Source organism: Seriola aureovittata, chromosome 8 (assembly GCF_021018895.1).
Source record: "Seriola aureovittata isolate HTS-2021-v1 ecotype China chromosome 8, ASM2101889v1, whole genome shotgun sequence".
NCBI classification, from domain to species: Eukaryota; Metazoa; Chordata; class Actinopteri; order Carangiformes; family Carangidae; genus Seriola; species Seriola aureovittata.
This window is the reverse complement of record NC_079371.1, coordinates 26,934,030-27,006,118: the sequence shown is the minus strand read 5'-3', so window position 1 is coordinate 27,006,118 and position 72,089 is coordinate 26,934,030.

Here is a 72,089-nt window from a genome sequence, read left to right as displayed (position 1 = left end):
AAAAATCCCATTAGCCTAGTTAAACTTCTTCAAAGCTTTATTTGTCATTTCTAATATGTATTATGAAAAATTAATAAAACCCAATGTAATGACAAACCATTTATTATAAACTAAAAGTTCTGTAAAAGTTCTACAGTCTACTTGTTTTATTCAACCTTTAAGTCAGCAGTAGGTATAGCTTGCTAGCTTGTTATGCTAACCTGCTAGTGTTCTAGGCCAGTTAGCGAGCTAGTTCACAAGTTAGCAGACAAACCCTGTCAATTGAATTACCCCCTGTGATATTTCAAAGGCACACATTTAAAACACTTTACCTTAAAACTTGGACTTCAACATGAACTTACCTCAGTGTGTCCTCTGTTAAAGTAAGCTGATATAAGCTAACTAGCTTGCTAGCAGGGGAACTGTCATCAGCCACGCTAAATACAATGGACTAGTTACATAAAGTAGACCTGACTTACCTAATACTGTCACATTCACAGAGCCAACAGTTGATAATGTTAGGCATGGTTTGATAATGATAATATTAGGCATCATCAGCAAAAGAGAAACGTCCTAATATCTTAATATGAAAGAAACAGTAATGGCAGCCATCTCGAATTTTCAAGTGGCTAATGTGTTTTATGAAAATCTTAATACCCAAACAAGGTCTCTGCCAAGTTTAGTACTTGTATCCACATTTGAAAGACATGACATATGCAGTTATCTGCTGTGCTATTACCAAAAAAACATAAACTTAAACATAAGCTAAAATTGCATTTGCATAAAATTATTTGTTCTTCTTTTTTTTTCATTCAAAACAGTTGATTTAACTACAGTAAATGAATATATTTTGAGAAACTCTGTACATCATATTATATTCTGTTACAAGCATCTCCAAAACCATTCCACTGCCCCCACTGAAGAGGAGAAAAAATTGTAGTCAGCATACATTAGGCCTATTTACATAAGTGCATGCATTTCCATCGTGTCCAGTCAGCTATATACCACACACAAATGTAACTAAGAAACATGTAAGCACCAATACACCCACAGTAATTTACACAATACACACATTCAGATGTTTAGTGTCTGCTGAAATAAAGCCAAAAAAATCTGCACATCTGTACATTTGAAAAAAAAAACTATGTATAAATACTGCAGATTTTTAAATAGTAGATGGAACCTTTATTTACCTCAGCTGCAGAGAGAAACAGGCCTTTATTTAAATTTTAATGACAGGTTTATATTAGAGACAGACCCCCTTATCTAACTTCTCTTGTTTAATAAATACATTTTTCAGACGCACTGCTGTTAGATCTGCACTCATTTCAATTTGCTATCGGTGCTGTTTGCTGTGAACAAAAACTCAGCAGGCATATTCTTCTCATGTTGTCTGTCCATCCCATTCTCGTGGACACGATATCTTAGTTGAGGGAATTTCTTCAAATTCTGCACAAATGCACAAATTTTGGTGGTCATAGGTCAAAGGTCAGGATCGTGGTGACCTCACAAAACATGATTTTGGCCTTGTGAACGCAATATGTCGAGAACTCCTCAAGGAAATCCCTTCAGATTTGGAACAATCATTCACTTTGGTGTGACCTCACCAAACACTTTTTAGTCATGAGTTCACACAGCAATTATGACAAAGCTTCACATAAATGGTTCATATTCTATATAACCCTGGATGAACAGGGATGAATAAAACCTGAAACTAGTCTGAGCGCGCGGAGGCCGACAACCACAAGGAGGTGATTCTAGTTTCATGTTGCTGTTAAATGCAATCTGTCGTGTTCTCTTCTCCTGAAGGAATGTTGTTTTCATTCATTGTTTCCTGCTTTTTTTCCTCCAAATTATCATCAATAAAACTCAAACACTTTGTACACAGATATTTTAGGTTAAAGGTCATCCAGTGTTTCTTGTTTGCATTGTCCAAAAATATGAGACCACGTACAGTGAGTGGATACCCCACTGTGTGTACTGTATGTATGTATTTATCAAATTTTGGACATGTTAGAAAAAAACAACTAAAAGCAAATAAATATACATATTCTAGTTCTAATATTTTCTAATCATGGTATCACAGGCTCAGTTTGAACTTTTCTGTACTTAAGCTCCCTGACATGCAGCAGACATACTTCTCCCATTTTTTAACAAAACTTGGCAGCCCTGCAGCAAAAGCTTAAATGATTTGCAACCCAAAGATCCTCTGAGTAAGAAGAACCATCAGACTTGTTTCTTTGCTCAGATTTACTATGTTGTATTAATAACACTGACCTCACACCCTCCTTAAGAGCTGTCTGAACCCACTCATCAAAAAAAACCTCCAGCAAATGCTGCAAATGCCAGAACCAATAATCTTTGGCACCGGGAACCAACATCTTTCTCTACAGTTTCATGCACAGAAGAATTAAACAGACTGAAACTGAGGAATTTGTGTCAGTAAGATATCATGTCTCATTTATTAGGAACACCACACTGGGCTGTTCCTCCCTTTGCTCTCAAAACAGCTTCAGTTCTTCATGGATTCCACAGGATATTGGAAACGATCCTTTAAGATTCTGCTCCATGTTGACATGACTGTAAATGGTAAACTGACTGCATTTAAATTAGCATTATTAGTTTTAACGACCATTTAAAGCGCTTTACACTTCTAGTCACATGCACAGATTCATAAAGCGCTTATGTACCATACACACACACTCACACACCGATGATAGATCGCTGTGAACCCTCCAGTCTGGTGTCACAGTCTTTGTGTCACACTTCAGTGACTCTGATACAGCTCTTTAATGTAGCGCGTCATTGATTAAAAGGAAAGATGTTAGCTCTGAACAAAATCCAGCCAGCAGTTAGCAAAATGAAACTTCCGGCCCAACATATTCCTCCGTCTGACCCATATACTTCCACATCTGGGCAGAGTCCAGCTGTTATCCTCTGGTGTTGTCTGACAGTTGCAAGATTTTCTGTGTGTGTGGCAAAATTGGTCCAGATGTGGAAGTAGCATCTTACAATTTTGCTCTATATGTGCCTGTTTTGGGCTGTTAAGTCGGACGTATACTGGACCAGAAGAAAACAAGCATGTGGCCCAAGTATGGGCCACATGTATTTTGCTATCCAGGTGTTCGCCACAACAACGTCATTGGGAAAACAATTTTATAACATATCAATGTTATTTCTAGGAGATAGGGCTGCAGTAACATTCAATCTATTGTTCCGGTAGAGCTGATAGGAAACTGCCTGTTTGTTTTACTCATATTCCAAACATATTTCCTGAGATATTTTTTTTTTTTATTCAAAGATCCAGGACAATCTTACAAATAAAACCTACACAGTATTATTTGATATTCTTCCAGTTTGTGTAAAATGATTTTTATTTTGCAGTGTACAGGACGAACGAGACATGGCACACCGCTCAGAAACTTGGCCTGAGAGTGTTGACACTGCAGCAACACTTTATCACTGAGATCTTGGGGATCACGTGCGGCTGCAGTCTGTTCCTGAGGTGTGAATTAGATTTTGCTGTTCAATATCCTCTTATTTGTTAAATAGGGCACTTTGGAAATGGCAGCCTTCCCACCATTGGCTGTTCCTGTATATTTAAGTGTGAAAATCTGATGTGGCATTTACGTGTTATTTTTATTCTTTTTTTTTTTTTTTTCTTTTTTCATTTTTGCCAGATGATCGCACACGCTTGATGTCACCTTCTGATAGGCTGTGGTGTTATTTGGCATCTTTGGGCATCAAAGGCGGGAGAGTTTGCACTCAGACTTTTTCAGGCTAAGATAACACAATCAGGATTATTGGAAGGAAAACACAGGCGTTAGGCTGCGGGACGGAGGGAGAGAGAGGTGCCTGCGTTTATTAGCTTTGCTACTGCTCACGATTACAATGAGATAACGCAGGCAAGAGAAAATGGAATACAATATATCCTGCTGTGTTCTGGGGCCATTTCCACACTCACATTGCAGCAGTTCTGATATTAAGTCTGAACTACCACAAGACTCAGCTGGTGCTTGATACACAAGGAAGCAGATTCTAAGGTTTATATCCAGAATAGGTCAACATAATTCATCTGGACTACACAGTAAAGACTGAGTTTATTTATTTATTTTCATATTATCTATCCATGTTGCCTTTACAGTTGTTTGGAAAAATAAGTACTGTATGCCTTTGTTGGAAATACTGTTATTAAGGCTGAACATCCAGACCCCTCAGGTGATCTGGGACAGGTTTACTCAGTGTTCCCAGAATCAGATCCAAACAAGGTGAAGTCAGGTTTCACTTTCTCTGCTCCTCACCTGTGGAACAACACGCAGCTTCCTGAACACCTGAGCTCTGCTGAAACTGTCAGCTCATTTAAATCAGGGCTTTAAAAATCCCCAATAAATCACATACATAACACAAACATCACTTGTGCATCTGAATTTCTTTTGTTCTAAGTTTCCTACCTAAGTTTTCTATGTATGCAAATATTTTTATTTTTATTTATGCGAATTTGTTTTTATTGTTTTAAAATTTATTTCAATGTTGTATTTCTAATGTATTGCCATGCCTCTGTAAAGCACTTTGCCTTGTGTCTGAATGGTGCTATATAAATAAACTTGCTTTGCCTAAACTGTAAAATGTTTATTGACACTTTAACAGTAACAACACCCAGTAGTAGCTGTATTTCATACCACAGTAAAATTAGTGTTAAACTAACTGCAGTAGTTTTTAGCACACTATAAAATGAAGCAGAGTATTATACTGTTACTTTCTACCAGCATTATAGTGTTCTAGGATTGTTTCTGTCATTTACCTTAGAGTGCTACAGCAGTGGTCAGTAACTGGTGGCCCGCGGGCCAAAACTGGCCCTCCAGCAATAATATCTGGCCCACCAGATTATTTTGACGATTAAATTTTTTTTTTAATCTTACAATATCAGACTGACCATCCCACATTTAGCTATATTGTCCAAAGAGAGATTCTACCCCCACCTGAAGAATGCTTGTTATACTTTTATCTTTATTTGCCTGCAAAATAAAAACAAGAGAAAGGCAGTTTTTTCCTTCTTTTGCAGCAATGCTTTATTTTAAGCTATCGTGAGCTTTTATTCTGAAAGCAGCCGACAGTAAATAGTCAAATGTATAATATGTGAGTGTGAGCCATACACATAGTAACAAAGTAAATTCCAGTTGCATTTATATCAATCAATGTCTACGATTAGTCTTTGATTATGTTCTGGCTGCCACCTGATGGATTAGAAAAAAACATACTTGCCGACCCCTGACCTATATATATTTATTACAATAAATTCATGTTGCAAACCTGTCACAAGTTATCTATTTTTCCAGTAACAAGTAAAAGTATCTTAAGGTGAATGAATCTATTATTATTTTATTTATATTTTAGCTCTAATTAGCAGGTATAGCTTAGTTCATTAACTAGCTAATTAGCCAGCAAATAAATTAGACTTGGATCAGCCTTTGAGCAGGAAACCCAGACACCCAGCTGTGTTAATGATACAAATGCTTTTCACAAATTGGCATGCATCTAAGTCTCGGTTCCAACTGTGCCCCACCTCGTTGCCAGGAATTAGGCGGAGTCAGGAACTGCAGGGATGGCGGCGGCGGCGGAGCATAAGTCTGTGATCCAAACTTATCCTTTAAAAAGTAAAATCAACATGGAGCAGCATTAAAGAGCAGTTTGTCCACGTTTACCTATTTGTTTAAATATATTTTCAACTACAAGCGTCTGTGGCAGAAAATTAACAAAAGGTCAGTCGCAGCAGCAGCAGCCGAATAACATCCACTAATTTACTGACTGAGCTGCCTGACTATAGACCTCAGCGGAGGTAAAAGGGCCTGACATTTATTGCTTTTGAAGGCCAATGCATTCATTACGAGTTGCAACTAACAATAAGTAACTAGTCGGTTTCTGTGTTAGAAACACCCAGAGAGCATCATGGGACATTGATAGTAGCCTTTACTAATGAAAAGAGGAAAAAATACTCATTAGAATCAATGTGTGCGGTGGAATTCCCTCATCTACAGCAATATTGATCAAACCCTCTACAAATATAATTTAATCCACTATGTTATAGATAGACAAAACGGACAGGTCGATATGTGAATTTTAATTTGATTTAATTTAAATCCAACATCAATAAGCCTTGAGGGTGAAAACTCACACACATGAGAGAAAAACAGAGGACGTAAAGGAAAAAAAACTGATGTGAACTGAAGAGAAAATGAAAGAAAAGGAAAGAGAGATGATGAGATGGAATAAACGTGAAGGACGAGGTGGAGACAGAGCAGGTCTGTGGTGTGTTCAGGGACATCAGTGGCTTCATGAACGCTACAAATGTTAGACTTGCTGAGCGTAAAGGTCCGGGCCGTGGAGGAATCGATGGAGGCCGGCCCTGTCACAGATGAGTGACTCGCTCTCTGCCGACGGCGAGCCACAGAGGGGCCCCTGAGCAACGCCATGATCCAGGTCAAACAGCAGGGGCTGCCAGGTGGCCCCAGAGATGGAGAGAAGAGAGGAGAGGAGAGAGGGAGGAGAGGACAACATAAGGGAGAAGGGAGAGGAAATAAGGTGAGAAGGGATGGGAGGTGAGAGGTGGAGGAGAAAAGAGGGGAGAGGAGAGGTAAAGTGAAGAAATTGATGAGAGGATAAGGGAAGGAATGGAAAGAAAATTAAAGGAATAAGGAGAGGAAAAAAGTAATGAGGTAGAGGAGAGAAGAGGACACAAGGGGGTAAGGAAAGGTATGAGAGAAGAGGGAAAGAAAGGATAGGATAAGAGAGGACAGGGAGCAAAATGAGAGGAGGAGAGGAGAGAGGAAGATGAAGGATGGGGAAGAAGGAGAGGAGGAAAGAAAAGAAAAGAACAAAAGAAAGGGAAGGGAATGAGGAAAGTGCAAGGGATAAGGAAACGTAAAGCCAAAGGAGGAAAAGCAAGAAAAGAAAAGTGAAAAGAGGAAAAAAAACATGAGAGGATAGGAACGAAAAGGGAAGATAGGAAAAGAGATGGAAGGAAGGGAGGAGAGGAGAAATAACAAAAGTGGATGGGGAAAGATTAGAGAAAGAGGAAATGAATGAAACCCCTGGGAAAGGAAGGAAAGCAAAGGAGAGGAGAAGGGAAGGAATGGGAAAAAATTAGAGGAATGAGGTAGAGCGGAGGAGAGAAGAGGAGACAAGTGGGTTAGGAAAGGTATGAGAGAAAAGGGGAAATAAAGGATAAGATAAGAGAGGACAAGGAGTGAAATGGAAGGAGTAGAGAGGAGAATAAAGAGAGAGAGTAGAGGGTAGGAGATAAGGTAAAAGGAAGGCAGGCCAGGATAGGGGTGGGGAGAATGAAGAAAGGGGGAAGGAGGAGAGGAGAAGGAAAGAAAAGAAATTAAGAAAAGAAAAGGAAGGGAATGAGTAGGGGATAAGAAGAAGGAGAGGAAAGAAAAGATAGAGAATAGGGGAGGAGACGGGAAAATGAGAGACGAGAGGGAGGAGAGGAGAGGAGGAGGAAATGAAGGAAATAAGGAGGAGAAATGAAAGAAAAGAAAGAAGAGGTGAGAGATGGAGGAGAGTGCTGAAGCTCTCTGTTTGCCGAGATTTCTGAGCTGCGTTTGTCCGCTCAGTCAGTCGGCTGCGGAGACACACACACACACACACACACACACACACACACACACACACACACACACACACCCTTACATCTCCTGTGTGAAGGAGCGTAGTAATGTGTCAGCAGTGAACAGTGACCCCGGTGATGCACCAGGCAATTCTACTGCTGATCACACGCTTTCAAACACTTCCACACATATTTCTTTTCCTCCCTGTGGACGTTTCTTATAGCTGTGGACAAATCGGTGACTTGGTGAGAACCCCCCAAAAAAATTAAGCTGCTGTGAAATGAAGCCACTGATTCCTAAAATCACTGGCTGCATTTACATATGCATATTTTTTTTTCCTACATTTCCCAGAATACTATAAAACACAGTCCAGGAAAAAGGATTAGCAATCAAACAAAGGGATATATGAGCATATTGAGTGAAAAATAAAAATCATCTCTGCTGTATGAGGTTTTTGTAAAGGGGACCCTGACCCACCTCCACCATCTACCAAACTGCAAAGGTGTAAATAACAAAATGAAAGAATGTTGAATTTTATTTACTGGTGCTGTGCATGTTTGCTCACTGTCACATAGTATAGATGGACAACGACAAATAAATGTGTGTGTCCCCACCCCTCCTACATAGGAGCAAACCCCCACCCCCCAATTGAAAAATACACAAAAGGTTTTGGGACATTTTCCCTCAGGGTGTGTGGCTCTATTCTAATACTCTGTTTTCTCTAAGTTTTCTGAAATAACTCATTCAAGTTCACCTTTAGCTTCGCACTATGTCAACAAAAGGTACATAAGGAGGGGTGGGGGTGGGTTGGTGGGACAGATCCAGTGTGTGGAATCACAACACGATTGTCTTAATTCCAACATGAACGTGTCTAGTGACCGCATTGCATTCTGGTCTGTTGAGTCTATTGTCAGTGGAGGAGCTGCTCTCCCTCCTGTACCACGGCTTTCTCTCTGTGCAGCTGTTAAACATCAGTGCAAAGTGAGAGCTCCAGAAAGAAGCACTTTGCTTTTTAACTGCGAGACTGTGTTTACTATTGAAATTTGAATAGATGATTTTCAGCCATCACCCTCTTCTAGCTGTGATGTAGATAAATAAAAACAACAAAAAAACAACCAAAAATCACCAACCTGTAGCCATGATTTCAAGCCTGTAAGAGTATTTTCAACTGTACATAGGAAAAAGCATATTCCAATTATATCATAATCTTTTAATTAATAAATAATATTTATATGTTACTGTATATTTTCAATGCAAATACTACCTTAAATCTAAATATATTAATACTAACTGGCTACGAAAAACATTTGGGCAATTAAAATGAGTTCTTGCCAGCCGTTGAAATCTGTATGACAGTGACTTCAGTTTCCCAGGTCTCCATTTTCACTGACAGTCCATGCAGGGGTCCAGAGCCTTTTAAACTGCTAGGTTAGGTTAAAGAGGCTTCAATGGAGGTATGTGGAGACAGTGGTGAGTGACAGAGTAATTTCACTCCAAACACTGAATCACTGATCGACAATGTACTACCACTGTACACTCGATTAATAGTAGTAATAGTCGTACTCCAACTGCTCTTGGTCACACACTGTCAATTTCTCAATGTCTTTGCAAATTGCAAATCCAAGCTCTCCACCCTGCTGACAGTTGAATTCTGTATTTACTGCATATGTCAGGGGGCTGGCTGGGATAATAATTCAGGCCGGGGTTGGGGGGAACGTCAGCCCAGGCCACTCTCCACACATCACAACAGACCATGTCACAGTTTTATTGAGATATTATTTTCTGTTCATGCCATTAACATATCCTTCAGAATAACAACCAGAATAGTTAAAAACATCAAAAACAACCAAGAGGTTAGTCCAGACGAGCCCACAGGTCTACTGTGCAGCAGATTATTATGACCCATAGTTACGTTTTTGTTGCTAGGCGACATCTAGTGGTCGTAGTAATTATGACAGGAGCAAAGGGAACAGTGCGGTGACGTAGTATAAAGAGAGTTGTGGTGGATGGATGAATATGACATGGAAGAGTGGTGTTCGATTCCCAGTTTATGTTGTAACCATGACAACAAAGACTGTGTAATGCTGAGGAAGTACATATTTCAACCCACATCACATTCTTTTTCTAAACCTAACCAATTCATGACCGTTATTATAGTAACCATGGCAACAAAGGTAGGTACGCCGCTCTTGGTACGGTCCGCGTGGTTATTATTGTAACCATGACAACCGTCCGGTGTACCTGCAACAGTAATGGCGTTGTTTCAGTCCTTTGGGTCATATCAGAGGGGTGAAAAAACGACCTATATGGTTTTTCGGGTTGGAGGAGTGGTTGTATCAGTCAATTGCACTTCCATAACTGATGCCAAAGAAATAAATGTTCATCGTATAATTTGTAAGTGGTTGGAGAACACCTGGTGTTTCCCCAGAGCTCTGACTAAGTCTGGCGCCAGTAGTTCTGAGTAACTGGAGGTACTAATATTGAAAACGTATAGCTGACATGTTTACAAACCAATCACACAGAATCAACTCAGGAGGGGTGACTGTGATATGTTTAGCTCCATCTCTCTCTTTCTTACATCTTTCAGATCACAGACACTGTAAAAACACCTGTAATCTGTCCAGCACGGTGCTGTTGAACCGGAAACAGCGTGGCTGCACTGCACATGGGGATGAAAGAGTGAGCTGCAGCCCTGAAATAAGTTTTAAAAACACACAATCACAGATGGAAGTGTTGGAGGTTCCGACACTTATACAGCAGCATTAACCTGGAGATGAGACGTGACAGATCTGTTTTACCAGTTAGCACGGCAGCTAGCAGCTCACTCTCACCACTGCTTCTGTGTGTGTGCTCTGTAAGTGCATGTGATGACATCGCTCCTTGCAGTTGTGTGTGTCCTCAGTCCGAACAGAAAGACAAACTCCACTAGCAGTGGAAAATGGGTAAACTGGCTTTTATTAGCAGGTTGACCTACGTTTTGTATTAGCATTGAATTGCTCTATAAGATTTTGAGTAGTATGGAAACTGATTCCTTCAATACTTGATGACTCAGGGTTATAGTTCCATTGAGTTTCTAGTGTCTATCATATCAGTTGCATAATAATAATATCTACTAAATCAACTAAACTCCATCCGTGTTAATAATTTCTTAGTGAGCCTGCTGTTTCTAAAGTCAAGAATGGACAGTCAAGCTCAAATAATGTGGTGATTTTAAAAGTAAAGTTCTTTCCCATTCAAGACACATCCACTCCCTGACTGAGTAACATCTCTAAACCCTTTCTCTGTTTTGAAACTCAACACACACAGTGCATTCTCAGGATGTGTCATTGGACCCACTTCCAACCAAAGAAATAAACTATTTGTACTCAATGAAGACTAACTCCTTTTTACAACTGTGTTCATGTCAATCATCTTATAAATGTATAAAGTAAAAAGAATCACAGCAAACTAAGCTGCGTATGAGTCCTCCAAACAAAAGTGTAACATAACTGAGCCATAAAAGAGAATTTCAATTCACTTCACCCAAAGGGTGAAAGCAGAAGTATGCAGTGTCGCTGGCAGGAAAATGACTGCTGCTATTTACCAGAGAGAGAATCTTACTTTTTATGCCTCTCTTTATGTATAAAAGCAGTCAAAGCTATTTTATTTAGTCGCCATGATACATGTCATGGACGCTGCCTTGGCTTCAGCATTTCAATGGCAATAAGAAACCCTGGAGGCCTCTCACAGCATGCCGAGTATCGATCCGCTGATATGTCATGTAAACCTCTGAGGCTCGGCCCTGATTCACAGGTCATTGTTCGAGTGGCCGAAGAAGTGAGAAAAACAATGTAGGATGGGTTAGTAGAGAAGATATGTATGTGTGTGTGTGTGTGTGTGTGTGGGTGGGTGGGCTGGGGAGTGGCGGTCATGAGGGAATTGGTGAAAATAAGAAGAAGACAGAGAGAAAGAAAGGAGGTGATGAAAAATCTTTTTTTTTTTTATTCAGCTTTTCTGCCTTCATGTCTGGTTAAGCAATCTGCTGTTGGTGCCCTCCACATCCATCATTGTTATAGCCAGTGAGGAGAATGTCCAGCTCAGGGCTGCCGCGTGTGTGTGTGTGTGTGTGTTTGTGTGTGTTTGTGTGTGTGTGTGGGCATGCCTGAGCACTTGTGTGCATCCATGTGTATGCAAGCGTGCACGCCCGCACACACTCTGCTCTCTCTCTCTCTCAGCAGAAGAGCACAGGCTGTATATCTCCTGTACTTACAGGTATCACAATTTCTCACAGCCCTGCCAGAAGCACTGGAGCCTGACTGAAAGGAAAAAGTCCAGCCTAACACGTTGTAAAGGAACATTCCAGCATTATTATTTTGCATCATATTTTCACAGTTTTGGTTTTCATTTCAATCAGTTATTAAAGCTATCTATCAATTATTATAGCTATCAGTTATTTAACTGAGTAGCTGAATCTGGTACAAAGCTCCTTTTTTTTTTTCTTAGATCAATAAATACATTTTGTACATGGTTCCTGATATAAAGGGATTACATTTAAACACATCAATTAATTAATAAATACATTATTATTATTATTATTATTATTAGTATTATTATTATTATTATTATTATTATTGTTGTTGTTATTATTGTTATTATGTATTATTATTATTATTATTATACATACGTGCGTTTAATTAAAATTCTTGAATAAATACATAAAGTAATTGTTGAGATTTAGGAACATGGTGGCATCACTAGAATGACATCCAATACGGGTTTAAAGAAGCTAGCAAGAAAACAAATTCAAAATCACTAGAGAAACAGAATGACAGTGTCCCCATCCACACGGCCCAAGGGGTCACTGATGATTTGTTGAGTACGAAAATTATGTAAATCATATGCTGTGGCCTTCACAGTCACCAGATATCGACCCAGCTGAACATCTTTGGAAGAATTCGGAGCGACATGTTAGACAGCGTCTCCACACCATCATCACAACACCACATGAAGGAAGATCTTAGGAAGAATGGTGCTCATCAATCAGCATTGAGGCAGTTCTGGTAGCACATGGAGGCCCAACACCTTTATAAAACACTTAATGTTGGGTTTTCCTTTCATTTGTCACTTGTATGTAGTAAGTATAAGTATGGTAAGAAAAAGTTGAACCATGGAGCTGGTCAGAAGTGCTAAAATGCTAACAAATTACCTGCTTTTAGGACTTATTCCTGTGGCACTCTATTACTCTCAGACTAGAGTTCATGTCCTGTTCAGGTTAAAAGTTAAAAGCTACTCAGGTTTAAACTAGTAATTACAACTGAGAAACAATTTTTTTTTCTGAAAGCTCTGATATATGTGAAATGGAACATAATAACCACATATTAGCTGAAGTTCAAGGTAATTAACCATAAATGTAATGGATATAGTGTTGCAAGTGTTTCAGAAGTTCTCTTGGTACTGGCTTGCTACACATTTTGTCCGCTGATTGGACACTTTGATGCGTTCACAGTATTAATATAGCACCTAGACCTGCTTTATAAAAGACACGGACATCTACGGGACCTTTAAGCATCCAGCTACAAAAAGCTGATGACTTATAAAATCAGGTGTTTTACTTAACTTACTGTGATAACTGTTTTGATGCTACGTTTGTATTTTTACAGTTAATAAATAAAACTACCTACTTGTATGCACGTTGTATCATGACAGTAGCAGAACTATGACTTGACCTGGAGATGATAAAAGCAATTATTAAAACTAAAAGATGTTGTCACGTTACCCTACTGCAGCAGCGAGCCTCACCAAAGTCTGCAAGCAGCAGGAAATCAAAAGCAACATCCACAGGCTGACAAGCAAAGAGTCTAGTGTCTGTAACTGAGCCCCAGTCTCTTCAACATTCTCCAGCGTACAGGTTCCAGTTCGGCATGCACTGGACCTGTCAGGGTCAGTCATTTATGAGAGCCGGTATCACCGGCAGGTTTGTATGGGTTTGTCGTAATGACCGGTCTCAGCAGAGAGCGCACATACACAGCAATGGCAAGCCCTGAGGGGAAAACAGGATTTAGTCAGTCACAGCTTGCACTGCCTAAAGCTGAACTTTGTCACACAGTATTGAGTTTTAAACACTATTTAAAGTTGTAATGCTTTCATTTGTATGGCTGGCAGTTAGTTTGGTCACACATTAAAGCCGAACAAGTAGGATAAGGTGAAAGCTTTTGTCAGTGTCTGACTTCAAAACAAAACAAGGACATGGCTATTTCCTGTGTAGCCTAAACTCATTATCATATCAAACTCGCAAAAATATCAGTAGAAAAGATTAGATTCATTTTTGGCTCAGCACTAGTCCAGACTTTGATGTCATCATAAAGGTCTGGTGCTGCTGCAGTTTTAATGCGTTATTATTAACTTTATATGAGAGGAGAGAATAGAGTTGGATGTGCTCTGTGTCTTTAAGTGTGGAGCGATATACAGCTTAGCCCCACCACCACCAACAGCCCGGGATATCGACTGACTCAGCATGAGTGGTCACAGCCTTCAGTTTCATCATCTCACCTGCACCATCACTCAGTTATTCAATTGTACCATCACTCACTTATTCAATATATTTTACAGATGGATGACAAATTACTGGAAAACCCAGCATAAAGTGTCTTAGTCAGGTGTTGGACGGCCATAAAGCTCCAGAGCTGCTGCAGCAGCCTAGAGTCCATCTTCACCTGGTGTTAACATGCTGTATCTATATCTGTGTGTGTGTGTGTGTGTGTTCAAGGCTAATTTTTATGCCTCCATGCCAGCAACAGCCAGAGCCAGAGGCATATTGTTTTCAGGTTGTCTCCCTGGACATATGTCAGTAAAGCCTTGAAGGAACTTATTCAAATTTGACACAAGTGTTCACTTGGACTCAAGGATGAACTGATTAGAATTTCTTGGTCAAAGGTCAAAGGTCAAGGTCAAGGTAACCTCACAAAAAACTATTCATAAATAGATAAATATGGATAAATCGATGAATAGGGATGTAATCTGAAACTAGTCTGCGTGGCGGAAGTATTCATCCGCCTGGCGGTAATTCTAGTTTCATAAATAATTTGTCATTTCATGGAAACAACCATTGTGGGAGGGTGTTTCCTAAATTTAGTTCTAGTCCAAGAGCTTGTTTTTATGGCTGACACAAAGGAGGAAGCTGCTTCACTAAAGCTGTGTGAGCAGGAAGGGCAGTCGTCTTCACTGCAGGCTGACAGAACACACTCAGCTTTAATGCGTGGTGGAGATGATGAGAGAGAGTCTGCTGAACTGACTCCGCTGTCAGGAAGTGCGCTCCAGGAGCTGATCTGACATCAAATCCATGCACAACAATTAGGTACAGACGCACAAAACAACACATGAAAGCAGCCCGTGAGCCATGAAAGATACTGAACAACAGGCACATGTCCCAGTCAATGTCAATGTTAGATGCAATACTGACAGTAGAAAAGGTCTGGTGCACTGACCAGGGCAGAGATGCACAGTTTTTCAGACCCTCGACAGACCTTTACAGCAGCCAGTCAGGAAATGATGATAAATGTTAAAAGCATTTATTAAAACCCCCAAGTTGCCATGAAGGAGGAAATTAGCTCTAGAGACCAAAACAGTTTTTGTACCAGGCTGTAAACATGTTGATTTCTGCTGTAAAGTTGGACATTTTAACATCTATGGGGATTGACTCACTGTTGGAGCCAGACTCCAGTGGTCATTAGAGGAACTGCAGATTTTAAAACTTCAGTGTCAGCTTCATGTTTCAGCCTCGTAGGTTGCCACTTGCACATGACATATTTAACTTACTTTTAAAGAATAAGTAAGAAGACATGAAAAACATGAAGCAGATGATCATCTCGTCCAGCCCAACAGATTGGTCTGTAGCTGTGTAAAAAGCTTGAGCTGCGAAGGTCGACACATTAAGGCTACCGTTGTTTAACTTTGTTTGATTTCACCAGTGTGTGTCTTTTGCCTGTTCTTCATCACTCCTGTGTTTAGGTTGCAACCTGCCACACACATAATCCTGTTTAGATTTCACATAGTTCACCCATGTGCCCGGCTTGGCGAGGAGGATGTGTGTGTGTGGGTGTGTACATATACATTTATGTGCTGATACGTACCAGGTACCCTCCTCCACTCTGTAGGATTGATGTGCAGCCAAAGGCCTTATCACTTTTTTCTGTCTGATCTTGTTTAGACATGTTGTTACCAGGACACATACTGCAAAGCTTTTGTTATTCACTGACACAGTGTGTGTGTGTGTGTGTGTGTGTGTGTGTGTGTGTGTGTGTGTGTGTGTGTGTGTGTGTGTGCACGTGTGTGACTGTTTACCTACAGAGTAAGCGAGACATTTCAATTTAGTTTTACTTTCAGGACTATTGCAATATTTCATTTTATTTTCTGATTATTTCTCTTGGGTATCTACTGAGTTTTTCTGCCTCATATTATTGTCTGTACTGTAGAATATATTCACTTTGGTTTTAGCTTTAGTTCAATAAGAAGAATACATGTAGCAATGAACCTTTGGAAGGTGGCGATTATTTCACATAAATTGGCAACATCAAATCAGCAGTGCTGCCTCTCTAACACAGCAGCGCACATCCACCACCAACCCAACTCCCACACCCTTACTCTGCCCCTGTATTAAAGACACACCACTCCCTATACGCCCCCCAAGTAGAATATCAGTTTGTCAGTCAAGTCCCTGCACTTTTCATTACACACAGGGTAACACAGGGTGACAGCATGGCGGCTACAGACTTTACAAACCAAGTCTTTTTATGCCTCTGTGCCAGAGACATTTTGAGGTTGTCCGTCCCATTCTTGTGAAACACAATATCTCAGTAACACCTTGAGGTAACTTCTTCAGATTTGGTAGAAACATTCATTTGGACTCAAGGATGAAATGATTAGATTTTGGTGATGAGAGGTCAAAGGTCAAGGTCACTGTGACCTCACAAAACATGTTTTTTCGCCATAACTCATACACAATTTAACTCTGCTGTTTGGATGACATTAACTTATGACATTTTATATCCAAAAGGTCAAAGGTCAACTTCACTGTGACATCATAATGTTCTGCAAAAAACACCTCAGGGAGGAGAGATTGTGACGAGGTGATAATTCTAGCTTTTTTTAATTTCTTAATCAGGGTTTTTATGACACCTTTCTTGTATTTTTCTTCCTCTATCTTTCTTTTTTGTTAATTGCTATTTTTTTGTTTTCTTTTGCACCCACATGAGAGGAGGATGTGATGTGAGCTGGACAGAGTTACTGGATCTCAATATGGTTCTCAAGGTGGACAGTGGAAACATGTATGTATACCAAGTGTAAATGTGATCAAGTGAAAATCACGTCTAGATACAATCTGGATCTGAGATGCATTTTAATGTCAGATGTGAATGAAGTAAATGTCCTACCCATGTCCTACCTCCATCTTCAGGACAAACGCTTCCTATTTCCCCCTGCACGTGTAAGACTTTGTGTAAGTGTCAGTCTTTGATGAGTATGAACCTAAGTATTCAGTATTTAGTGTGTCATTATGTAAACTGCCGGGTTGACCTCTGTGCCACTCTCCCTTTCCCTGTCCATCATTAGCTGTGTGGTCACTCCCTGCTGACTCAGCTGATGAGAGCCACTTCTCTGAGGCGGCTGCTGGCTCGCTGCTCCTTCATTAGCATCTAAAACAGGGCATCTGCTGCATCACACACACACACACACCTTAAAACACAAAACTCCTGCTCCACCTTTGAGCCAGAACCCTGCTGTTTGTTTCCTTAACACCATCATATACAGGGCTGGAATAAGGGCGAGAGCATCTGTGTTTGCAAAGGGAGCTTTATCTATGTGTCACATTGATCTTGCACATTTGATGGAGATTTGTTGATGGCGCCCCTTTTTTCTTTTTACACTCTTACCCCTCAGTGCAGGGACCAGAAAGGAATCGATGATTTTTCTTCTTGTTGAAATTAAATGGGGAGTGCAGGCATATTCTCAGCTCTGCTGCTTTTCAGACGGGTGCACTGAAAATGTTCAGCCATGCCAAAATGAAAGCATAAAGCTTTTGAAGTGTACAGGTTTGGAGCAGCATTGAGTTTGAAGCGATAAAGCACTGACTGGTTTTTCCCGTTTGAACCGTCTGGACCTCGCGGGCAGAGCTGGTGTATTTTATCAGAGAGACGTGTGATAATGCATTTTAGGAATTTAGGAATTTAGAGGAATCAGCCGAATCTTGGACCATACCTGTGGTTTTTCATGTTTATTGTCATTAACTACAAATTGCATACTTTACATCACTGTTAACAGTTTGTTATGAAAGGGTGAAGTACATTTTTAGATTCATTTCTAACTTGCAGAGAACTGAAGTGACAGATACACATGTGTACAGTCTAATTAGAATCCAATACAACTGTCATGGAATCGGTAATCCCATTACTTGATCCAACACAAAGTTCATGATTAGTGATGGTGTTGTACAGGGCATCATTAGGTGGTGGAGGTGTTTCTAATATTGCCCTCCCGCCGCCCTCATGTAGGTAAATAAACAAATATAAAAAACTTCAGTGACTCAGTGTAAATACAACCTCAGAAATAAACAGATCCTTGACTTTACACATTATCAACAATGTCGACATCGTAATAATCATAAACCTGACCTGTTGTGTTGAATTGCAACAGACTGAACAGACTGCTCCTAATTAAGTGTGTCACTGTATACTGGATCACAGTAGACATTTTATTTAATTTTTTTTAAAATCAGCATTCAAGTTGTGGTGCATTCAGGGACACGCCAGCTATGTATTTCCAACCTTTGTTACTGAAATAAAAGAAATCAAACCTGAGACAAACCTAGAAGTGACACAAGTGGATAAATCATTCCTATCATAATTGCTTTGTGATTCTAAACTTTGATGTCGGAGTCACCTTGAACGCCCCAACAAGAAAATATAGGTTTTTTGTTTTTTGGAAGCCCCACGCTCACACTGGCATGACCTTCCAGTCCTGGCAGCAGTAAAGGTACACACATGTCATGAGGTCTTTCAACCCTCATTTTTTGAATAAAAATTCAAATAAAGATTTGCAATATTTTAGGTTAATTTAAAGGTTCTATGTGTAACATTCAGAAAGCCCTTGTTATTAATGACATAGCTGGACATAGGCACGTGCTCACACTCCATAAGTAGCCTTGGTCTCAGCCAAAACTGATGTGACATGAGACTGACTTTTAAAGCATGAAGTGACTGGACTAACTGAAGTGCAGTTTTAACTGAATTGTGAAAAGCTCTTGAACTTCCCATAATTGTACTATTAACCTTGCCAGGTTCCAGACCTCTGAAAAAAAAAAAAAAAAAAAAAAGCACCCAAGTGGGTCTGGTGTTATGCTCGTTGGCACCTACTCCCACCAGCTGGAGACACAACCAACTAATCGGAGTTTAGGAATGGGGATTCCTTACCGCTAGCTAGCTATAGCTGCATTCATGAAAAGTAGCCACAAAAATGGCAGCAAATGTGGATGAGATTTTCAAAAAGCAGCTCTTGTATCGACACGTGTTCTTCGATCGTTGTGAAAAAAAGGTTTGGGATTGAGCTAAATGTCACCAGTTATCAGCCTCTTAACTATTAAGTGCAACGGACAAAATCGTGGACTCATCAAATCTAATGAAACTTCCGACATAACGGACACAACAGGCGAGTGTTAAGTGTTAATAATGTACTCACCATGACTCAGGCTTATACTGCGTTTGATGACATCCGGCAGGTGCTGATATGTGTGCGATAATGTTGACACTATAGCACCACTCGTTGCATTGCAGTGTGTGAGGTGCAGGGGTTGCCGATGATTAAAACGATGTGCCAGATTTGGCCGACCTGATAGCTGAGCGGTTAGGACGCGTACCACATGGGCATCGAGGCCCTTAGTGCACTCAGACTAGTTTCAGGTTACATAAGACTTATGTAAGACTGATCAACCTCGATGTTAACCTTTATTTCATCCCAATTGTAATTAAAACAGGAGTATGATTCTGGACTTATCTCCTAATCCTAAAGCAGCTCCTTACAACCAAAGGCTTCCTCACCCTTCTTTCCACAAAAGGCCATTTGGCCCTCACAGTAGCAGACTTACCACGACACACACATATACAATCTGAGTTGGAGCACAGGGTGGCCCCCGCAGTCTCAGTGTGTTTGAGCAGGCTGTTGTTTAGAGATAGTTTAAATATTGAACTGGAACTTTATGTAAGTATTTACATTTCTGGTGCTGTCTCAGCCCCTGGGGCAGCCAAACAATTGCTAAATCATATTCAGTTTACCCGGATAATTTCATGGATTGTTTTCTCTTTCCCTCGCGAACCTCTCGTCTCCCTCTCCCTCTTCAGTGAGCCATGTCCCGCCTCTGGGAGCCCAAAGGGGCCACCGGGGCCTCTCTCCCCTTTTTTGGCAATTTCATGCACCGTCGGACAAAAGAGAATTGACATATTTATATGTTCTCTTTAAAAGTTGAGCGTGGAACACCAGTGAAAAGAGCCTTTATTTGGATTTGTGCCAGGCTGTGTGGAGGCAGCGGGGGGGGGGGGTCTCTGGAGGCAAATAAAGCAGCAGTCATCTTCTCGGTGTGTGGCGGTGGCATCACTGTAATGGCAGCTTTGCTAGATGTTTGCACACGGAGATGACATCTAAAGCACAATGTAAACAAGGGAAATCCGGCGGGAGCACGAGGTAGCCAGGACCCGCCTCACAGGATTTTAACCAGAGAACCTGTCACCATTAGTCCTCATTCAAAACAAGAGACAGAGGCAGACACAGAGACAGACAGAGGCTGAGCAACTGAGATAAAACTGCTAACGGTGAAAAAATAGGTGAGCGTGTCAAAGACGGAGATCCAGGGAGGAGGCTGAGCGTGGAAATGACAGAGAACAGAGAGAGAGAGAGAGAGACGGAGGATACTAGAGACAAACTTGGTCGCGAGGAGAATCAGAGCGAGAGGCAACTACAAAGCAGCTTTCCCCCATTGAGTGAGACAACAGTATGAGTAATAAAATTGACACATGGCTGTCTGTGCCGGTTGCGGTGGCCCCCCTGACGCACTGGCAGCCGTCCAACGCCAACCGCAGAGTGAAGGAATCGTCGAGGAAACAAAACAAGGCAGGAGCCTCTCCTCTCCCTGATTCTGCCAACCGCAAACATGACACACAAATAACCTCCCCCGCCACCCTGCCAGACAGCATGTGAATTAAGTTTTTCAACAAGGACTTTATTTTTTCTTTGTTAACCTGTCATACTGTACAGTCAACAGTCAAACCCGCTGGCTCTTCGCCTCGCCGCTCTGAGGGGAAGTGAAAGTAGCCCGGAACACAAAGGAATAGCTTTTTCGATGGATGACTGTGATGCTGATGTATTTAAAAGCCCGTAGAATTTTTTATTATTGAACTGTCACGTCATGAGATGCCTGTGTTAAAATTCTTTCTTGTTTCCAAAGTAGTTTTGGTTTACACCGCAGCTGTAGATGAAAAATTCTGATTTTTGAATAATTTAAAATCATTACACCAAGGGCCTAGGTTTGGTCTTAACAGTGGTCGGGACACAACAACCCCTCCAATACGAAGAGGACTTTTTTAATGCTGTCAACCAAATGGTTTATTGACATATGATCTGTATTTACATTAAGATCTATATTTACCTGTTTTCACATTTAAGTAAAATCTATACTCAGTAACAGTAGCAGGTTTTCATTTTAAATTACTGTGGCTCACCACCCGCTATTTAGTTTCACTAGATGGTGAAAAAGATCCTGATGTCTCTTTTTTGGTGTCGTGATATCCTCAAAGTACAAAACTATGGATCCTCATGTCACAGGAAAAGTAATCAAGCCTTTCCTTAATTTCATATTTTAATAGGCATTCAAATAGGCATTGTAAAAAGAATTTATGAATGATAATGAACAATTAATCCAATCAATAAATACTTCACATTTAAAAATGGATTTACAAAAACAGCATAAAACCAATTAAATAAACCATTTTAATGTATTTATTAATTCATGAATAAATAACAGAATTTGAAAAACTATTTGAAAAGGTATTTTAAAAATGGGAAAAAATACCTGGATTCCTTCTTCAATTTCCATTTCCTTTTTCCATCTGCTTTTCCTTTTACTATTAGCTAATTGATTAGCTTAGTCACCCAATGGTTAGCTCTCCAACCAATCAGGGAACTTGTTACATCCCATGGTAAATTGGGATTGTTTGAAGTCTGAAGGGCCAGAGAGTCACGGAACAGCTAAATGGAGACGCTAAATGTATTTCTAAATGGTTCACTTAATGAGAGTTCATTCATTAAGTCTTTATAATTCTTTTTAATTTCTTTTTACAATTTCGGTTTTTAATGCCTATTAAAATTTGAAATTAAGGAAATGCTTTATTGCTTTTCCTGTGACATCCTTGGTCCTCCATACCAGACGTGTCGGCATGGACAACATTACGTTACGTGAGCTGCAGTTCAGACAAGAGAGGAAAGAGAGTCATCTGAAATACTACATTTTCATCCATGCTTGAGATCTGGACTGACTGATAACTCACTGATCCGCTTAAGTGCAATAATTGTACATGACATGAGCCTCCCGATGGTCCCCCACCCTTTCGGCCAATCAAAAGCTACCATGCCTAAATCAGTCGTCTTGGAGACGTAGCCTCTGGGAGCGCACATCCAAATTATCTAATGACTTGCCTACAAACATAAGTTCACTCAAATACTGCATCCATAGGAATTGACATGGGACATATAGAATATAATACATCATTCTTTATGCAGGGAAGCGGACAGCATTAATACCACTGACACTTCATAATACAGCTCACGATTTACACTGGCATTTTATTGTATGACTCAGATAACAATAAAATTCTTGGGGAAAATGGTGTCATCACTTTTTCTCTTATTGTGTAATTAAAAGGGGAGAACAACATGTGTAATTAAAATGATGATTCCTCATTAAATATTAAAGATTAGTCGTGTTTAATCCAGCAACATCTGTATGTTTTATTATTACTGCCTCACTTTATTAGGTTTTCTCCCCTCAGCTGTATTCTTGATAAAAGGTGTGTTTGTTTTTTACTCCAATGTATGAGCTGGTGCAGCGCTGGACAAAAAGCTAGCAGAAAATTTTCACTTGACTTTTCTTTATTCCAAATCATACAATTAAGCAGGAGACACGTGGGTGTAATTGAGCTTATATTGTGTTTTCTCCTTCGCACCACAGTAACGTTTGTTTATGAGTCAAACTAAGATGTGCAGTTTACATTACACATTATGAATGAGGTCTGTGGGCTGTGATATAATGTACAGTTGTTTACTCTTTAATTACAATGTGAGAGAAAAAAAAACAAAAAACTGTTTCAACACCAATTTTCACAAACTCACACTCACGATTGTTATCCAGGACTGTACTTCCTGGATACCCAGTATTTACAAAAACGCTTCAATAATTCTATTTTCTTAATGCTCGTCTCATTTCAAAAAACACACTATAGCGCAATGTAACAACTGTCGCATCTTGTCTTTCATCAGCATCTCTGTCAAGCCATGTCAGAATAAATTGTCTTCAGATGTGGCATTTGTAGTTCTTTGCTTTGTCAAAGTATTTAGCTGCATCTGAGATTCAAAAACTGCAAAACTTTTCTGCTCTGCACAGAAGAAACACCCTGTTTTTACCTATTTATCATCACAACATTTCAATAAAAAAAATCATGCACTTGAACAGCAGAAGATGTTTCCCCCGGTGGTATACAAACACACACACACACACACACACACACACACACACACACACACACACATCAACACAAATCGGATCAATTGGAATCAACACACGAGATGATGGACTTGATGTTGGTGTGTCTTCAGAGCTGTAAAACATGCAGTGCTAGATAAGAGCGTGAGGGGAGAAGCAAAGAAATAAGAGGGAAAGAGTGATAGTAAAATAAAGAATGGTGACAAAGAAGAAGGATGAAAGAAATAAAAGGTGGGGTGGACCCCCACCCCCCACCTATCTTAGCTGTTTCTCCTCTGCGTCACTGAAGGAGAGAGGACAAATTGTTTTTGTGCACACATATCTCTGCATATTCCGCAGGAAATGTCTATATATTCTCTGAGAGTCCAGTTTATCTAGTTAAACAACACACTTTGCTTTATTTTCTGAGACTGATTTTCAAACTTAACTACACTGTGTGTTCAAAGGTCTGTTTCCAGCCGGGTCCAGGGTTTTGCTGGTCTGAGCTGGTTTTCCTGGTTTGTGCTCGGCTGCTTGGTTCCAATGAAGGGAAATCTTTCCGACAGCATAAGATGATATTTCAGACAACAGTGTGCGTCCAACATTGTGTCAACAGTTTGCTCCATAATGTTCCCAGTTTAGTGGGGAAGAAATGGACTGGCCTGCACAGAGCCCTCACTACGACTCTACATCTCAGAGATGAACTGGAACGCTGAGTGTGGGCCAGGCTTTATTACCCTACATCAGTGCTGAACCTGACTAATGCTCTCAGGCCGGAAACACAACGGGCTACAGTGGACACACTGTCTGTGTGACGCCCAGGCTGTCAGGGATTGTATTACAGGACCCAAATGCAGCCAACACAAGGGAGAAAAAAAAGGTGTTTAATAACTAAAACTCACTTACAAAAAATCCAAAAGAGAGACAAACACTGGCAACTAAACATGAAAACAGAAGGAAAACTAAAAAACCAAGAACACTGGGAAAAGGGGGGGAAAATACAAAGGGAATGTCAAAAATCCAAACCCGAGCAAACAGGAGAACCACAGAATCAAAACAGGATGAACTGACAAAGACAAAGGGGGAGCACAGAGACTAAATAGACAGGAGGGTAACTGAACACATGTGAATCACATTAGGGCGGGGAAGACTATCTACTGGGAGGGAAAAACAGGACAAGGACAGGAAGTAAAACAACCACAAGATGCATAAGGGAAATAATTCAAAGCAGGAAATTAAACAAATTTAGCATATTTAGCAGTTTATTTTCGAGGACTTGTTGAGAATCTCTGCAGCCAGGTTCCCAAAGCCTCCAGAGATGAATGAAAGCTGCAACATATCGATGCCTATGGTTTCAAGTGAGAAGTCCAGCAGTAACATGTGGGGTGTTGTTGCGTGTTTGCTTGTCCACATACGTATTAACTTCCAAAAGCTGTTAATCTCTAATCAATTCACACTTGCTATGATCAGTCTTTGATTTTTTTAGATTGATGAATATCGCCAAAAAGTGCTCAATGAAAAACCTGTGCTAAAATTCGCTCGCTGTGTAGATAAGACCTCCTCCGCCATAGGGCTGTTTAGATTTGATGATCTCTTTATGTGCCAAATTAATTCCTAAAATGAATATCTCGGGGCCATCCACTAAGGTTTGCTCTCATAATTAAGCTGCGCTTCCTAATACCATCTCCACTAAGCTTGGGGGCATCTCCTTTTAAGGCTGTCTTTGAGAGACCCCCCCCCCTCTATTTTTCCATCTATATCTCTTTCTCTCTTGGTCAGGAGTCTGTCTTCATCAGGTGACAGGCCGCTACATCGCTCGGCGTCATATGAGATGACAGATGGAAATAACAGGAAGCTTGCAGGAAGGTCAGCGGCGGAGAGTGCTCCGCGGTCACCCTGGCATTTGTACCTGTTAATGACCCGTGATGTTAAACAGCATCGAGGGAGGGTCTGACAGTCACGCTCGGTTTCACCGGAGGACAGGAAACTCGATCGGTGTTTTATCCGACCCGGCTCAGCGACAAACTTTTTCTTTCTTTTTTTTCCCCCCTCTCGTCTCAGTTTGTTGCCTCCTCTTGTAGATGACTGCCGGGAGACTTGTCGCACCATTTATCATTTTGATGGGACGTTCAGACACTAGACAATGAGACAGAGGGTTAAAAGATGCACCCGTGCATTCAGCGCGGTTAAAAGTGGCTGTAACATTCTCACAGCAGAGTCTCTTCTCATCATATTTCACTGATTATCTTATACTGCAGGTGTACAATAACTGGCTTATCTACATGTACATTATCCATTTTATTAGTGCTTCTGTTTGAAATGATGACAATCTTTGAATGTAGAGGCCATTTAAGGATTCTGGAGCTGGTAAACTGTCAGCTATAAAGGGAAATTTTTTCCCTCCATGGTGCTGACGTGTAAGTCACATAACAAGAGCATTTAATAGCATGATAGGCAATAGAAGAAAGTACTCTCTGCCTCAAACACACGCTCTGTTAATTCCATTTACATAAGTTGCACCATTTAAATAAATGTCAGCGCATACAGTAAAATAAGCAGTATGAATAACCTTTAGTCTCCATCTCTGTCGCGCCCTGTCTTTTTAATGGCGAGAGGACAGGTAGTTTGGTCGTCTGAAGTACTGCTGGTACAATATAAGTGTTTGGATATGTGAGGAAGACAGCTGTGGCATGTAATTAATCTGTGGAGAGAGAGTGGGGGGTAATGGCAGCTCTTCAGCCGGACTGCTTCTCTACTACAGTGGGATTTCTTTACATGATGGAGCGAATGCTGATAACAGAGCAGGAGCCAAGCTGAGCCTCATCGATATGGTCTACAGAGGCATGTTTGGAGGGTGTTAACTCCAGACATGTTTTAAACTAAGCAAAAAATCCTCTGCTATGGTTCATATTTTGTTTAACATGGTTTTCACACATAAAAAATGAAAAATATTTACTCTTCCTGTCTCAGACTGTAGTTAAAAGTTTACAAAGGTTTGTGACAAATGAAGCTGCAGTCCACAAACGGAAAGTTTTCCTTGCAGCTTGTTCACAACAGTTCATTATCAGCTTAACGTTAGCACGCTGCGTTCATGTAAAACAAACTGCGGTGGAGGGAGAAGTTGAAAATTTAGCTTTTCTACCTGTTGAAATCTTGTTGAACAGGTGGTGTGATGAAGGACGCTAATTACCTTTTTTTTTTTTTAAAGTATATTTTCTGGGGCTTTTGTGCCTTCATTGGGCAGGATAGTGGAGAGAGACAGGAAATGGGGAGGCAGAGAGAGGGGGAATGACATGCAGTAAAGGCCGTCCGATGCGGGACTCGAACCGGGGCCGACTGCAGCGAGGACTGTAGCCTCTACACATGGGGCGCCTGCTTAGACCACTACGCCACACGACGCCCCACTAATTACCTTTTTTACTTGCAAAGGTTGTGATTACACTCACAGAGCTACGACTGTAGTTGTCAGCTCCAGTAAAATGTTCTGGTCTCCACCACCACCTCTGTGCTGTCTGCCTTGTGTGTATGTGTGTTTGTTTGTGCGTGTGTGCGTGTGTGTGAGAAAAAGGTTGCGGACAATAAAACACGGTACAGTTTTTTTTCGGGTTCATTTGGCTCAGGTGCTGCTGAAAACCCTGTGTGACTGGATTGCGTGTATAAATAAAATATTTTTTTCTAATTCATCGCGTTTCTCTCAGTCTTTTGCGATGTGTATTTTGTGTATATCGCACATCTTCATAAGATTTATTTGTCAGTACAATATGAAACCCTGGCTGTCTGAATCTGTTTTTATGAGACCGTTCTTGGTTCACTGCAGTTCAAGGTGTTGACTGATTATTTCACTAATGATATGTCTTGTATTATATTATATATCTTTATATAAATACTTGTTCATGTTGCATTGTTGTTGAAAGAGTTAATACCATGGCCATAAAGAATAATTGCTTTTATTGCTCGGAGAAACTACATAACTTTCTGTGATTTAGTCAACCCCACGGTCTCTGGAAGCCCGAGGTGCACAACAGGTTTGTTGTTAATTTCATTATTCAAAAACAAGAGGATCTCTAAAGCTCAGTATCAACTGGTTTGTTACAATTTAGGCTTTATTTTTGCGACTCTGGCAAACAGTTATGATAATGTTGCACAAATAGTTTTTTTTCCTCTAAAATTTATTATAGAGGGTCCATGTCTCAAAATCTCCTTTTATGACCTTCATGTGAGTTTGTTTGTATTTAAATACCGACACAGTAAATCTAATATCTTGTGCACACAATGTTTTTTTTCTTGTGCACAAAGAAAATCACTTGTATGGACAACATTAATCAGAGAATAGCTGTACACACAAGATAAAAAGTAAATAATCTTTTTTGTGGACTTTGGGGTTGCAGTTAATCATATTATCAGTGATGTACACACAGTCAACCTGGGGCCTCTGAGGGTCTGGGTCCCTCCCTGAAGGATGAAGCTGACCATTAGAACAAGAATACAGAATGTAGACCTCACGCTTCCTCTTACAAATGAAAAGGTACAGCAACAACCTCAGGGGCTGAAAAATGAAGCGTCAACACTGAAGCATCAAAACCTGCAGTTCCTCTAATGACCACTAGAGTCTGTCTCCAACAGTGAGTCAGTCCCCATAGACTCCCATGTTAAAACTTTACAGCAGAAATAAACATGTGTAGCAGCAGAAAACAATTTTGGTCTAGAGCTAATTTCCTTCTTCATGAAAACTGTTTCTATAACTCACCTGTTTACATTTTATTAAGGCTTAAAGTTATGTAAAATTGAGGGTGTGGCCTCTTTGAGTGACAGGTGCCTTAGTGTATGCCCGCCACTAACCAGCATGCACCGAAGTCACGCCCCACCTCTTTGCCCATTTTTGGATTAGCTGGGAGTTAGGGGCGGAGTCAGACACTGCCAAGATGGTGACGGTGGAGCAGCTCACTCTGAGCTTCAACTGCTCTTCAGAAACCTGAGGCTATGTCCATCTTTATTTATAGTCTGTGAGTAAAACACACCGTGCTCACTCCAATAAACTGGTTTATTGGTTTAAGTGGTTTTGCTGCTACACCCTCATTTGGTCGTCTGGGTTACTGTGGCTAATGTTAGCAGACTTTAGATGAATATATGACTCCTCTGCAATTGTGCTACTGTTTTTTTAGCAGCGTCACTCTCTAATCATTTTCATTTGTGCCCTCAGTTGTTTCAGAAACTACAGAATCTTGTTAATACGATATAATGAACACATTAGCATCACTTTACAGGATGACAGCTTAATAACATTTGATTTGTCAATCAAACTTTAAAAAATAATTGATAACAATTCTGATAATAAATTAATTGTTAGTCATCAATCAAGTAAACATGTCAACCATTCACTGATTCCATTGTCATGGAATGAGAATTCTTTATATTTTCTTGTTTATCTCAACATTTGAAAGATTTAACAATTAATCAGCTAAATGAACATAATTAACAGATTAATCAGCAGTGAATATAATCATTCACTGCAGCTTTAAAAACTGGATAAAGATATCGCAGTCATGTGATTTCTTTGTTGGCACAGCCCAGTTAGATAAACAGATACCAGCAACATCACAGACTGTTCCTAGACCAGTTTTTCAAAGCGAATGTGAAGACAAAGGCAGACAAAGGCTGCTGGTGAACACTCTCCAGTTAACTTCATGCAAATGACCTCTGCATTGCTTTGATGTAGCTTCCCATGTCCTCGTGTTCTCCTAATTCTCCCAATTAAACTTCTCTTCCCTCTCTGACGAAGAGGAAGCACTTTGTTGTTGATCTTTAATAGTGCTTCTCTCAGCCTACGACTGATTCAAGGTCAAAGGTCTAATGTACCAAACACTGCATCAGCTCTAATAAGTCAGGTTAAACTCCTTAGTTCAGCCAAATAAAAGTGCTAATCCAGGCTGGGATTCATTTAGTAGTCAGCTGCAGGAGGGTCAGAGCAAAATGTTCCCATGAGACAAAACTCTGGAGGAACTCCCTTCTGCTTCATCTCCAAGTCCTCCAGCAATTACTGAAACAGAAATCCAGACTCACCACCAATTTTAGCCATGGGAGTGTTTAATCAAGATAACACAAAGGCACTGCCTCATTAGATGTTTCTGATTGTAATGTTTTGTAACTTTTTAATTTGAACAGACATGCATTGAAGTGGATAACCTGATACTGGATTTCTGAAAATCAATCTGTGCATCATGGTAAAAAAACTAAGTGGTGCTGGAACTCGTCATCTTAGTGACTACCTGCAGGCTGCACTGTGGCTACAGTGATGATATATTATAAAATCAAGGTTTACTCAGTAGCATTTTCTGGAGCTTTCAGCCATTTCTGATATTTCTGGTCCTGAGGCAGAATCTTGCACTGGGTCGGGCACCTGTTGGTTCAAATTATGGCTGATACTATTGGCACCTGGGGTGGAATAGACTCCAAATACAGAAGGACGCAGCCTCCGTGACATCACCCACAGGTTTCTGAAGAGCGGTTTTGAAGCTCAGAGTGAGCTGCTCCACCATCGTCATCTTGGCAGTGTCTGACTCCGCCCCTAAATCCCAGTAAATCCAAAATTAGGCAAAGAGGCAGGGCATGTATGGACCTGAGACTTCAGTGGTACAACTTAAAGCCTTCATAATATGTAAACAGTTGAGTTATATAAACAGTTTTCATGAAGGAGGAAATTAGCTCTAGAGACCAGAAGAGTTTTTGTACCAGGCTGTAAACATGTTTATTTCTGCTGTAAAGTTGGACATTTTAACATGGGAGTCTATGGGGATTGACTCACTGTTGGAGCCAGACTCTAGTGGTCATTAGAGGAACTGCAGTTTTTGGCATTTCTGTGTTGGCTTCAATTTTTCACCCCCGGTTGTTGGTGCTTGCCATTTATACTAAGGGTGTACATGGTAGCGAACACGGTTAATTGATGGGCTTCTTTGCCTAGGGCCCTGTGAGCTAGGATCTCGACCACTCACGACTGGGTTAGGCAGGTGTATGATACCGCGGCTGCACTAACCTGATCACTACTGCGCACAGTACAGAACAGGGCTTACATTTCATGTAAGCCCTGTTCATAAAGTGATACACCTCCGCACTGCATAATTGTGCGGTGGTGGACCTCCAGACATCTACACACACACACACACACACACACACACGCTCAGTTGGCAAGCTCACAGGGGGCCATAAAAGTGTTCATTTGCTCTCTCCCCTCCACTATTACATCTCCTTATCTAGTCCATCGTCTGTTCTGTCCCTCCACTCTCGGCACTGCAATTAGACCCAGAGGAGAGGGAATGCTTCGCTGCATGTACAGAGAGGCGTGCAGAGACAGCCTCTTTCTTTTTAAGGCCTGGCTGATAAAGCAGTGAGGCAATCAGCCAGTCGCATCAGAGAAAAAGGCCTGATTTGGCTTTGGCTCGCAGGCACTCTTCAGTGCTCCTTTTAACTCACCTGCTCATCCCGCTCCTTTTAGTTCTTTTCATTTCTTTCATCCCACCATCTCTGCGGACAACACTGATGCCGCATTCATACTGTTATTGTGCCATTGATGCATTCCATTCAGACAGAAGTCGAGGCAGTAACAATGCGTGTATTATTGAAATGAGGTGAGCAGAGTGAGAGGGAGGCTACGCTGAAGGACTGCACCATATGCTGTTTGATTGGTGTTGAGACCGTTGTCATAAATCATCTAGGTCATATTTGTGCTTATTTATGAAGTAGTGTGTGACATTGCTACACAACTAAAAAAACCATGTAAGGTAGAGGTCAGTGTGGATCAATGAACATAAAGAGGCCGATGTTTGTTTCTCTCTTTCTACAGTAAACATTGGTTTCTCTAAAGGTGTAGTTCAGGTTATTTGATGCGGGGTTGTGTGACGGACCTACCTATAGTCAGTGTATTACCTGCAGTAGATTCAGATCAGCGCACTTCCAGTTTAGAGAAGCAGTAGGAGCACTGGTAGGGCTGGGCAATTAATTAAATGTTATTTTCAATCACAATTTTGGCCTCCAACAATTATAAAAATAAGATATTTGAAAGAAAAGGATTATTGTGTTGCGTTCTGTTGCACAACAAATCCCCCTCCCCCCAAAACAAAAACCATCCGATGTTATTGGTTCCACTTTCGGTACTGAAAATTAGGAAAATAGATTCTGTATTTGTTATTGTAACATAAAATTTCTCTTGCACATTCACCAACTCCGTTTCTGATCAAGACATTCATCTATGATACATTGTTGCTGTTCCCTACACAGAAGTTCATCTGCTTCTGGGCGGGGCAGCTCTCTCACACACGCTGGAGCACTGTGCAGCACACACTCCCAAAGACCCTGTTCTTACTGTCTATGGAGAAAACTCAACGTTTTGAAGTGTTGTTCAGTCTTATTCATGTAAGGACGGAAACACGAGCGACCTCCGGACAGTGGAAGAAATCTACAGTTTGTACTTTAACTTATGTTGTGTATAATGATAATAACTACACGGACAGTGTTTTTATTTCCATTTTTTTTCTAAAGTCAATTAGAAATTGTGTTGAATAATCATGATCTCAATATTGATCAAAAATAATCATGATTATGATTTGTGCCCTAATCATGCACCAGCACAGAATCTGAATGATGTGCTGTTGTGGACGGGTTCAGCAAAAAAACTTATCCCACGTTTGTGGGAATATGATAGTTCATCAGTGTTAGTTTTTTTCTTTGGGCATTTTTTTAAAGTTGCTAAAATACTTTTTTTTTTTGCTCTGTCCACAGCAGCTCATCACTCAGCTTATGTGCCGGTGCTCCCTCTACTGCAAGTAATACACTGACTTCAGATAAGTGCCTCACACACATCAAATAACCCGAACCATCCCTTTAAGCGAGACCACGACTGTCTCGCAACCTTAACCAAGCGCTTCTTCTTTTCACCATGATGACAGAAAACACACACACAAAAAAACATATTTTATCCCAAAGGCCAGGCTTTTTGAAACCCTAAGGTAGTGAACTGTGTGCCTGACCAATCCTTTAAAAGGTGTTGGCAGGATCAGGAACCGGTGGTATTAATAATTTTGATAAAGTGTCATTTGTAGCGGCTTTACTGACAAATGATGCTGTTGATGGGTGGAGCCAAATCAGAAAAATGCTCCTGTTTTTTTTTTTTGTGTGGTTGTGTTATTGTGTTATGGAACATTTGTTGTGGATTTTTGTTGACATTTTCTTTAAAATTCAACTACAGTTTGAAGATGGAAAAAAAAAAAAAAGATAACATATTCAATCTGATCTGAATTTACAGTGCAACATAGATTTTTTTTTTTACCACCTCTCTTGCTTAGTTTGACTTTATGTTCTGCAACATTGACCCATTGAACCACAGAGCTCCTCCATCTACAAATGTAAATAAAGCAACAACAAAAAAAAAGAAATGTTGTTGTTCATCTGTGTCATGATAAACTATGATTGGATTTCTGCTTCAGTGATCATGTAATGTGACACAGTAATTAGGTCACACTATGTTGTGTAGTCTGAATATGGCTTAAGTCTTACTAATTCCTGGCACCTCTTAGTGAATGTGTGCTAATGAGTCTTGAAATCAATGATGGAAGAGTATTTACTATTGGTATAGTCACACCACTTACCCACACGCCCATTCCCATCTCCGTTGGCCATGACCAGGTGTCACTGAGACCAAAGAGCGGCTCGTGATTCTTGATGCAAACCGCCATGCCTCCACAGCTCTCAGCTGGTCAGCAGAAGGGTGTGGAGATTGTTGGGAGGAGTGGGGCTGGGGGGCGGCTGTAAGAGGCATGAATGATCGTCTTCCAGGGGCAGATCGATAGCTCAAGGCCTCGTGTCCAGATTGGCTCTCATTCTATGGGGAATTCACCATAGCTCTAAGCACACACGCTTGTACATCACATTTTGCATCCACCACCTTCAAACTCCGCTCTGAGCCCAGCCCCCTGACCCATCTCTACAAAAGTACACCTCTGCTCCCCACTGCGTCAGTCCCATTCATCAAACCTGAACTGCACTCTGGAAGTATAATAGCTCAATCACTGAGCACCCCCCCCCCCCCCTTCCTCCCTGCACCCTCTTTCCCAACTCAGTCTGCATTTGGCAGCACTCAAAACTTTCCATCACTCGAGCTTTTAAAAAAAAATATAAAAGAATATATAAAAATATATGAAAGAGGTTTCCTCTCTCCGTGTTTATTTGCACAGAGGCCAGAGATTTTGTTCTGTGCTCAGAGCTGAATCACAATCCCTCTCTCCTTTTAATTGGCTGGAGTTTTTTTGAATGATCTTTACCAATGATACCAATGCTGCTTCAAGGCAAACCTGAGAATTGATGGAAAGTGGTGTGGCAAAATGGGTTTATTGGCAGATACACGGTGATGTTAAGCCAAAGACTCAGCTCAAACTGTGTCCTCTGTATCTTTAGAGGTAAATAGGTGCTTGGTGAAAGCCAGTCAAACATATTCTGGGGTCTAGTAAACAGACTTGTTTACGGCATTATGAGGCTTGAGTCATATGTAATATGTGAGGCTACACTAAAGCATGGTGGTGCTTGGAGCCAAATGCTAACTTCAGCATGCTAAACTGGCACAAGGATATTGTAACGTGAGGGTTTGAAATGTGGTGGTTTGGATCACTCTTGATAAAAGAAACCACACTTTGTCCTCTTCACAACAACCACACTTCCTGTTTCTCTCACATGTCGCTAAATTAACCAATCAGAGGCTGGAAGGACTGAGGTAAAGAAGAGGAAAATTAGAGAGATGGATTCAGGAGATTACTGTTACTGTTTTTAAAGGTGTATGTGTAAATATTTAAACTTGTAAATATGTTAATAATAATTGTGCAAACATAAATATGGAAATAGTTAACAGTAGAAACACTGTTCGTGTATTTTTAGTAAATTAACCCAAATATACAGTATGAATTAACATCTAAACCTACCAATAACATTGCCAATGTTTTGTTGTTTCACCATGATCACCATCTTGGTTTAACATGTTAGCATGCTAACATTTGCTAATTCACACTAAACACAAAGTACAACTGAGAATGAAGGTAATGTCATGGTAATGTGTTGTAGGTATTTGATCATAGGTCACACAAAGTCAAGGGATCACCAAAGTGATGAGAATTCATCCTCCAGGGATCATAGACACCTGTACCTAACTTGATGACACACAAAGGTCAAAGGTCATTTTAGGTGTTTGAATGAACAACGAAGTTTTTCATGGAGGACAGTCTCAGTTTTTTCTCACACTGAGCAACAAGATTATTACTAAGGGGCCAAAGCTAAACCAGGACTAATAGACTCACATACTGTTGATCACATAGTGTAGTTACTAAGCTATTTTCTTTTTTTTAATTAAAAATATTATACCATGGCTCTGTAAATTAGCCCTCAATAAACTCAACAATCTCCATCACTGAATGCATCCATTTAAACCTCGAGCTTCCCTCACAGGGGACTAGGACAAAAATGAGTGTGTGTTGGTCAAAGGAAAGTGTGCTGAGGCATTTTTTTTTTCCAATGCCTCTCCCTATGAATAGGGAAAACATTTGCTAATAGCATGTGGACATCCTTCTTGACCTTTTCTTTGGCCTCACTCCTCTGCATACCTAATTGGGTTTTGGACTGAATGAAAAGATCCCACAGGGAAACATATAATCTGCTTTTAAGCATATGTTAATGCCAATACACAGCGCACACCCTCTTCATACTGTCGTGACCTTGTTCAGAGAGAGGCAGATGGAGGTGGAAAAGTGGGGATATACAGGGACTCAAAGAGGGTCAGATGGAAAGACTGTGACTTGTCACAGAGAATCCAAATGGAAGGGTAAGTGTTGAATCTTTCATTAGAGATGCAGTGAAGGGGCCTGACAGCGACAGAGGCTAGAATGGTTTTGCAAGCAGCTATTAAAGGAGCTATATATAGGTTTTTGATGCATAACCAGTGTTAACAGTTGTTAACCTACTAGTCGGCAAGAAATGTTATGAGTTCAGCATCAAATTTTATGCTTTGCCAAGACCTGTCTCCAGCAGTGGAAACGCCAATGTTGACTCTTGTTTTGCTTCTATTTCTATCACTTCTTTTGTTCTACTGAACTTAGCATTCTAACCAGCTAGCCTTGGCCCATCTCAATACTTTCCCATTAGGCTACCGCCTGTCCTGGTGTTCTCCGTTTTTGAGCCACTGTCCCGGAGAATTAATATTCTTACACACAAATTGTCCTGGTTTTTGTTAAAATGCACTTCATATTTAGAATTTCATAGTTTCACATAAAACCTCATTTGTTTCCTTCTAATGTTGTTTCTGTTTTCTTCTGGTTATGTCTAATCCGTAAATGTATGGAAATGGGTATAACAGTGACAGTTCTTATACTTTTATCTGATTGGTAGCAGAAATACAAAAGGTTACCTTATTACCTAACGACATCCACAACCCCACTGTGAATACAGGCAGAGAGGATTGAGGAAAGTGGGCGATGGTCGAATGGTTAGGGCACATATGGGCATACTGCGTCCCCAGGTCGGCATTCGTCAAAATAAAAATTCAGTTTATTTTCTTTGTGTGGTGAAATGGGGGTCTTGGTCTTTTCATGGGATTTACTGACAATAAGAAAAATATAGACAATCACCAGTCTTATTCTTTAAAGAAATTGGCAAATATTAATTAAAAAATATGCAAATAATACATGTATAGCTGTATAATTAATACTGTTGCTTTCTGCCATTTTGAGGATATTGATACTGGTGCAGGTCCCCAAAAGCAAACTGCATGAGTAAAATCCCCTAGAGTGGACAACACTGGACCTGGAGTTGGATTTCTGTTGACTCGTAGCTGCTTTTGGATTTTGGACTAATGCTGGACAAAAATGATCAATCGCAAAACAGAGTTTTTTTTTTATTGTAATAATTGTCCTGTTTAAAGTTTTCACCTGTGGTACAACAATAATAATTGTTGTTTCAAGTTTAGCTGTGAGCATGTATCACTGTAAACTGAATAATAGTTTAATAGTTTTGATGTTATTACTATTTTCCTGTTCCCTTGTTAACTGTGAACCTCTTTGTGTTTGTTGCTTTCATAATCTCACCCTTGACAATAACTTACCATGAAAAGTAGCCATTTCCTCCCCCAAAAAATTAAAAGTAAAATATTGATGTCTTTTAGAGGAAGGATTTTTATATGGAAGATCAATGAGGACGCAGTAAGTGTCATTGATGCTAGTTTAACAGCTTAACATTTATCGGTATGGTAAATGAGAACCAGCTGGCCTTGCAGAATGGAGATAGTTCTTTTGTTGTTTTCAAGGTGACTGGAACAAAGTGGCAAAAGTAAATGACTTGTGTTGTACTGATGAGTGAACTGCTGTAGTAAGCTATGGCTAATTGACTCACTGCTAATTTTTCGGGTAAGAAACCTTTGCAGTTATTTAAGACACATAGAACTTTGTGTTGGAGGTTCTTGTCAGTTTGTGAAATCTAGTTTCAAATGATTCAGGTTTGGGACTAGAACATTTAAAGGTGATTCAACCTTATCGGATAATGTAGTGAGAAGAGATTCACTAACCAAGGTTTTATTTATTTTATTTTTATGCATCTTTATTAATTTTCTTAATCTGGTGTATAAGTACATTTTCACAAACGCATACCTTTTTTGTCATTTTGTAATTTTATGTGTACACATGGTATGTATTATGTACCAATAACAGTTTTTTTATGTTTTTTTTTTTATTCATTATAGTCCCAGTTAATGTAATGTACTGTGAATAATGTTTAGCAAAATGTCATGTTTGAGACATTTTCTAGACCTGTGTTTAATAAAGGTTTAAGGTGAATTAATTTATTTGACATACAGACTTATACAGTGTGTATAACTACAATGTTCAATCAACACACACATAGCACATTAATAATGTTAATTTGTGTACAGTAAATTGGACTTAATCATGTTAAGTTAATTGAACTTAAGTTCATTGAACTTGGTGTCAGTAAATCCAACACAATAATGTCAAGTTAATTCATTGTAGCTCTAGTATGTAGCATTTAAGTAACACAATTTAGTTGGATTTACTTTAAACATGTTGTTCAAATTAATTATATATAACTCTTCACATTTAAACAACAAAGTTTTGTGGGACCAGTTGACATAACTTGATTAAGTAAATACAACATTTAATTTCTTAGAGTGCATATGGGCATACTGAGTCCCCGGGTTAGCATGTGTCAAAATAAAACTTCAGTTTATTTTGTTCAAACAAAATAAGGCAAAAAAAACTATTTACAATGTAGCACCCACCCCACTCAAAAAATAAAAGAAATAAAATTGTCTGAATGTCACGGTTTCACACATCAAAGGTTGATACCCTATATCCCAATGCAAGAAGTGTTTGGAGGGTGTATTTAACAACTTTTTTTGTAACTCGCTCCTGGCAAGAATCCATGTTTAGCAGGAGAGAAAACTTACATATAGCCTCTTTAATGCTCATCATCATGGGCAACCACTGAGGAATCCTCAATGTCGACATAAAAACAAACTAAGCTGAACAATTAAGAAAATGACTGTGTTGTGGGTGTAGATCAGCTAATGTCTCAGTCAATCTAATTAAAACAGCTTTCTGTTTGGTTTGATTATAGTCACCTCAGTTAAAGTATAAAAGAAAAAAAACAAAGAACTGACTGAATGAAATATTGTTGGATCACAGATTGATGAATTACTGTATGTTTTGTAAAATACATCTTTCTCACATGGAAATAAGTCTGGAAACATGCCTGAGTCTGAGTAGATTCAAATTATTTTTGCAGCTATTATTAAATGCCATTACATTTTTAATAAGACTTATTTGCAATTCCAGAGAAGAGAGAAAATTATTATATGAACCTTCAACTTTAAAAATGCCATCAGTATTCTTTTTGATATCAATCTGAGGCATATTTAAGTTTTCCCTTTTCCTCAGTACGTAGTTGAAGCACCTTTGGCAGCGATTACAGCCTCCATTCTTCTTTGGTACGACACATCGAGCATTTTGCACCTGGATTTGTTGATTTTCTCTCCTTCCTCTCTGCAGACTCTCAGGCTCTGTCAGGTTGGATGGGGACGTCAGTGGACAGACATTTTCAGGTCTCTCCAGAGATGATGGATTGGGTTCAAGTCAGGGATCTGGCTCGGTCACTCAAGGACATTCACAGAGTTGTCCTTAAGGCCTAAGGTCATTGTCCTGTTGGAAGGTCTGATGTCCTGAGCATTCTGGATCAGGTTATCATTAAGGATCTCTCTGTACTTTGCTCTGTTCAGCTTCCTTAAACCCTGACCCGTCTCCCTGTCCCTGCCACCATGCTTCACTGTTGTGATGGTGTTGGGCAGGTGATGAGTGGCCTGGTTTCCTCCAAGCCATGAAGCCAAACAGTTCACTCTTGGTTTTATCAGACCAGAGAATCTGGTTTATCAACGTTTGGGAACTCAGCGTCTTTCACTGAGTAGACGCCACTCTGCTATAAAGCCCAGGTTGTTGGAGTGCTGCAGTGATGGTTGTCCTGGAATTTCCTCCCATCTCCACACAGGATACCTGCAGCTCGGACAGTGTCACCATCTGGTCACATCTCTTACTGAGGCTACTCTCCCCTGCTCATCTCACTCTCTTGATAATGCCCCTTTAAAATAACAGTGAATTACTGCGCCATTGACTTCAGACCAGTATTTGTTGGTCTATCGCTTTGATGCCCTGCCTCATGATAGCAGCAATGCACCTGACCACAACTCATTTTAAAACCAACTCGCCCAAGGGTGCTCAGACGGGCACAAGTGCATTTGCTACTTAAAAAACGTGGACACTGGACGGGAAAACAGCATCAACTGTGCCAGTCTGAAAGAAAAACAAAGACAGCAAAGTTTGGCTTTGCACCGCTTTGAAGTGGGTGTAAGTTATGACCCTTAACCCACATGAAGCTGAGTTAGGATGAACTGGACAGAAGATGAAAGCAAAGAAGACACCTACAACATATTCTAGGGAACTTCTGCAACAGAGTCGGGACGAACATATAATATTTGACTTCCATTGTTGAACAAACGTCATGACAGTTCGGCCGCTGGAAGAGTCAAACATTTAGATTCAATTTAGTTTCCATGGTTCCTTTTATTTATCTATATCTATAAATCTATATCTTTATTATTTATCTGTTCCATGCTTTCATTTCAGAGTACACTGACTGGAATCACCTTTCTACCCACCAACTGTTGCTGGGACATTCAGAGGCAGGTCACTGGACATCCTCTGGCTGTAAGTGTTCACTATACATCGACTTTATTTGACATTCTCTGGATAAATTAAGCTTTAAAAGTCAGAATGCTTTGGTCCACTCTCTCAGCAACGGCATTGAAAACAGCTGAAAATTGCTCAAAAAAATATTTTGATGAACTCTGCTGGAAATGAAAGTTAGGATAAGGTGACCAACACACACACACACACACGCACACACACACAAACACACACACACACACCAAGATGTTCCTGTCACCTGAAGCTAAAGTAAACTGCCCCTGACTAATCTGTCTGACCAGTGACAGGGCCAGCCTTATCATTAAGTGATGCGACGCCTATAGTCCAGTGCCATAACATAATGACACACACAAACACACACACACACACACACACACATACGGTCAGCCATCCCTCGGAGCTGTGGTCGTTGCTGTGTACATGCATGATTCACCATATTAGTGATATTTTGATACCCTGCTGCTTTCACAAGATTGCCAGTGTATCCAAGTCTGGCTGTGGGCAGTGTGTGTGTGTGTGTGTGTGTGTGTGTGTGTGTGTGTGAGGGAGGGTGTAGAGTATGTCCTCTGGCAAATAGCATGGTCTACCACAGATGTAGTCCAATAACAAGTCTCTGTGAGTCATGAATCTGACAAGCTGACACCGTCTCACCACAGCTTTGCTGACACAAGCTGCTGTTTCACATTTGTGTGTGTGTCTCAACTTAAGATTTACTTACAAGCTTTCCCAGAGCTTTCAACCATATCCCACAGTCTTTTTCAGGATTTGCCACATGAACTAAGCAGGAAACTTTAGTGGTTCCCCCGTACAACAGAACAGGGAGAGGAGGTTTGAAGCCACCTTGGTAGCAGAGATGGGGACTTGAGTTTGCGGCTTGGACTCGAGTCACATTTAAGTCACATGCACAGCGACTGGAGACTGGTCTTGAGTCTCGTCTTCGAAAGACTTGAGTCTTGATTTGGGACTAGTGAATTTGGACGTCATTTCCTCATAGGGCGAGAGAGGGAGGGAGTGAGAGAGATCGATAGTGCTGTGTGTGGTGATTGACTCGGTGGAGCAGACGACCAGCACACTGTGGTTCTGTGTGGCCGTCATCTCCCTCACGAGAAAAAAAAACCCAGGAAAATCCAGATGCTTCAAATAGTTGTTCATATATCAGCAGTAACTCTGCAGACAGGAGGAGCTGAGCAGCAGAGTGGGTTCAGGACCACAGCTCCCAGCACAGCTCCCAGTAACTCCAGTTTTATAGAACAGGCTGTAGGCAGAGGACAACAGGAATCCAGTTCATTTAGACTTTAGACTCTGTCTTCTGCTATTGCTTCATCAGAAATTCTAATAAGCTTTGTAAAGTCTCAGAGTCTGTGTGATCAGCTCAGATCTACAGAGTTTCATTACAGAAAGATCCAGTGAAGGAGAAAGACGACAACTAATATCAAGACATGTCTGGTATTGTATTTACTGCTGGCCTGCAGCAGGGGACAGTTTGCTTAGTGGAACCAGATCACACTTGAGACTTGACTTGGACTTCAGCTCAAAGACTTGAGACTTGACTTGGACTTGAAAAAAGGACTTGTGAGCATCTGTGCTTGGTAGGGATCAGGACATCAGTACAGGGTTTGCTAATGATCACTGGTTTGCTTGTAAACACGCACTACTGAGCAGTAAAACAGGCCAGGCAGTGTCATGGCTGAACTTGAGTTGCTGATTTGTTTGATAGACAAAAACCTACATCAGACATCAGCGAGACAGGTAGTGATCTGAGAAACAGGAGGTGCCAGAACGGATGTCTCGGATACATTAGTTTAATGCATCAGCTCTCAGATTTTTCACCAATTTATGAAAATCCAACATGCACAGGCAGACAGACACCATTTCTCTTTTAATAACTGCTCAGCGGTTTCAAACAACTGATGAAATGCGCTTCTGCAGAGCGATCCGTGATTGATGTTTCCATTCAAAAGACAGGTGCATGTGAGATGTATGAATAAAGCAACGCTTAACGTTGTGTAAAACTGAAAAATGTGAGCACTTACATGAGCTGGTTGATGTTTTGGCTCTTGACTTTTGCATCCAAGATGATGTTGGGACTCAGTCATTCAATAGACCAAATGTTTCTTTGCTCCACTGGACAAAGGAATTCACACCCCACAGTTCCTCACGGTTCACACCTGGGGATGACCCTTCCCCCCCATGGACCCCACTGGCCAGCCAGTGTGGGCCAGCGTGTGACATGTGACCCCCTAAGGTGTCACAAACAAAACCAGTCTTCTAGACCCCTTCTCTCTCTCTTCCCTTCTTGGCTTGCTCTGGAGAGCAGCTCCAGCCCTCTCCTCTCGGTTCTTCAAAGGGCAACAAGGCCCCAGCCCAGGTCAGCTCTGCTACCTGAGAAACTAGCTCTCTCGCCGGCCTGCAACCAGCAGCCTGCAAACACTCTTCTCCTCCACAACAGCGACCTGCTTCGGATTAACTGTGAGTGAACCAAATCCTCTTCAGAATCAGCAGCTACAACACAAGGCCAGCTGATTTTCCAAGCAACAGGAGTCGTAGCAGAGTTAGCATGGAACAGCTAACTCTGTGAGGAGAACAAAGGAGATACCAGCAAGCAACACAGCCAGACAGGACTTTATTCCACCAGGAAACCCCCCAAACTCACTGGATTTTACAAACCACTGGAAAGGACCTCTTTGCTTGTTCCAAGGATCGGGTAATCTTAACGGACTGGGCCTAACCTCTCCCAGCACAGCATAGCACAGCACAGCATAGCTAATCAGCAGAAGCCTTAACTTGTTAATGTACTTGTTGATTGATGTCTTGTTGTTGTAATGTTTGCTTAGGTTGTGGTCAGTCATACAGTTAATCGAGTACTCGTATGTTCACACACATAGCAGTACGTCTCAGTCCTAGAACCTGCATGAAGCTAACCTTCCCCCTCTAACCTGGTACCTTTAGATTACATGAGCTAGGCTAACAAAGAAACTCACACCTCCCCTCTCACACACACACTAGGTGGTCTCAGCGGCCATTTTAGTAGTTTCTTTGTTTACCGCCATCTTTGTAGTCTTCTTTGTTCAGGTCATGTGGTCACAGTGACCACTTTGAGTCGGCCATCTTGCCTTTGTCTGTGTCCCCACAGACACACACAGACATACACACACACACACACAACCACACACACACACACACACACACACACACACCTGTATATGCTAGATTAGACATTGTACTTTACTCTGCTCCATTGTAAATAAATGCCTTTTAAGTATAACTAGTGGTGTCTTTAATGTTGCACAAGCGTGAATATTGCCAACCTCTACTCGGTAGAATTCCAATCCTTCAACTGTAACTTACTATTGATTTGGTAATTTGGTAATAGTTAGTAAGCTAATGGTTAATCAGAGTTCCAGATTAATGGTAATAAATTGAGACTAAAACCATATTGGCTATTTTGCCTATTAGTTTAGGCTGGTGCCCCGTGAACTTTAATTCATTTTAAAGATATTATTTAATATTAATATTTTTAATATTAATATTTCCTTAATTTATGATAGCCAATAAATTGATAAACAACCGAAATCTAACACATTTGGTGTCCAGCTCATGAGGTAGAGTACTGTTAACATAATGGTGCCGCCCGTGTGAGGCCGAGTACTAATGATTTCCAGTTACTAATAGAGCTCAGACCCAACATAATGGTGCCCCGTGCGAGGCCGAGTAATATTGGCAAATATTCATAATTGTGCAATATTAAATTCATAATTTGGCCAAAACCGCAAAGGTTGAAAAAATTTTTTTAGTCCACCACAGGAGTAAACGTCCAGGTGTACTTACAAACAAGTGCACTGTGGTGAGAATTGGTTTACTAATTTTACCTTAAGTAATATTAGACGTCCTCCAGTTATTAATAGCTAACACTTAAGCCTTAGTATCAAGAGCCTGCTATTGTTGCTAACAATTCCAGTTGAGTTTAGTCTGTAGGAAATGTAAGAACCTCAGTTCAGCATCTGAATACCACGTGTTCAATGCTATCTAGTAAAGCTGTCAGAATTGCTGCTCCCTTTAACATTAAACACTGTGTGCCGACAGCCCTGTGTAACACAGAGAGCTTATACCTGGCTGTTACTGCCAAGCATTTCAGCCTGAGTAAGAAATAGAGCCTGAGATAGAGCCACAGCGTGCTACCAGCCCTGTGAAACCCAAGTTCTGCACCTAGCTGTTACTGCCTTGCATTACAGCCTGAGTCAACTTGAAGAGATAATCTTTGGACTGTTACTGCCTTGCATCTCAGTCATTGCTTTTGAAACATTTCTTAAGCAGACAGTAAACCTGCACTTGCCTTTACTGTCCCTAATCTTTATGCCCACTAGTGTAGCTACCCCTCCTCCACAGGAAGCTACCCCCCATAGTGTAGGCCACTGCATTGTTTAGTTAGGCTAGTGTACTGCCAAACTACACTACAAGGTGTCTGCCAGCGCAACACCACAGCCAACTACATTGCCTTCTTGTTTTGTGAAAAATTGTTTAACCTCCCTCTTTCCCAGACACAACAATGGAGAACTCCTGTGTAGAGCAGTTTATTTCTTCCCTAGCACAGAGCCTGAAGCCTGGCTACCTAGAATTTATCAGCAAGTTAAATTCCAGTGAGTGCAGTAAAGAAATAGACTTGCTACTCAGTGACAAAGGTGATGCTCAGACTGCATCCAAAGGCCCATTGTTAAGATGTGTACTGTTGAACTTCCACAGGCAAACCAGCATTTCACTTCAGAGCCAAGCAGCCCTAGAGGAGGAGGTAAAATCGCTTAGAGCTCAAAATGCTTTTCTCCTCCAGGAAGTTAAGGAAGCTAACAAGAAAGCCATGCGCTACTTAGGAGACCTGCATGCAGCAGAGGTAGACCTCTGTTCACACAAGGAAGAATTGTTAAGGGTTAAATCAGAATGCTTTGCTCCACCACGATCGGTCAGTGCTTGTGATTCTGGTTTCTCTGCTTCACACTCTTCCCTTAATGACAGGTTAACTCCGCCTCCACTCAGAGGATGGGACAAATTCCCAACTGACCCTGAGTCCTGGGAAATGAAGTCAGCTCCTCAACCTCCACTGAGAGACAGAGGTTACACCCACCTGACTTCCCATCTTCCTGAAACTGACAATGAAGAGACAGGTAGTTTATCCGGTAGAGGATATTCATGTTCCCATCAGCCACTGATGCATAACAGTTTCACCTGTGCTCACCCCTCCAACAGAAGGACCAAAACTTTTCCGGACTGGTCAGCCTCCTCTCTGCACCTCCATGAGAGTGATGACCGCTGTTCAGCTCCTTCCTCTAGTCCAGCTAGCATAGTCTCGCCTTCATCAGTAGGGACCTCACAGTGCCCCCGCCTCGAAGCGCTTGAGTTATTAGCAAAGGACATTGAACATTTTGATCCAGACAGCTCTGATCAACATATTGAAAACTACTTTAGGGAGTTAGATCACAACCTAATTGATTTGCCCCATGCAACCCAAAGGGAGAAAACTAAACTTGTGTGGAAGACCAGCTCAAAAGCAGTCCACAAGTTTATGCAATCACTGCCTCCCAGTGTCAGAGATGACTACAAAGAGCTCTGTCAAGCACTGACAGAAGAATTCTCTCCTGCTGCGGATGAGATAGAATCTTTGGTTGCAGCCTCACAAATCAAACACTCCCGCCATGAACATCCCAATGACTTTTACCAACGTTTGAGGCATGCATATTTTCAGGGTAGGAACACACCAGGCTTAGAGGAGAACTCCACCTTCAAGTCTTTGTTCCTACGAAACCTCCATCCCTGTGTACGCACTCATGTTACACTGATGACGCATCAAGGTAAGCCCACCATGCAGGAAATAAAGAAAATGACAAAAATGGCTTGGGAAACCATGGTCAATTCCAAGGCAAGGGGGAAAACAACTGAGCCTAGCAACTCAAACACCTTAGCGTCACACAGACATGTAACCTCAAAAGATCACCCTCAGAACAGATCGAAGGGGGGTGATAAAAGGCCACATATGGGTGCTGAGCGTAACCGCCACGCCCACCAAGTGAGTAGAGATAGGCACTCCCACAACAGGAGCAGGAGACGGCCTTACGCAGAAATTCTGGCTCAGACACAGGACCAGTCAACACATGGATCAGACAATGACCACGTCATCTCTGACCACGTTAACTCAGACAGTGACAATGCCTCTGAATGTTCTTCCTTCAGCTACTCAAAGTGCTACAGCTTTGTGCCACAAGTTAAGGAAAACTTAAAGCTCCGGCGCTCCAGAGTTCGCCGCACTGAGTACTGACAGTAAGTAGGCTCAGGGTACCCTACACTCTTCCAGATGGACACAATGGGTTTGTCAGCAGCAGCAGCAGCAAACTAAATTCTGAATCAAATCAGATACAAGTTTAGGACACTGCATATACATGGCACACTCACCCAGACACTCCAAATCTTGTCATTCTAGGTGCCACCCTCTATATCTCACCTTAACAAACTAACATCACTGACTTTCCTGTCCTCACTAACACCATGAGTAACTAGGAAACATGTTAGTTGTTTTACACTATTCGATCATTGTGGTTATTATCTGAACTCTGCTTTGTAACCTGATTGTTCTTGCTTAGCCAAGATAGATAGTGCTGACAAATGCCCGGATGTTACCCGTTGAATGAAATGACAAATGGACTATACATTATGCTCTCAGGATGACACGTCAGGTGGCATCCTGACAACAAAGGGGGGACTGTTGGGACTCAGTCATTCAATAGACCAAATGTTTCTTTGCTCCACTGGACAAAGGAATTCACACCCCACAGTTCCTCACGGTTCACACCTGGGGATGACCCTTCCCCCCCATGGACCCCACTGGCCAGCCAGTGTGGGCCAGCGTGTGACATGTGACCCCCTAAGGTGTCACAAACAAAACCAGTCTTCTAGACCCCTTCTCTCTCTCTTCCCTTCTTGGCTTGCTCTGGAGAGCAGCTCCAGCCCTCTCCTCTCGGTTCTTCAAAGGGCAACAAGGCCCCAGCCCAGGTCAGCTCTGCTACCTGAGAAACTAGCTCTCTCGCCGGCCTGCAACCAGCAGCCTGCAAACACTCTTCTCCTCCACAACAGCGACCTGCTTCGGATTAACTGTGAGTGAACCAAATCCTCTTCAGAATCAGCAGCTACAACACAAGGCCAGCTGATTTTCCAAGCAACAGGAGTCGTAGCAGAGTTAGCATGGAACAGCTAACTCTGTGAGGAGAACAAAGGAGATACCAGCAAGCAACACAGCCAGACAGGACTTTATTCCACCAGGAAACCCCCCAAACTCACTGGATTTTACAAACCACTGGAAAGGACCTCTTTGCTTGTTCCAAGGATCGGGTAATCTTAACGGACTGGGCCTAACCTCTCCCAGCACAGCATAGCACAGCACAGCATAGCTAATCAGCAGAAGCCTTAACTTGTTAATGTACTTGTTGATTGATGTCTTGTTGTTGTAATGTTTGCTTAGGTTGTGGTCAGTCATACAGTTAATCGAGTACTCGTATGTTCACACACATAGCAGTACGTCTCAGTCCTAGAACCTGCATGAAGCTAACCTTCCCCCTCTAACCTGGTACCTTTAGATTACATGAGCTAGGCTAACAAAGAAACTCACACCTCCCCTCTCACACACACACTAGGTGGTCTCAGCGGCCATTTTAGTAGTTTCTTTGTTTACCGCCATCTTTGTAGTCTTCTTTGTTCAGGTCATGTGGTCACAGTGACCACTTTGAGTCGGCCATCTTGCCTTTGTCTGTGTCCCCACAGACACACACAGACATACACACACACACACACAACCACACACACACACACACACACACACACACACCTGTATATGCTAGATTAGACATTGTACTTTACTCTGCTCCATTGTAAATAAATGCCTTTTAAGTATAACTAGTGGTGTCTTTAATGTTGCACAAGCGTGAATATTGCCAACCTCTACTCGGTAGAATTCCAATCCTTCAACTGTAACTTACTATTGATTTGGTAATTTGGTAATAGTTAGTAAGCTAATGGTTAATCAGAGTTCCAGATTAATGGTAATAAATTGAGACTAAAACCATATTGGCTATTTTGCCTATTAGTTTAGGCTGGTGCCCCGTGAACTTTAATTCATTTTAAAGATATTATTTAATATTAATATTTTTAATATTAATATTTCCTTAATTTATGATAGCCAATAAATTGATAAACAACCGAAATCTAACACATTTGGTGTCCAGCTCATGAGGTAGAGTACTGTTAACATAATGGTGCCGCCCGTGTGAGGCCGAGTACTAATGATTTCCAGTTACTAATAGAGCTCAGACCCAACAATGAAAAGATTTGCTGTGAAACGGTGATGGCCCTCCACGCAGGAGGAGACTTTGTTTGGCTCAGATCTGCTGCTGCCTTTTGAGTCCATTACCCTCCCAATGAGTCTGTGAAGAGCTCTGCTGTGTTTGTTTGCAGATACTGTCTCAAAAATGTATGACAGTAGTATTAAGGCCAAAAAATTTGAAGAACTTCCAATTCTCTAGATTAAATTGGTAAATTTATGGAAAAAAAATGGTTGACACCTTAAATAAAACTTTGCAACCAGATTTAGCAACAAGAGAATATGAATGAAACATTGAATTTAAACCATTTGTCAAATGAGCATAAACCCAGGCAATAAAACACACCTTTGTGATGTCAAAGGCAAGTTGTCAATAGATTGATTGGGCAGGTGATAGGTTGTTTATTCCTTGCCTCAGCTTCAGCCAAAGAGAAACTGGTTGAAGGTGAATGTTGACGCTGTGGATGCTGCGATCAGACGTGATGCAGGCTGTATAGTTCAGTTGACTTTAAAGGGGGCATTGTATCAGTGGCTGATGCTCAATGGCAACGCTGGATGCACTTAATGTGTTCCTGTCCTTTATTAGAGTATCTTTGTCCAGCTTATGTGCGCAACCAACCACTCATAGAATGAAAAGAGTATGAAGGTATAGGAATTATGTGGAGACTGCCATTCGGGGATAGATACATAGATAGATACAGTAGATGGGTGGGTGCGTAGGTAGGTTGGTACTATGTATATATATATATATATATATATATATATATATATATATATATACTGTATATATTTTTTTTAACCTGCAATTCCCCTAATACACTGTTGTACACATACACTTGACCTATTAAAAATGCTAAATTCTTGACAAAATCAAAACTTACCAAAGATATGTTCGTCAAAGCTTGTTTGCCACCAGAATGCTGATCACACTCCAAAGTCTACCAGAGAACCGAACCAGTTCAGTCTAATGTTAAAGTGTCTTATATTTTCCTCTTCTCCTGTGTTTTAATTGAAGTATTAAGTACATTAAGTACATCTCCTCTCTCAGGCTTTTCTCTCGAGCTCTAGTAACAACAGGTCGGTGAGCCAATGAGAAGAGAGGAGGTGCTGATCCTCTCTTCTGATTGGCTGACTGTTTTCTGAGTGATCAAATAAAAGTATGGCAGAGTTCAGGTAAACACTCAGAGAAACCAAATCCTGCAAAGGTTGGACAGTGGGGGCGGTGACTGCTTTGTTGTGACATCATAAAGTTACAGAAGTCCTGACGGCTGGTTTTAAGGCTCAGTTTCTGAATACAGGCTGTGTGCATTTCTCTGTGGACTGAGGCTTTGATACTTTCACAGTGTTAATATAGAACCAAGACCTGCTTTATAATCAAAGAAGACATGGAAATCTGACTTTATACAATATGGGACCTGTAATGCTGTAGTCAGACGACATGGCATTTACATTCTAGATAGATTTTGTCAGTTTAGGTGATTCAGTATCAGACCTATGTGCTGAACAAAATGTACTGAAATTTTGATCTGATGATGGATCTAGATGTAAAGTCTTAGTATCATCTGTTATCAGTATCTATCCACTGGATGCCATAAATGTTGATACAAAATGTATGCTATTACTTAAAGATAACTCACTGGATAACTGACAACAGTCGCAACCATGATAGACATTAGAGTAAAACAAAAAATCAAAGCATTAGAACTGCAGCTCTGTCTTTTCAAGGTGCAGCTCTGTGGATATGCGATGTGGCAGAGTGAGTAGAGCTTCTCTCCAGGAGTGTCAGCAGCAGCCGTTTGCTAAGCACTGGCATGCCCCACAGACTAGTGAGAAGTTAAAGACTGAGTCGAATCAATATTGGGCCTGTGTCACTGATTCAGCTATTAGCAGACAAGTTCCCACCAAGGCTTCACCCCAGCCTCCTGCCACCCCTCAGCACCTCAACAAGCAGCCTGTATCAATAGCTGTCAGCTCGGCTTGTAATGTTCCCCAAACATTCCTTTGATCTGAATGGAAAGCAGAATGCTAATCAGGGTGACAAAAGAGTAGGGATTCCCGGTAGGAACCCTACTAACTTTGATGAAACTTCCATGGCTGCATCTGAGCGGAGTTTAGCAGCAGCAGGAGAAACCCCGGATGCGTAGCCAACAAAACCAAACCAACCCTGAATGCTGGTTTACTATTCTCTTGCTCCCCAGCTTGCCCAGATGGCACTTTGTTTGTCTCGCCGATGTCACCCAGCATACGGAAGCAATGTGGGGATTATTACAACACAGCTGTCTAATTAACAACACACACACCCATGTACACTAGTACCCCCCTCTGCGACTTTGAACCCTTTGGTACATCTGCTTGTAAAGCCCTGTGTCATGTACAGTAGCTTCTTATCCTTTAATGTCTGTTCAGCTAAAGGCTTATCCTGCTTTTGGTGCTGTTTTTTTTTTTTTAATTTCAAAATGTTACATTTAACTAATAATGAAACAAACTTCATCTTCCTATGAAATTGTTTCCCTCCTCTCTCATCAATCTGCCCTCCTTTGTGTCTTCCCTACCTCCTCCCACCCCCTGATTCCTCCTCCTTATCTCGCTACATTTATTCCAGCTCCCCTCCATCTCTAATCCTCTATTTCGTACCAATTTCTTTCCGACCCTGCAAGCTTTTCAACAGATCCTCCTTCCTTTCTTATCTCCCATCTTACTCTCCTATCAGTCCTGCCTTCATGTCTTATTCACCTCCTCTCCTGCATGGTGTCAGTACGCTTCAGCGTGTCTGTTGGATTACCATACACAGTTTGCATTCTGATGTCCGAATTGAGGAGGGCTGAGCCCATTTTGTAATATTCAGTCCTTCATTATGCAGTAATTTGAGAGATATGCATGTTCGTTTTCATTTCTTTATCCCAGTAATCAATTACTAACATAACGCCAGCACTTGACAAGAACACAAATAATGCTTTCATGAAGAAGCCAGGGTGTCCTTCGTAGCCATGGTAGACCTTGAAGGCAGAACCAAAATGAGATGGTCTGGTCTACAGAGAATTTTTGGTGTTCATCACCAGATGTGCCCAAACTTACCATCGCCTAGCAACCTTGACAACCCGTAACTTTTTTCCACAAAAACCTGAGGTTTAAAGGCCCTTGGTTTCAACAGTTGTACCATTAGCTTTTGAACTGAGCTGAAACCCAATGCTTACATTTAAAAGTGTAATTCTCAGGATATCTGTCACTGTTGTTTGTTTTCATTACTGCGGTGCAATGAATCTTGGAATAGGTTGGGATACGAAGGATCCAATGCTGTATTTCTCAGCCGCATTTGAAGGATCCCCCGAAATGGAACAGCCTCCTCACGCCACTGTGATGCATTTGGTCTTCAAATACAGCCTCTGAAGGATGCAGCTCCTGAATTGGGACACAGCTATTGTGTACACCATTATCCCCATTTGCAAGATTCATTGTGTCTGTTATCTCTTAATGAATGCAGTCCTTTAGCCCCTCGTCCGAGTGTGGCTGTTTGGGGCAGCTATAAACCTTTTCTCCTTCAGATGTGTTTGGACACTACTTCATAAAAAAATTGGCCTCTATTCCCGAGAATATTCTCTTAGTTTTCTAGCAATCCATTCTCCCTTCCACCCGTCATCTTTCCTCCTTTCCTACTCATCCTTTAACCATCCTTCCCCACTAGTCTCTAGCCTTCTTTTGCCCCAGTGTGTGTCTGCGTGCATGTGTCTGTATTTACATCTCTGGCATCCTGCCAGTTCCCCGGAGTTGCGTCTTGGCTGTGAGGGTCTCTGCGGTCAGCCGATCAAACATCCCACAGGTCAAGAGTGAGGAATGATATTGGTGTAACACACCATCATCATGCTGGGCCATGTCCCCCTGGGCCACCACTGCTCTCATTTAGTGAGTGCGGGTGTGTGTGTGTGTGTGTGTGTGTCTGTGTGTCTTTCTGCCTGTGTGGATGCCAAATAGAAAATGCATGCTGATTTGATTTTCCCTCTACGCCTTTGATGTTAACCGTGATAACAAGTGCCAATTACAGGGACTCCTGTTTGGACAAAACTAGCATGTCAGCCACATTTACACTGACGTCAGATTATGACAAGAGGACAGATAATGACATGTCTGTTCCCCTGCAGTATTTTCTATTGAGTCTGCTTCCATCAGTTCTAATACAGCAGTCTAATTGTTCCCCGCAAGCTCTGGGTCCTTTCTCTGCTCAAATCCAAAACAATGTGTGACAGAGTTAAGGGCTAAAAGCAATTTCTAATTGAAGAAGCTGATATGTTATGTAAGAGGGACAGTTCAGTAATTGGGATAACATTAGTCGTCAACTCGTCTTCAGTGTATCACGCTTTATCATGGAGCCAGCAGGGCCCAAGTCCAGAAAGCAAACCACTTGGCAAGCACCATTAGACCATATTAAGGAAGATTAAGGCCACCATTTCAATGCTTGTAACTGAAGGGATGCTCACATTCCCTAGTATTCATTTCTGATGACCGATTTTCTGTTTTTGGGTTGGCAAGAGGGATTAGCCAAATGTTTCCGCTTCGTTTCCCTCCTTCCTTCAATCCTGCCATCTCTTATCTTCCCACCCCCTCCTTTTTTTTAAAGCCTAGCTGTGATTGGTCATTTTCCCCTCACAGATGCTGCCCAGAGATAGCTGTCCATCCAGGGAACAAGTTGGCTGGTTATGAATATGCTCAAAGACATGAAAGTCCTGAGCACTACTAATCGGCTAGCTCTGAATATCTTTTCTGCTCTCTTTTTTCTCTCTCAGTGTCTCTCTGCAGCCTTTTCACTTTCCTCACTGTTTGCTTCATGCCAGTGAAGTGAAAGGGATGGCATGATGTTTAGTGAATTATTCAGATCCAGGGAGCTAAAGCTGAGGCTGCTGCAGCATACTAGGCCTGGCCCTTTGACTGGGTTCCCCCAGGGATGTGCTGAAACCAGTATGACCCTCCTCTCTGCCATACACTAATGCACACGCACTTACACAGTCTCACACAAGGATATACGAACATACTCACAGACAGAGCAAGGAAACTACAACACATTTGCAAACTAAAACTGTGATTTTGAAAGTAAGTGCTAATGGGCTAGAACACTTTATTGTGCTCCAACTGTATATGTGCACCATGTGAGGGTAATATAAAGGGTAGGCTACAACCTCTGGGGAGTGTCAAAGTAGACATAAAATGTTATGGTAGTTGTGTTACATGAAGCAATACATTGTGTGCAAATGCAAAGTTTAGAATAAGATTGTTGCTAGAGAAAAAGCCAATAATTACCCAAAGAAAAAGGGTTCATCCTCTGGTGATCTGGCCATTATGCAGTTTAGGTAGATACTTAAGCCAAATGGTAACACAAGAGTTCCATAATGATTGAAATGGTCATGCATCCCCATGAGAACAGGAAACAAGCTGAAATATTGGACTGATGGTGCTAGATTTAAGTGTTGGAAACAGACATGGTTCATCCTCTGGGGTTTACGAATGTGATCTTTAAATTTCACAGCAACCGATCCATTAGATTAAAAGTAGATTATAGATCCACACAACGCTTAAAGGTCCTATATGGTAGATTTCCATGTGTTGTTTGATTATAAAGCAGGTCTAGGTTCTATATTAATACTGTGAAAGTATCAAAGCGCTCAGTTCACAGAGAAATGCACACAGCCTGTATTCAGAAACTGATCCTTAAAACCGGCCGTCAGGACTTCTGTAGCTTTGTGAGCAGTCACTGCTCTCAGCTATCCCCCAAGCCCCACCCACCTTGACCCACTATCCAACCTTGCAGGATTTGGTTTCTCTGACTGTTTACCTGAAATCTGTTATATTTTTCGTTTGATTGCACGGAAAACAGTCAGCAAATCAGAAGAGCGGTTCAGAACCTCCTCTCTTCCAACCTGTTGTTACTAGAGCTCCAGAGAGAAGCCTGTGACAGGAAAACATATTGAAATGGTGTTTGATTCTTAAAACCACAAATCTATTGTCTTATGGATCAACGCTTCCAATAAAAAACAGGAAAAGTGTAAAATATTGAGTTTTAACTGACAGTTAAATTGAACATCGAACAGAGATCCAAACACCACACACTCGTAAAGGTAAGAGCAATCTTACATCTCCAGTATATTTTCTCCTCTTGTAACAAACTTGAAATGTTGGTTGAATTTTGGCGAAAAAGTCTTGAAATGATTGAAGTTGCCTACGATGATGAAAAATCAATGGTTGTGAGCGTTTTTTTTGATCACTGTCAGCTCTGACATGTAGACTGCTACAATAACAACAGTGGTGAAGTCCTTCAACATAGCTGTCCAGCACTTCTTGACTGTGAATTCCATCTGCAGAAGAGAGTCTTTGAGCGCAGAATTCGTGGTTACATACACACTGTCCACTAACGAGTCCCACAAGACAGTGATGATTCCCTGTCATTTCAGTAGGGAGTTAGCCCGTCCATCTCGATGGCTGTGTCCAGAATGGATCGCAGCAACCTGCACCACCATGGCAACCAAAACTTCCTGGGTAGAAGTGGAAATCTCCTATAATAGTTTTGCCAGAGGAAAGGACACAAGATCACCAAAGAAAAAACTAATGTGTATATCAACAACAGAATTCATGGTATACTGGCCATTAGCCATTCTTCTTCATCTGGCCATCTCTGAGGAACATAACAACGAAAAAGTATTTTAATTTGACCATTTTGAGATATATACAACTTGCCTGACAGGAATCCTCTGGAGAGTATGAATATGCATTTTGCAGACTGCAAGGTAAAAGCTTAAAATGTTGAAAATTGAGACAGAATGAACAGAATGAATGTGTTCTGTGAACATCATGACAATCTATCCCCTTGATTTTGGCAGAGGAAATCTCAGTGGTCAACCAAAATCATTAGGATTACTCCTCTCGAGACCGAGAATATCCAAAACTAACTGCCAATCCAGCAAGACGTTCAAGAGACTTTTGCTGGACCAACAGGCTGACGAACTGACACTCACTGCATTATACCTAGTGGTGTTCCAGCCCTATCTGTGTGCCTGTCATTCAGGGTGCGCTTGAGAATGTGCTGTGTGCGTGTTCTGGGACTGGGCTCAACCACAAACAAGTTATTTAATGTGCATATTGTAGACTTGTGCTGAATATACTCTGCATATATAATCAGCGCTCTCCAATCACAGCCCAATATGTAAAGGTCCAAAAATATCCATCACCAGATACACCAAATACATTTTTTTGGGATATGATAGGTTGAGGTGATGCGATGAGCAAAATTGTCCACCTGGGGTAAATTCAATTGACATGATTTGGAAAGGCACCCCAGTCTATAAGGTCTCACAAATGACAATTAAGTTTCTTCCATCTCCACACAGGATCTCTGGAAGCTCAGTGACTATAAGGTTCTTGGTCACCTCTCTCATCAAGGCCTTTCTCATTTGATTACCCAGTGTGGCCGGGCGGCCAGCTCTAGTAAGAGTACTGGTTGTCCCTTCTTCCATTTAAGAATTATGGAAGCCACTGTGCTCTTGGAAACCATCAATGATTTTTGCTCTGATTTGTATTGTCAGCAGAACTCATATAGACAGGTGTGTGCCTTTCTGATCAAGACAAATGGAGGAAACAGAGTTAAAGTGTAATAGCAATGTGTCAATATGATTTTACAGTTTCTCCTTTCAAATAAATTTGGAGAACATTTCCAAAATTCTGTTTTCACTTCGTCATTGAGGGATTTTTTTCTTTATTTTATCATAAGGTTGCAACATAAAGTGAAAAAGATGGAAGGGGTCTGAATATTTTCCAAACGCTCCCTGTGTGTGTCAAGATACTATTAAAGAAGTAGAACATGACAAACTTATTTTGACACGGGGTTCAACCTTAGTGGAGTGCCCCAAGCACTGATTTTATCTTGTGGAACAGGCTCCTCTGGTTTATCTAAAACCATCCATTCAGGCTGACTGCATGCAAAATGAGTGAAATATACAGCAATATATATTTTTTAATGTTATTTCTAATTCCAGCTTTTTATACAGACATAAAACACACAATCAATGCCTGGAACCTAACATAAGCATATGCACACATGCACTCACACACTGTATATGGGTTCAGCCATATGCACAATAAGTGTATACATAAGTCAGGGCAGAATTCCTGCAACACATTATCATTTTGGGGAGGAGGAAAAGTTCTGTGCCCACTGGGGATAAAAATAATTCAGGGCTATATAGACCAGAGGGGGATAAACTCCTGGTTCTTTTCTCATAATGTGCATAACAGTCAAGCATAATGTACATTTCTACCATTTGAATTTAATAAATTCAACAATATAATCCTGGTATATTCAACAATTTGTTGGCACAATAGTGGGATGAACCATAGACATAAGGCTACACCTCTTGTTACAGCCAGTCTACCGAACCGCACTGGTTTCCAGGCTGCTAGGGAACTGCAGGAAAGCGGAGCTGCGCTTCCATTATGTCAAATAAACTACATTTATTACATGTACCATTATCACTAACAGAGGGAGAGGAGTAACTGTATATGAGACAAGAGAGAGCAGGAGAGCGGGAGGGAGAGAGAGAAGCCACTGTTAACTGCTAAAAAAATAGAGGATCTGAATAACAGAAACCCCAGCAACTGCAAAAGAGACATTACACTTACTGCAGCACAGCAATAAAAGCTCTGTAAAAGTTTCTTCTCCAGACATGTTTTAAACTCTGTAAAAAAAACTCTGCTATGATTAATATTTTGTTTAACTTGGGTTTCACACATATAACGTGAAATTATTAAAATCGGGTCTGAAGCTAATTTACTCATACACATTTTCACATTGAAAAATCTGGATAGACCCTTGTGCCACCCACCACCGCTGACAGGTGGAAGAGCAGTGCCTATCAACAGAGTTAGACGAGGAAACAACAGCGAGACTCAGCCACATTGAGCCTTAGACCCAGTTTGTTGTGACCAAAGTTGGCGACTTGAAGACATATCAGAAAAGGTTAAGTGTTACAACCTGTAGATGTTGTGAAATAAGGGAAGCAACATTTAGCCGATGTCTTCAGGCAGGTTCTGCCTTTTATTGTTTAGCGACCAAAACGGTTTACAAATACAAAACAAAGAAATCGCATGAGATGAAGAACAAAGGGGAAAGGGCAGTGGGTGGCGCCAAATCATAAAACAAACGAAAAATTAAAAACCCTACCTCCAATCTTACCTGTCAAAACAAAATACAATCTAGCAGCCACCCATAAATCCTAATGTTGCTGGCCAGAAAATAAAATAGAAGGGAAAATAACACGTTAACCTTAACTAAACTAAACCCTAGAGCCCGTGATCCTGCAACTACCGAACTTGTGCCACAAAGAGTCACATCACTCAACAATCACAAATACCAAAGTTAACTCCTGGAAAGAGAACTATCACACATGTCCACACTTTCAACAAAGAGGCCCAGAGGCGGACTGCTCAGATCAAACCACAGCCGCCCTGATATTTTACACAAAGCAGTTTTTATACGGTCGAGGACAGGACCAGGCAGGCTTGTGATAGGCCGCTGGGACCAGCTTCGCAACAGGGGAGGGACCAGCCAAAAGTGAGGAACAACCGGGCACAGAAAAAGAGGAGATGTATGAAACCCTGGCTGTCTGAATCTGTTTTTATGAGACTGGCTTTGTTTTTTAAGTTTTAACAAGCTGAACAGAGCAGATCTAAAATACTGGTATGACCAATTCTACAGATCAAACAGAGGGATAAAATAAAAGTCTGTGTTTCCTGTTGAGGTAAATAAACCCCCCCAGTTACTATTTGAGAAAAATACAAGAGTTTAAAACTGTTGCGGATCAGCTGTAAACGCCCCCGATAATGTAATGGAAATTTTCAAAGCCAAATGATTTTGAAAGAGCAGCAGTCGGTGGGAAAAATCCAACAGTCAACCGACCAATGGTAAAGCTTCAAACATGAATCAACTCTATCACTCAATCAGTCAGTCGGTCACAGACATTTACCTTTCTAGGGCTGAAAAAAAAACCAACATGAAAATATTGTTAAAATGACATATTAGTATGAGTTATTGCCTTCTTATTATATTAAAATCATCTTCCTTTGGTGCTTTTTTCCTTTGTTAATATGCCCACTTGTCATTTAATGAAAGCAGCTAAGTGTGGGCTGGTGAAGAAAACCTGTAATATTCATGTATTAATGAGAGTGAGAGCAGCTGCTGACTGACACACTGTTTACCTTGTGTTTACTCTAATGCACTGACACCCTGCTCCCCCCTCCAACCTACCCGCAGGCAGGATTTAGTTCACAGACATACACATACACATGCAAACACACTCACACACACACACACTCACACACATTCCATGTCTGAATCAGTGTGAATGAATAACGCACACAGATAAACAAGCTTTTTTGGAAAAATCAGAAGCATCTCTTTAGGGTCAAAAACAGCAACAGAGAGGGGAAGTTCGTAGAGAAGATTTACAAAGGCTACAAAGGCTGAATAAGTTCAAATAGCGTTCCTAATTATATTGATGGCAAAAGGAAAAGCAGAGTTATGAGCTCAGTAAATGCACAAAAACTCTGCTGGCAGAGGCTGGAATCAATAAGTTAATCTACAGGGGTGAATTTCTTCTTGCATATTTTCACATCCTTTTACTTTCACTTTCCATCCTTTTCCAGTGTTTGGCGCAAAAAAAAAAAAAAAAAAATTCCCTTTAATCCTTTTTCCCTGAGAAGGATGACAACATTTATGAGTAGTCAGAGTTGGACAGGGAAAAAAACATCTACTTTTATTGACTGCTGAGTTTCACTTGCCCCTGCAGCTACAATGTACACATGCGCATTAAAGGAGACAAATTTGTCTCTCCGTGGACGCACAGCCCCGTAGCTCCGGGAGATGAAGAGTGGATTCCTCTCTGCCGTCGATTTTTCTCCCGTTTTCTTTATTTGTCTTCCAGGCCTAGACTCTTTCATTTCCTGTTGGCGCTCTCGCTTTATAAAACATGAAAGATGTTTTCTTTAGCTCTTGCCGATAATGTGGAGATGGTATCTGTGGTGGATGGTTGGCTACCAGGCGGAGGTTGAGGGGGTTCCTGGTGGAATAGGTTGGGGGTCGGAGCTTGGCTTCCCACTCGCAGGAAGGTTGACTCCAAAGTTACAAATATCCTCTCTCACCCATGTGGAGGTTTCCAGTGGTTTTCTCGTAGGGTATATCATCTGCTGTGCATCTGCCACTAGGGAGGAATGGCACAGAGGGGAAATCACTTCTTTTAATCAGAATTATAAATCTGCTACAGCCTGTAGTTGCTATCTCGCTTCACATCGCACGCCATACCTTTTCAGCAGGGCCACCAAGAAGTTAGATTAGAGAGGAGGCCTATCAGATACACAGCAACCCAGAGACAGAGACTCTAAATGCTTCACCCAGGACCAGGATCTCGAAGATCCCAGACAAGCCACTATAAATCTTTTGACACTCGCTGCAATTTCTGAATTTTCATCTATAGTATTATCAATTTTAACTGTTGGACTAGCCACTGTTGTCCACCTAAATATAACATATTTATGGTAGAATTGAAGCCCTTCAAAGATTTATTTTCACTTGAATCCTCTTTAAAAAATCTTTTATCATAACTGATGGAACGATATCGTAAACAAAAATAAGACACGGGTTGTACAAGAATAGATTGCCACACTGTACAGATTCTAGGAATTGTCAGATTTCCAGGATTTAGAGATTCTCCTTTTGTTCCCATGAATGTTTCACTGTTTTTGTAGAGAAGTTTGCACATGACCCCTATGTCATTTTATTGATGGACTGTTCCCATGCATTCAGAAGATTGAAAAAAAGACTGAATGTATGTACAGTATATGTATAAAATCGCTGTATTGTTTCCACATTTACAGAACCTAATGACTCTGAAACAACCTACTGACTGACTGACTGACTGACTGACTGACTGTAGAACCTGTAGAATAAACAGTTTGTAAAATATGATACAGAGCCAATAGAAATCGCCATATGTCATTTGACCAACCACATCATAAAAAAAACAAGTGCTACAAGGTGTCTGTTTAAAAGTTTATCTTAAACAAAGGTTACATACCTTGACATGCTTTCTCAAGTTGGACAGCAGTAATGAAGTGTGGTCGTGGTAAACACAGTAAACATTTAAAACAAAGAAATCTTCATTTCTAAAACTTCAAACATGGACTTCAGATGATGTTTTTTTTTTCTCCTGTGATGAACACAGTGTATGGTTTATCACATATCCAAATGAAATAAAAATTCATTCCACAGACTAAAAGCTCTACTTCAAAGTAAGAGTACTCATAGAAATGTAGTGGAGTCAAAAGAACAATATTTGTCTTTAAGTGGAGTTGAGTAAAAGTACATTGTTACTGTCCACCCCTGCATTTTGTCATGTTGCAGCTTTATCCTACAATTGTTTAAACTCATTCTTTCCCTCGTCAGTCTATACTCAGTTCCCCATAATGACAAAGTGAAACAAAGTTTTAGAATTTTCTGTATTCAGAGCCTTTCCTCCGTACTTAGTTGAAGCACCTTTGGCAGCGCTTAAAGCCTTGAATCTTATTGGGTACAAAACGACAAGCTCTGTGCACATGGATCTGGGCATTTTCTGCAATTCTTCTCCGCAGATCCTCTCAGGTTCTGTCAGGTTGGATGGGGATTTCTCAGTGGGCAGACATTTTCAGGTCTTTCCAGAGATGTTCGACTGGGTACAAGTCAGGGCTCTTGCTGAACCACTCAAGGACATTCACAGAATTGTCCCTATAAGCCTCTTAGCCAATCAATCAAGCTACCTCGCCTCCAGGAAGTACTGTCATTGTTTAAATAATGCTCATATTTATCCTAAACCTTAAAATTACCTGATTTATAGTATTTCATTAAAGTGGTTTATTCCCCTTGTGCATAAATTAAATATGAAATTCATTATAGAGCAGGCCTACAGGCAGTTGCTGTAATTACACCTAGGCAACTCTAACTGGCCTAGTGTATGCACTTTATTCAACCAACATGCTTTAAGGCTTTCATCAGGGTTTTCACACAATGAATAATAAAAACCAAAATGACTATTAATCATCCAATGAAGCTTAGACATGTATGGACCTTATCTACGGATGCTGGGACAAAAAGACTGAGGGGAAAAAAAGGCAGCAGATTAAAACACATGATAAAATCAACAACTAAATGATTCAATTGACGGAAGAGAAGCGAGGCAAGCGTCCTTCACATTCACAATTGTCATCAAGGCTTGAATGGAAAAATAAGTTCTGCATGTTTTAAGATTCAGCCTGTGAGAGAACTCGCCAGCATTCTCTCTGCTCCCTCTCATATACTGCTCAACCCAGGTAGCAAAATGTAGTAAAATGAAACTTCTGGCCCAACACACTCCTGGGTCCTGGGCCCGAGTCTGGCCCATATACTTCCACATCTTGGCAGATTCCAGCTGTTATACTCTGGTATTGTCTGACAGCTGCAAGATTTTCTGTGTGTGCAGCAGTATTGGTCCAGATGTGGAAGTAGCATCATGGGCCAGATTCGGGCCAGGGAACGAGGCGTATACTGGGCCAGAAGAAAGTGTAATGGCTCTTTCCATAAATGTCATGTCTGAATGAAGCTGTAAAGAACATTTAAGCAACACACACCTCTGTCTGAATGACACAAAACATTCATATATTTGCAACAAACAGTTGCAGGTAGATGAAGCCAGCACATGTTGCATCTGCTGTGTCTGAAGCTTGAGAATGGAGGATTTCAACAGGATTGTTCCATTTGAAATATGCTGTAATTACATTAGAAAGTGTACCAAGTGTAAAAACTTCCTCCCTAAGGAAATGAATATAACTTCTTTTTCCCCACATCATGTCTTGTTCTGTGAATAATGTCATCTCAGGTAAAACCAAACAAGTTAGCCCTAGCATTACCAGCTAGTGACCAGTGACCATGACCAGTCTAGAAGGAACGTTGTGAGTTCAGCATCAGACTCGATTCCTTTACTCGCCAACAGCTGTCTCCAGAGGTAAGCAAGGGTAATGTTAACGCTTCTCTCTAGCACGTCTTTTCTTCTACTGAAGTTAGCATGCTAACCAGCTAGCCCCGGCCCATGTCGTCACTTTCGGTAGCCTCCAATCTGCCTCGACGATGTAATGCTGCTCAGAGGACGTATTATAACCTCTTGACTTGTAAACCCAATGTTGTCCAGCCAGAATCACCACCACCCGCTCATGACAAGAAAGCTGTCAAGGTTTGCGAGGTAAGTTGGACCCGAATGCAGTCAACTCTTGGGAGACGGTGCAGGCAGGTTTATTAACAAAACGTGAACGTGACATGAACAGACATGAACAAACCCTGAACTAAACAGACGAACTGACCCAGACAAAGGGAAGCACAAGGACTATATAGACAAGGGAGGCAAGGGTGATTGAAAACAGGTGAAACACATTAGGGCGGGGCAGACAATCACCACAGACACAGGACCAAGACAGGAAGTAACACACAGACACACAAGGAAACCAATACAAAATAAAATAGGAAGTGCAAAAACTCCAAAACAAATCTAACAAAAAGTGTCTGCCATAGCAAACCATGACAAAACCATGTTCAGCGGCAGAGAAAACTTACAAACAGCCCCTTTAAACAGCTGTTAGAGAGACTCAGATCACCAGAGAGCAAAACACATGCACAATAGAATCGTGCAGCAACACACAGGGTTCATACATTCCAAAAGTAATCATGATTATAGAGACACTGTTGGTTTAAAGTTGTTGAGGTGAAGCAGAAATTACTAAATTTTAAGGAAATAATTTCAAAGTCTCTACAGTCTGTTCCACTTCTATGCCGAATCAGACGCACAAATGTGGTAAACAACTTTAATTGAGCATCATCCTCTTTCTGTTTTTCACTCCTCGTAGTTCTCCTCTAAAACATTAAATATTCACTCTACAAATACATTTGACTCTGCTACAAGCCTGCAACAAAAGTCACATTGTGCTTGTTGCTGCGCCACACATGCAAGTTTTCACTTGGATATTACTTCAAACATACAATTAATTTGGTGTCTTGATTTCTTAATGAGCTTAAATTAATTGTTACACAACATTTTTTTTTTTTTTTTGCAGTTCTGGTGGTGGAAACGAGCATTGAAGCACTTTGGAACTTAATAAGTCCCTTTACAATCATGCCTGTGCAATCAACTGAAGTTGGTGCCATGGAGTGCAAGCTCCAGAAATGTAATTTTTCTCCTCTCCTTGAGGCCCAATTAAGAGTTTGCTCACAACCCTTAGAGTCCAGTCCACAGAAAAAAGAAAAACAAAATATTTAGATGATGATTAATTACCTCTAAACTGCAGGAAGAACATCAACAAAGCATGGACCAACTGTCTAGAAATAATTATACATAATTGAGGATTGAGCTTTTGAATAGCTTGATATGGTGCGCGGTGCGCCCGTTCTCTATGATGTTCTGCTGTCTCGCTATGAAATATTAATGCACATTGTGTTTTCTCCAGCTGAGTGCTTTTGTGCTCAAACATTTGCATTAGAGCAGTTATTGCATTTCAGCCACTTCAAAAGAAAACTGTGATTACTTGGTGGGGGAAGAAACAACAAAATGTCTTTGTTGGACCACTTTAAGTAAAGGCAGGATCAGCTTTGCATCATCAGCATTCAGCTCAGTCTCTGCTTGTCTTTGACTGAAGCGACAGCAGGTTGATCCGAACCCAGAATTTCTTCCTCACACACACACACACGCATATATTCACATAGTGCTGTTTCTATCTTTGTGTGTTGTGTACGACATTCTAGAGAGGCTATCGAACATCCTGTCATAACAAGTGAGGATCAAACTCGCCGCCCTGATGAAAGCAGTAATAAAGAAGAGCCGTCGGCTTTCTCTTTCACCATGTTGGTGACATATGTTGGTGGATGATGCACTCTGTCCCTCACACACACACACACACACACACACACACACACACACACACACACACGCACACAGTAGGTAATACACGACCAAACATATCAATGCGGAAACAGCTGGCCTGCTGGCATGCTCTGCCTTGCGACACTGTGGCATGTTGGGAAATGCTGTCCGGGGTATATATGTGTGTATGTACTCTGAAATCTGCAGAGCATAAACAGATGTTCAAAACGCTGTTGGCATCTCCTGCTGTTTTCCTAACCTCAACAGCCCCCCCCCCCATCCCCCACCCTCCCCCTGTGTCATCTCCCTCTATATTTATCTATCACTCTCTCTGTCGCTCCCTCTGTTGTTCTCTCTCTTTATTAACTTTCTTCTTCTCCATTTCTTTTTCTCTTTGACACATTGAAAAAAAAGGGAAGTCATTGCTTATCTCGCCACCAATGCAAGCAGCTTGCCCCCTCAAACAAACACACACACACACACACACACACACACACACACACACACACACAAAAACACACCCCTCTGGGCTTGTTATGGTGTTGCGCACGCCAATGACAGATAACGACTGCACTAATGAATTTCTAAACTAATCTATATTTGTACACAGTTCACAAGGGGCCAAGCAGGCAGAGAGAGAGACAGAGGAAGGAGGGAAAGAGAGCAGGGGGTGGGGGGAGAAGTGGGAGGGGCAAACAGCCTACATTATGGAGAGCAAGAGCGATGGCGAAGGGAAAAATAACAAGTCCGACTAACAGTGGTGGTACAGTCCTGTAGAACAAGGCAATGGAACCTGGTCAACCGGATCATGGGGAGCTGGTGCCCCACCAGCCTGATGAGGTGTTTCTCCAGCTGTCTAACTTCTGTTTCAGTAGGGTTTTGCCATTGAAATGGTCAAATGTTTTACAAAAATGTTGAGAAGGTCCTATGATAAAGTTACGATATGTTGGGACCAAGTGGAAACCTCTGGGGCTGTAGAATGATGCCAACACGCAAGTGCTAAAAATTGCAGTTCTTCAAAAGGCCTCTTGAGGCTGGTTCCAACAGCGAGTCAATCCCCACAGTCTCCCATGTTCAAATGTCCAACTTTACAGCAGAAATCAACATGTTTACAGCCTGGTACAAAAACTGTTTTGGTTTGTAGTTAATTTCCTCGCTCATGACAATTGTTTATATAACTCACCTGTTTACATTTTATTAAGGCTTAAAGTTATGTACAATTGAGGGTGTGGCCTCTTTGAGTGACAGGAGGGTGAGCGTATGCTTGTCAGAAACTGCGATGAACCGAAGTCTGAGCTCCACACAGGCCCCGCCTCTTTGACTATTTTTCAATTATCTGGCAGTCAGGGCAAGAGTACGGTACTGGCAAGATGGCGACGGAGGAGCAGCTCAGTCTGCGCTTGAAAGCTACACTTCATAAAACTGCGGGTGACGTCACAGAGGCTACGTCCATCTTTATATAAGGTCTATGGTTGCACCTCTGGACCAGAAGGTGGTGGTAGAAATTCTGGGCCTGAGCATCGAATTATTTGATTTGTATCAGCTGATACCTGCAGTACACACAGAAAGCGTTCTACAGACAGTCGTAATGGTACATGAGCCAGGATTTGAAAAAAACAAATGTGATAAAATTTATCATTTCAGCTATCACGTGACATTATGGGAAGATTAGCATCTATTGTTTTGGATTTAGCCAAATGGAGACTAAAACTCAGAATATCTCTAGTCTCTGCTGCAACTTGTTATGCAAGTTCCTTAACTTTATGAAATTTTAAAGGTCCACATAGTATACAGGTAGTTGTCCATGTGTTGTTTGATTATAAAGCAGTTCTAGGTTGATTAATTAGTTCATTCATTCATTCATTCATTAATACCGTGAATGTATGAAAGTGCTCAGTCTAGGCCCAAGCCCCACCCACCAGGACCCATCAACCAACCCTTCAGGATTTGGTACTCTGAGTGTTTTACCTGAAATCTTCTATATTTTTACTGGATCACTCAAAAAACAGTCAGCCAATCAGAAGAGAGGCTCAGAGCCTCCTCTCTTCTGATTGGCTCAGAGACCTGTTGTTGCTCGAGCTCCAGAGAGAAGCCTGAGAGAGGAGATGTTAAACTACATTAAGATGGAGAGGTGTCAGATATGCGGCCTTTAATTGGAAATCATTGGCACACTCTGACCTTTTCATGTGGACACTGTGAGCTGATTGTGGCACTGAAAACATTTGGAGTGACCAACCCACAGAAAAGCTTCACCCCAAAAAATGTGAAGGCTGGCCCTGTTGGGGACAAACAAAGAGACTGTGTTGGCCAGGCTCTGGCATAGCAACATGCTCACACTCTGTTAGCATGCCAACAGTGGCTAATTATCACTAAACACAAAGTACAGCCGGGGCTGATGGGAACATCATTAGCTGATCATAGCTGGACATTTGCAATGATGTGTCAAACCGTGGATGCTCCCAGTGATGTGACTTTTCACTGTGGGTGAGCTGGATGATTAGTTTATCTTTTTTACTTATTTTTACTTCAAGCCATAAAAGAAGATTAACAGAAGCTTCAGTCGAGTTGCATTCCTGATGTTTTTACTTTAAATTGAGTAAAAACTCAAGTGAAAAAATATTGTTTTTTTTTAATCTTTACTTTCCGAAAAAATGGATTTAATATTGAATCCTACATTCTGTGTGGAGTTGACTTCATTTACTATCTTTACACTGAAACTCATGCTTTTCTACCATGTTCCTCCCATCACATGAGCACCTCCGAAGTTAGTTTGAAATTCTCACATGCTTGAAGTGCAATTCTCCACTTGTATGCACAGCATTAGAGAGCTGATTTATGTTTAGCATTTTCTCATTGGACTTTTAATATAAAGTGGGTTTGATGGACAGAACCGCAGGCTCTGACACACACCATCACTGGAGCGTTTGATGGGCTGACTTAGCTAAATCTACAGCTGTTATATTTTAAATTATAATGAGCTCTGGAAGAGAATAAAGTAACTACCCAACTTTACCAAGTTTTCTTCAATGACCCGAAAAGCTCAATAAGAGCTTTTGTCTTTTTTGTTTCTTTCCCTTCTAATATCTGAGATCTTTATTGCCCTGGGAGCGTTTAGCTGAAGGAGGAAGAGGAAGCACGTGAGCTTAAAGGAAGGTCATATTTAAAGATGTACTAAAGTAAAGAAAAAATACAGTTCCTTTTCAAGTTCTTATCCTGTGTTCCTGTTTATGGTTTACTTATTTAGCATGTCCAGCTATGTGCAAAATAAGAGTCTACAGCGATGTTAGGCATATTAACATTCTCATGCTGGACTAGCATGCTAGTATTCACCAATTCAGTCATTCCCAACCTGGACACACTTATGATTATTATTAAATGAAATGATCTTTAAAAACATAAAAAAAAAAACTTCTGAGAACTTATTTGAATTCCATATGGGGTCAGATTTGGGCCACCAATATTTTTGAGATTTTCAGGTGGGATATGAGTTGGAAAAGGTTTGGAACCACTGGTCTAATTATTACTGGACACAAAGTACAACCAGAGCTGCTGGGAATGTGAAAAAATCCTATTAGACTGAACTTTAATTTCAAGAAAGACTTTAAAGTGTCCTTGTTTATCATCTGTATGAAGAAAGAATGCCCTCGCTGATACCAATTTGGACTAAAACAACCAACAGAAGACACTTGTGACAGATTTACTACTTGTGCCCCTCCAACCCGAGGCCCTGCCCTTCCTCTTTTCACCCCATTGCCATGTCTAGAAATACTTTAATGCCCTGTTCAGGAGCGCTGCCCTTGCCCTTGACCAAGGCAGCGGCCCTAGAGCTGGAGGCGGTCCCCAGGCACTGGAGACTGGCTGCTCACTCCCCAGTTAAAGATAGACTGGGTCAAATGATAAGGACTAGTTTCCTCACAGGGGAAATAAACTAAACTTACTAAGGGACCTGCTCCGGTCCTCTCTGGCCCCTGAGCCTGACCTACTGTAGGCCCCATATACAGCCACGAGCAAGGGCACCACACAGAACACAGGCATGTTTTTGACGTATTTGCCTAAAGACTGAGGTGCCTTTGGTTTTTCTTGATTATTTTTTTGAATGTGTCACTGATGTGCACATACATACATCATCCTTGTTCTTAATGTATTCACATCAGCTTATGTTTAATTAAGAATTCACATCAGGCTGAAATAATACAACACTTTTCTCATGAGAGTAGGACAAAACAGGTCTAAATAACCAAATAGTAATTCACAAAAGCAGCTTTTTTTCTTATGAGCTTTTTGCAAAACTGATCCACTACCTACCATGAACTGTTGCAGCCATGGTTCAACACACCAAGGCCTTCTTATATTTCTGTGGGTGGGTGGCAGTTTGATGCTACTTCTTTGGGTTGAGCCAGACCGGGACCAGTAGATAAAGGCCCAGCCACCATGTGCTTGAAATCACTCCTCCAACCTGAACAACCATATAGGCCGTTTATTCCAACCACTGATACCACCCATAGAAGAGTCTCCTGAAATAGCGCCCCTACAGCCGCAGGCCATACTGGACCTCGGTTGTCATGGTTACAATCATAAACTCGTGGACTGTACTGACAGTGGAATAACAGACCTTCATTGCCACGGTCACTATATTAACAGTCATGCCTTGGTTAGGTTTAGGAGAAGATGGTGATTTGGATTAAAATAAGTACTTTCTCAACATTAGATGATCTTTGCTGTCATGGTTACAATAATAACAACATGGTTAACTACAAGCATCGTTCATGGATAATAGAAACAACGTAAACTGCTTCCAAGCGGGAATCGATCAGCGCTCTCCTGTGTCATCATCTATCCACCACAACCTCCTCCTGACGAGGACTTTGTCTCTCTTTATACTACGTCACCGCACTTTTCCCTTTGCTCCTGTCATAACTACTATGACCACTATGTCGCCTAGCAACAAAACGTAATTATGGGTCATAATAACCTGCTGCACAGACGACCTGTGGGCTCGTTTTGTACAGGAGGACAGTCTGTGTGCTTGACGGGAGAGTCTGGAGTTTTGATGAGAATTGTGTGGTTCCGACATCTGATCAGATCTTCGAGGTCTCCCAGGAATGTTCCTATCAGTGATAATAACAGTTTAATCACCAAGTTAAATGCTGAGATGGCAAAGCACAGTGTTGCTATAAAAGGGAAAATAAAACATGTAAAAAATCAGTCTGACAGGACACAATCAGTGTGGCAATTAGAAGGGGTTGTTTGCGCAAACAAGACTGTGTGTTGTAAACACCCATCACACTTTGCAGACCCACCTCCTGTGGCTCAACATTAGATGCCAGGTGTAATGAGGAATTATCAGGATTATGGTTTTTGGTGGACTCATTTTAAGTTGAGTTCATTTTCATTTTGACCTCCATACAGTGATTTAAATTATCTTGGTATTTACTACTTGTGTTCTCATCTGATAGCTGACAGAAATGAAACATGCAAGTTGCAATGTACTGCATCCATCTTCGAAAGGGACACTTCACTCAAATAAACTGTATCCTTTTAGCATCAAACATTCTGTAGCATTTAAAGGTATTTGATCAAATGTGTAACTTCCAGTGATCATGGCAGTTAAAGGCGCCAAAATGTGCATATAAAGTTCTAAAACCACTTGTTCACATCGGATCCTTCTCTGCATCAGTATGCACAGGTCCAACGGTCCAAACGCTCATGCACACTATGCACACCCGCATCGCACGCCTGAATCTTATATCATGAATAATCTTGTCATGTGGACCCGTCTGTTTGCAGAAAGACACACAGATCTGTGGACAGGCAGACATTTAGCTCCACAGCTTGTATGTAAGGATCTGTCTCTGTCTCTCTCCCCCTCTCTCTCTCTCTCTCACTGTAGGTGACGTCAGCGGGGCTCCGGCCCTCTCAGCCTCACCTGGCCAGAACCCACCAGCTGGCCGGGGCCACAGATGTTGTTTACTTGAGAAAAAAGGCGTGTGTCCACCAGGCAGCACTTTTTTGTCTCCAGCCAACAGTGTTTGGCAGACTCTCCGGTCGTGGCTGCAACAACAAAACCCTTTTGAAATGCGGATCCTGTATCTGCTGTCGAGAGTTGAACTATTTGGAGCTTTTATTAAACATGTTTGCTGAGCGCTAATGCCCTCAGCTGAAGGCAAGTGGCTGTGTCTACAGGAAGAGGGGATTACATCCTTAAGTAACCTGCTTTGGGGTCCACACATGAAAACTCAGATAATACAAAACAATCATGCCCATACTGAAGTGGTTACAGTCGCATGGTATCATAATTGAGCCTTTCAGTGCTGGTTATCACTATCTGTGTGAATTTACAGCATGATTTAATAATAGCATGATGCCATTAAATATTTGTTCCTGCTACTGGGACCAGATTTTGTCCCCTAACGTTTCTCATTCAAAGACAGAGGGGGAAACATTCTGCCTTATTGATGTTAGAGGGAGAGGTATCCACAGGAAGTCAAAGGTTCATGTAGAGGAAAGCAGGGATGGTCATAACATTTTTGACATTCTGTCTGTATCTTTTGAGCCAGAGTGTTCAAACTTGATACGAACTACTTAGATGTGTCTGCTGTTAAATGGTGTAGGTGTTGTCTCGGCAACACAAACAGAAAATGTCTGGTTATAGTTGACCCATACACTGGGGTGAAATGTAACATCGTGACATACAGATTATGATAAAAACTTGATATGGAAAGATTTTTATTCAACACTTGAATGATTCTTTAACATAACTGGTGTGTGTGTGTGTGTGTGTGTGTGTGTTTGTGTATATGTGGGCCGAGGATGTTAGTTACGGTCAGTCATAGTTGTGTTAAGACATTTGAACATAATAATAAAACTGAACAAATGTGCAAATGTTCACCAGCTTCAACAGGTGAACATCCGTGTGTGTCTGTGTCTATGTGTGTCCGTGTTGTCACAACTAATCCAAACTCCTGTAGCCCTGAACTAGCTTACCTTTCAGCTAACTGCTAAAACATTAGCATGAAAAATATCTACATAGCCTCGCAACAAACATGATTTAAGTTTGAAGAGGCAGTGCTATCACAAAAATACATGGAGTGAAAAACAAAAAAAAACTGCCTCAGACTAAGGACTAAATTGAGCAGGTACAGATCAGGTGATTACTACCTTGCTCCTGATTGGAGAAATTGGATGAGTTACAACTGACACGTGTTACGACCATGCCTGGCTTCCCTTACCAATGCTAACCGACAAAGGATCATAACTTACCACTGGTAGCCGGGATAAAACAGTCCACAGGTTCTGACGTTGAGGGTTTGAGATGCTGTTCGATGATCTGACAAGCACCTTTTTTGAGACCTTCAGATATTCTGTGCCAGGCAGCGAGAGTGTCAGAAGATTTAGGAAATAAAAGAGTCTCTCAAAGACTCTTCATGAATTACATATGTCAGCTAAACAAAAGAGAAAGCAGGGACAATTATACTCACTTAATTATAGGATGGGTAAGAACCCACTGGTCGAGATAATGAAAGATAAAACCCAAAATGGATTTGATCTAAAATTCAATCCTGAATAGACTACAGTCAACCACAATTTCATCCTTCTGAATATAATTTTTATTTTATGACCTTTTAGAAACATCTATTGCCTTTTAGTGCCATATGAAAAAGTACACAGTCTGAGCTCCTCAGGCAGAGGTCTTTTATCTGTCCCAGAGACTCGGGGGGGTCAGGGGCCCCGAGGCTCTGGAGTGACCTGCCTGAGGAAATCAGTAGTAGTCAGTAACTTCTTCTAAAACATACTTTTATCTGAGAGCCTTTACTTTTTTATTTTAGTTTCACTTTATCTTATTTGTCTTTTTGTTCAGATTTAATTCCTTTTATATATTTTTTTCTTTTTCTTACATCAGTGAATTGGTTCTATCTTTTTATCTTTTATCTTTTATCTGATGTTTTTGGTTTGATTTTGATGCCCAGTGTGAAGCACTTTGTAACTTTGAAAAGTGCTCTACAAAGATTATCATCATTATCATTATCACATATTGACATGGTTTACCAGACCATAAACGTTGGCTTGTATCTTCGGCACTGACTGCGACTGCACTGTGTAGTCTGAAGTCCTTCTCTGACCCTGGTGGTTTGTGTTTTGTGCAAACAC